Below are 69,830 nucleotides of genomic sequence, written 5' to 3'. Positions count from 1 at the left end.
CAAACCGAAACCTCCACCCTGTAGTGGGGATCTTCACCATGACAGGTGACCTTATGCTTCATTACACAAAGGTTGAAAGAGTCTTGACATATTTGAGGCAAAATGCTTTACACCTGAAACTGAAATTGAACTTGATTGTAGTTTAAGTGTGATGTGGCTGGATGCAAAATATTACTGCAATTTTTCAAAACCTGTCTAATTTCTCACCATATTAATTTCTTTTTGTGTGACATCTCACTGTTACTTTAGTTTATTGGACTTATTGAATGCTATGATCTACCAGTTAGGTATCAATTTGATGATGATTTTCCATTCTCATTTGAGACACCATGCTGTTAGCATTTCTCAGCAACATTGGATTTCAAGTCAAATTATTATCTAATTAGTATCTTAAGTATCTTGAATTAATGACTTTGAGAGGCAACTATAAAGTTTAAAGCTAGAGAACTCTCTCTCTCTCTCTCTCTCTCTCTCTCTCTCTCTCTCTCTCTCTCTCTCTCTCTCTCTCTCTCTCTCTCTCTGCTTCTATTCATGCATACACTCATTCCATGCATGGATCCAACGTTCACACCCATAGCAGTTAGAGGTGCAATGTCTTGCTCAACAACATTTTTATAACTCACTTGAAGGAAAAAACAAATCCATCTATCATGAGATAATGGTTGATGTTTTACTCAAGAAACATTTCGTTCCTTACCATTCTCACCACTCTAAGAAGCATAGGACATAGAAATGGGAAAGCCATAGCAGCAAGGCATTAGCACACTCATACATCCACATCAGGGCTTCAGAGGCTGAATCTCAATGAAACCTACTGGGAAATTTAAATATGTACTGTTTAGTGGGGATATTCACCGTGAAAGGTCACTCAACGATTAGCAGCATGATAAATAAGTAGGGGTGATTTAATCGCTTTTATCCAGAGCAACAAACGAGCACTAACCAAATTAAATCTGAAAACAATGTAAACTACAATGTAGCAATAATGACAATGAATCTAAATTCTAGTGAAACAACAGCACATAGGGGCCCTGAGGCAGTGTAGAGAGGCGGTGCGAGAGGCGGTGCCTGCCTCACAGATTTAATACAACTTGCAGGGGAGGACAGTCATACGGTCTCAGTGAACATCATGGCTGTTAACATTGCAGGAGTCATAGCAATAGTTGTTTTCTATCTGCTGGTCCTTGGAACTGGCATATGGGCTTCCTTCAAGGCCAAAAGAAAACAAAAGAAGCATGCAGCAAACAGCATGGATATGACCCTGCTGGCAAACCGAAACCTCCACCCTGTAGTGGGGATCTTCACCATGACAGGTGACCTTATGCTTCATTACACAAAGGTTGAAAGAGTCTTGACATATTTGAGGCAAAATGCTCTACACCTGAAACTGAAATTGAACTTGATTGTAGTTTAAGTGTGATGTGGCTGGATGCAAAATATTACTGCAATTCTCAAAACTTTCTCACCATATTAATTTCTTTTTGTGTGACATCTCACTGTTACTTTAGTTGATTGGACTTTTTGAATGCTATGATCTAGCAGTGAGGTATCAATTTTGATAATGACGAATTCCAGGCCATTTGAGGAGGAAGAATCTTTCTCTCAATTACCTCACTCAAGGTTTTGCTTATACAGTAAGTCTTCTTGGAGACATTCTATGTGGAATTGGGCTTTACAATTATATTCATGAACTTAATGAAGTAAGTCATTTGAATCAATTAAAGTGACAATACCTATTGCAGCTGCTAAAACAATAACACAGCTCTGATCCATGTTTTTTACAGGCAGAAATTGACTGAAACCTTTAAAACAAGCACCTGGCTGGAACCTTGCCAAGATCCTGGAATCTGATAATGTGGAAACATTCATGAACTTGTTTGATTGCCTTGAATAAGTCTTTCTGGTTCTCTTTCTTTAATGAACTAATTTCTCTGTATTTTTGTATCCACCTTGTAGCTACATGGGTAGGAGGAAGCATCATCGTTGGCACCAGTGAGATGGTGTACTTGCCCTCGATGGGACTTAACTGGGCTGTCACAACGTTAATTGCATACTCTGCATCTTTTATCATTGGTGAGATTTTAAAAAATATAATAAGCACAATACTTGCCTGTGTCTGTTTCTGTGGGGTTGAAGGTGAACCAGGGGTACAGGCGTGGCCTCGCAGCCCCAAGTGTCAATGTGTGACACTGCTCTGCTCTGCCTGTTTTAAAAGCTCTTCCTCCACCCAGCAGTACGCTCTTTCATTTCTGCCAGCCAGCAGACTCTGCAGGACAAGAGCCTGTTTAATACAATGTAGCCTATAGTGACCAAAACTTCATATCTAGATATATATAGATACATAAACATATAAATAATACTAGTTTTTCATGAAGTACAATATCTGCTGTTCTGTTTACTGTTTCTTCTCTTAAGGATATGTACAATATAAAGTTTACATTCTCATTTCTTACAAAGGTGGCTTGTTCTTTGCTCAGCCAATGAGAGACAGAAGATATGTGACCATGATGGATCCTTTCACCATCAAGTATGGAAAAGGATTAACAGCTCTTCTGTCCCTGGGTTCACTTGCACAGGATATTACGTGGGTGCCTGCAACACTCATGGGTTTAGGTACTGTAAGGATTTTTCCGACATACCTCCCCATTTACACCCTCTCTTTGTTTAAGATAAGATAAGATTTGTTATAGTTAGGACCGTCAAGGATTAGTTATGCTGCTATAGGCCTTGACTGCTTGGGGACTTCCCATGATGCACTAAGGTCCTCTCTTCTCCTTCTATCTCTATCTGTGCACATCCATGTTTCTTTGCCCTCTTGTCTCACAGCTTCTTGTGGGACCTTCCCTCCAGAGATGAAAACCCTGTCCACCTCAAAATCCATGCATTCTTTTCGTATTAATTTCATTAGTCATATTCACAATACTATTATCATTGTTGTTGCTGTGCTTCTGTGTTAGGGTTAGGGTTAGCTAGGTGGACGGCCTTCTGCCTAGCTTTAGTTCTCCCTTCATGCATAGATTTGGACAATATGAGCTAACAACCTAGTAACTTGGGAAAGCAACTCAATCCAGTAAAGTGCAAATTAAATTAATTTTTTACATACAAATGTGTTACTTCTCCTATGTCTTTGAGTATTTTACTAAATATTTGGCTGTCAGGCTTAACATTTGAAAGTGGTGTGCATTTATGTATATTAGGCCTAGTAAGTGTGTGTGTGTGTGTGTGTGTGTGTGTGTGTGTGTGTGTGTGTGTGTGTGTGTGTGGTAGGTGTAACCTTAAGTGTGATTCTGCAGTTGCCCCTCAATGTCAGCATCTGGATCTCTTCTGTTGTGGTCATTATCTACACACTGCTGGGAGGTCTCTACTCTGTGGCCTACACAGACATTATACAGCTCGCCCTCATGTTCGTTAGCTTGGTAAGTTTAGTTCTTTTGAACATTTTCAGTTAGCATTATTTTAATAATAATTTGACATATTTGACTTTCGAAGGATCAAAGTAAGGGATTTCTTTTGGGATCAAAGTGATGAGGTGCCAAACGAATCTGACATTCTGATGCATTCCAGTTTGACCAAACACATCTACAGAACAAATGACTTCTTTCTCTGGTTTTGTCATGTAACCTACAGACATAATTGGCCCATGTCAGTGGGTTGGAATCTGATCTTTGTTCTGATATGAAGGTTCAAACAGTTACAGTTATTTGTCCCTGTGCAAGCAACCGAAAAAAAAACATTTGTTTATATTCAAGCTTAAGAGATGTGTTTGTCATTCATGTGTTCCTGCAGTGGCTCTGTGTGCCCTTCATCCTGATGAACCCTGCCTCATTGGACATCACTCAGACAGGATTTAACAACACCCTCCATGCTCCCTGGTTTGGTAAACTGGAGGCAAAAATGACTGGAAGGTGGATTGATTATTTCTTATTTTTGGTAAGAGAAAGTAACAACAACTGTGCCATCTATAATCCAGACATTCTGAACTGAACTTTGATGAAAGGCTTTTGTTCATTTCCACTTAAACTTTAAGCTCGTTAATGTAGACAACTTGGGTGTTGACATGAACCAGGTAGATGGACACAAAAGCAGACAATGAGAAAGTATGATGAAGCTTTAATCATGTAGTTTTAATCAGCAGCAGATACAGTTCAGCATTATGTGAACTGAGATGCTTGAAATCAACACTGCTGCATCTCCTGGCTCAAGCATGAGCACCTGGCAAATCCAAGCACTTGAATGGTCAGTATCAGTGGGACTGTACAATGGCAGCAGGGAAGGGAGGAAAGCAGACAGGAAGTGAAGCACTGGAGCTGAGACAGTTACTCTGGATTTCTTTAAGCAGAATCATTAAAATCATCATTCAATTTTACTTTCAAGGCACTTGGGAGTATGGGATATCAAATCTTCCACCAGAGGACCTTGTCTGCTTCATCTTCTGCTGCTGCCAAAACTGCATGCTATGCTGCTGCTTGCATTATCCCAATATTTGTGATACCCTCTATACTGATTGGGGCGGTGGCAGCATCGACAGGTATGTCTGCATCATGGAATGAACTGTTTCTTTGTTAGGAAACAGACACTTTGTGTTTTCACATGTGTGGTTCTGTCTGGTTCAGTCAGTTATTACCCCCCTTGGTGTGATTCATTTGGACAGGTCTGAACTATGCAATTCCACTGCTGACTAAAACAACCACATTGAAACTGGTTTAAGCAGCTGGTCTCTGATCTCAAAAGTTTCTGCATCTCTGGAACGCTTGTTGTGATCCAAAAGTAGTTCTGAAACAAATTACAGAGCGACATGTTCATTGATTAAGAAGAGAAGTCTCGGTTTGCATTGTTGACCTTATGCAAGACTCCACCTAGCTTTAGCAAAACAAATAGATGCAATGGAAAGTTTGGAGATTTTGAACCTGACCTGGACAAAGGCACAGCAGCCCAGTGGGCTAATAATGCTTAAGACTGTAAAATAACACCAGATTCTAATGTTTGTTTTAGTTATGGTGGCTCCACCATTGTGCTATGCTGGGTGGGGTTGATGTGCATGGAGTCATGTTTGACACTGGCTCTTGGATGCTGTCTTGCTGTGATCAAAGGTTCAACACAGAAAGAAGCAGCACTCTAATTAAAGATTAGTATCAGAACTTAATGAGGTGAAGTGTGTGTGTTTTGACTTTTTTTTAACCAACTGTAGGTTTAAACATTGTGTAATCACGACATAACTACATGATGTCACAAGATAAGTTATGAAGGGATTGGCAAAATAAAGCAGAATTTCCTCACCAGCAAATTGTCCATTAGTTTCTCGAGTCAGGACACCTTATTGTGTATTATAGGATGCTTAACTTCACAGGCCATTTTGTAAAAGAAAATGAAGGAATACCTGTGAAAAAATCTATGTAACCATTTATCATCATCTTTCTCTCTTCAGACTGGAACCTGACTTCATATGGTTCTCCATCTCCATTTGAACGTGGGGAGGCAGCTCTCATCATGCCCATCACCCTGCAGCACCTCACACCATCCTACATCTCCATCATTGGTATTGCTGCCGTTGCTGCTGCTGTTATGTCATCGGCTGACTCTGCTTTGCTGTCTGCAGCCTCCATCTTCACTTCTAATATCTATAACATCCTCAGGCCTCAGGTGAAAAAATATGCATATTTCTAATTTCACACACTATGGAAAAGTGGTCAGTAATTTGATCACTTTTTAATGTTGTCATGGTTGAAGCAGTGGGTGGCACAGCGGTGCAGTAGTTAGCACTTGTGCCTCACAGTAAGAAGGTTGTGGGTACGAGACAAGGGCCTCGCTGTGTGACCTTTCCAGGTACTCCGGCTTCCTCCCACATTCAGGTTAATCTGGTGACTCTAAATTCACCTTAGGTGTGAATGTGAGAGCGAGTGTTGTTTGTGTCTATGTGTGCCCTGTGATGGACTGGCGATCTGTGCAGGATGTACCCTGCCCCTGCCCGTTGACAGCTTGGATTGACTCCAGCGACCCACTAGTGGATAGGTGGTAATAGATAATGGATGGTTGAAACAAAGACTGAAGAGAAGTGAACATAGTGCAGAGAACCAATTAAGAAAAGTGTAGAGAAATTAAATGGATAGTGAAGGATATGATTGTTGAATATGTCAGTCTCTGCTCATTCCAACTGACCAGTTCTTCCTCCCTTCTTCTCTACTCTCATTCAGGCATCAGAAAGAGAAAAACAGTGGGTGATCCGAGTTGTTGTGGTGGTAACAGGTTTGGTTGGTACATCCCTCACAAACTTGAAACACAGCATCACCCTGTTCTGGTTCCTTTCCGCAGAGATAGCCTACATCGTAATCTTCCCTCAGCTCGTCTGCGTCCTCTTCTTCAACATCTCCAATGGTTACGGGGTTGTTATGGGCTTGCTGGTGGGGGTTGTATTAAGACTGTTGAGTGGCGAACCATCATTAGGGCTGCCACCTGTACTCCACTTCCCAGGATGCACTCTTGAGGATGGTGTTTACATCCAGTATTCTCCAGTTAAGACCATCTCCATGCTGGCTGCCTTTGCTTCCATCCTGTTGTTCTCCTACCTGGCTTCTCTGATCTTCAACAAAGGACTACTTCCAGAGAAGTGGGATGTGTTTAAAGTTCAAGTGCAGCAACCTGCACAACCTTTGACACCACTAACTGGACCCTCAAGATGCAAAGAGAATGAGCCTCACCAAGAGGCCTCAGAGCCAATGATTACCACCAAATGTTAGCATTTACACTGTATATGAAGTCCCTACAAGGCTTTTAAGGCAGCAACCAGAACAGCATCCATCAGCCTACATCCACCTGACCTTCTAAATGTGTTCCTTTTGTTGTTCTCTACCTTTTCTCTATCTTCAACAAAGGACAAGTTCCTAAGATGTGTTACATTTTTAAAGTAAAAAACGTCACCTCAGTCACCAACACCCATAGGCACTGCTGAAGGAAACAATAACACAGCAGTGACTGCAGTAAAAAGTAACGTAAAACATAAGACAACTTTTTACTTGTCTTATCTTATCTTAATTTATTCGCTTCTCACCACAATTTCCACCACAATCACTAGTTAACCAGCTTAGATAATGAGAAACAATAATAAACATGCCACTTTTACTCACCTCCAACTACCAGCAACATCACCCAGGCTTTGACATAAGTAATGTAAACATTACTTTTTGCTTGGTGACGGATTCATGTTTCACCAATCCAGAAGCAGCGTCTTTCTGGTTGCAGACAAAATTTTAAAATGCTGATTTTGCTTTAGAATTCTGCATTTCTTATTAACTGCAATGTATTCCAGTGGGAGTTAAGATGTTGCATCTTGTGAACAAACCCTTGTCAGATATTCAATCTATACTTAAAAACCAGAACATGGACCTGAAATCAAAGGCATTTTTGAAAAGATACATTTTATGTGTGAATCCATCTGCAGAGTTGCTTTATTATTTGTTTTACCATTCTTGTAAAATAAAGGTCAAAGGTAAATTAATGATATAATTGCTTTCTTACTTTCACAATGTGACACGGATTAAGTTTTTTTAAAAAGCTAGAAAAGAACCCTTTAGGATTTCCTGCATTATTTACTTGCTGAATATGGTCTCATCTTAAGTCATTTGGACAGGCACATTATGCAGATACTTGTGGCATACATATAATTGTTTACTTTATGTCTTTAGCTGACATTATGTTGACTCATTCTCTTTTTTTAGCAATGATAAATGCCCCCAAACATCTCATGTGGCTGCTGATCAGACATGCAGAAGAGTGAAGAGGAATGTCAGCTGCAAATGTCTAAAACTGCTTCAGTTCATCAATGACATAGATTCATATAGTATTCAACCAAATGATGGTCAATATAATCATGAATGTTGCCTGTGTGATAACGATGCACAAATAGTCTGACCAAGTAGTCAAACAAAAATCATAGACATTGAACATTGAGCTCATCGGCTTTTTTTACTTACATTTCAGTTCTGTCTGTGATCAGGTATGTCAGGTTTAGCAAGTCCCATAAGGTTTCAGATGCCTGTGTCTCAATCTGGGTTACTCAATATGTGAGTTTAAGGGGTTAGGTGTGGCTGGGTCAGGACTGTCAAGGACTGTCAGTTGACTGTAGCACAGAATGTAATTCTGTCTTTGTTTCTTCATTTTGTACGTTATGTTAACGTATATTTGAGTGTGCAAGAATGAATGGGTGACTCCTAAGGTCAGTAAGACGGTTGATCGGTTGATTTATCCGTTCTCAAGCTGCCACATATCAAAGTGATCAAGGGCAACAATATTACTTGTGTTTGTAATATAATTCCCTGTATTTCTCACATTAAATACATTCATTTTACCTTAGTAGTTACACATTACACATTCCAAAGCTACCAAAGGCACTGTGAGTTAAACATATTTAAGATATTGTCATGTTAAATGCAATTCACAATGAAATCCCATGCAATTGAAATTTTTCTTGCACCACCTCTTACACATCACACACACAAACACATGCATTACAGAGGGGGTGCAGGGCAGCCATAGTACGGCGCCGTTGAGCAGTTAGGGGTTGGGTGCCTTGCTCACAGGCACCTCGGCAGTGCCCTGGAGGCAAACTGGCAACTCAGAAGCAACCAGTCCACTTATTGGTCCATACGGGACTCGAACTGCCGCCCCGATCCAGTTGCAATAATAATAGTAATATGCCCAACTTTTTAACATTACTGATACTTAACTTACTTCAATCTTTCATGCCCAAAGTAAATGAAATTGGATCAAAATGGCCATGTTTGTCCTTATAAGGCTTCTCTAGCAGGCACTGGTGCTCCAGTGGAAGACGAGCTATGCAACAATGGACTCATGCCAGTTCCAAAACTCCAATCAGTTTCAATTATTTGTCTCATGATTTAACCTTTATAGATCAAATTATTTACTTTGAATTCTTAATTACCTACTTCATGATTCTGAGTACATTTTAACTTTAAAAGCAAAGGTTCAGCAAATCCAGACTCAATGTACTCGCTTGCTTTTTTGTGCAGAATGCAAAAACCTTTTACAAATAACCACCAAAGTGCCTTTTGCACAGCCACAGTCTTACCTTTGTCACAGCTCTCTATGGTGGGAGCAGTTTGGGAGGGTTTGTAGTATCTCACGTAGCCCAGAGAGGTGAGAGGCAGAGAGAAGATATGATTTCTTTATCTCGCAGCATGACAGCATGATTTTGATAAAGTTCAACTGAATAGCCTCAAATCTACAACATGTTAAAACCACAAGTGAACTACAAAAGTGCAGGAACTTTTATTTAAAGATTACAGAGCCATAACCTGCATTTTACATGTGGGGTTTGACTTACTTTGAAGGTGTTTTTGAGGTCCTCCTCTGAGAAGGTTTTGGGGATCATGACAAAGATCCTGGTCAACTCCTCGTCCTCCACATCTCTGTGGCTTGTTGAGGAACGGGACTGGGCAATAAATACCTAACCAAACAAAAGTTACAGACAACTCAATGATCAATGTTTCCCTGAGCCTAAACACCGAGCATCATCAGATGTGAATTTACTGAAATGACCAAAGATCTCTACATCTGGATGAGACGAGATATTCCTTGCCTTTAGAGTAAAATTAATAGTAATGTAATGTACTCTTCTTCTTCTCTTAAGATGATGTCAGAGGCCCTGAGTTCTGACCTGCATTTTCATTTTATCCCGTTTTCTTCCTGAGAAGAGCAGACTGAACTTTTTGAACAAGACTGAAGCATGAAATGACCTCACTGTGCTTCAATATGATATATTTAAATCACGCAGTTGGTTCGGCAGCTTGTTGTGCATTACTCTGAGACCTGGATAAAAGCTTTCTCAAAATGATTCAAGTGATTTGCTCTGGGTTTTCTATTCTAGAATGTTTCCAAATTGTGTTCGTGGAAAGGGAGCTAAATTAAATGACAGATGATGCTAACCGATGACCCGACCCGACCCGTCTGCGGGTGGAGGTGGAGACGCCACAGACCTCTGGACTGCACGAGCGGTAGTCACATCTCGGGTGGGTGTCAAAGTGACGCAGCGCGGGGCCGCTCGCGCTCCACTCTTGACATCTACCGCGAAGCTGTCCCGGAGCACATCCTCCGTGACAGACCGACTGGTGACCACAGACAAACGGCTGTTTGGAGGCTCGTCCAGGTTTTCTGGCACCTGTTTCACGGGATAGTCCTCCAACTTTGTCCAGGTTGCGTTTAAGGCTTCTTCTTCTTCTCTGTCCCTTTGTGAGTTCACACTAAAGAAAAGCTGCGTGCCTCCGCCTATCGCATTGGAGTATGAACTGCATTAGTGAGGCGTCATCATGCTCAGAAGAGCCGATGCCCATCGAGCCAAGCCGGCTCTCCACTTTTTTTTCATTTTGCTGCTCAGCTGTCACTGGCTCAGCTCTGCTCACGGCAGAACTGTGTGGCGGCCATGTGGCTTAACTAGCTGATACTTTAACATAGGTTTCTGCAGCGATCTTTTGAGTTTCTGCTGCGCTGAATTGTGTAAAATCCTTTACGTTTGCCGTTTCATAAAAAAAAGAAGAAGGGCAAAACCGTTCCTCGAGGAATGTGAGGATATAGGATCCTACCATTATGAGAAAAAAGAGGGGGCCAGTCAGGTCAGGTCTGTCCTGTCCCCCCTCAGTCAGTGAGTGAGACAGCAGACAGCGGTGAGGAGGAGTGTGCGAGTCCGGCAGACAAACACGAAAATATGAGTGACGCCTGCACTATAAATTACATTTTTTAGAACAGTTAGTGCAGGTTAGAGCAGGTTCCACCACAAACCTGCACAGACACATCAGAACTGTCCATCCCACAGTGCAGTGTGTCTGGTCCCAAACCAACAACAACTGCTGCGGCATCGACTAGTAGTGCAAGTATTACCACTCCTACTGCAAAGTAAGTCAGTTCATACCAAAGCAGATGACCCCAGCCAAACAGCATAGCGATGAGGAGTTGGCCTAAATGGTTGCCACTGATTTTCCCGCCCTTTTCCATTGTGGAGGACAAAGGTTTTAAAGTTTAAAGTTTTGTTAAAGCCTTAAATCCCACTTACACTCTACCCAGTAGAAAAACACTGTCCCAAACAAGGATCTCAAAATATGACACAGAACGTGCATTATGGCAAGACAGGGTGAAAAAAAGCTCCATCAGTTTGCCTGACAACTGACTACTGGACCTCCAGAACCACCTGCTCTTTCATGTCTGTGACTGGCCACTTTATTGAAAACTACAAGATGACATCTTGCCTGCTGGACTGACACCCTGCAGAAAACTTGGCAGAGGAGCTATGAAGAGTGGCAAATGAGTGGCAAGTACAGGACAAAGTGGTGTGCTGTGTGAGTGATAATGCTGCAAACATCACCAAAGCCATAAAAAATTCTGAAGTGGACCCATGCACCACCCATGTCTGGCGCATACATTACACCTGATGATTAGAGATGCCCTGAAGGTGGTGAAAAAAAAACCTTGGACAAGGTAAAGGCTATTGTGGAGTTTTTCCACAGAAGCACAGTTGTTGTTGTTCATTTGTTTTTGTGTTAAATTACAATAAAAGTTTAATTAAACTTTTAAACAAAAGTAAGAATGCCTGCTTTTGTAACAGAACAAATGCACAATTAGGCAATTATAAGGCTTCCCATAAAAACACTGAATGCAAAATGGGTTTATCAACACACAAACCATACATATTAGCCAAGTTAGGCTAAAATATGAGGCTACAGATGATATTAAATTTAGGAGCCGTGTGGGAGCCGAAAGAGCCGGCTCTCTGAAAAGAGCCAAACTTCCCATCACTACTGCTGCTAAAGATTCATTCGCGAGTCAGTCTGGATTGTTTTTATTGCTGCGTTAGAGTGAAAAGTAGAAATACTTATTCTATACATACAAAATAGAAGAAAACTATACTACTACTTTTACAATCAGCGTGGTCTCTCTGTTTTATGTCAGCTCTACTTGAGCCAAGTGGTCCTGACATAACCTATAAATGGATGTGCATGGACAACTGAAGTTCATATTGCAAATGTTAACTTCTATTTAACTATCTTTTTACAAAACACATTATGAACAACCTGAAATTTCGTGAAAGTAAAATAAGTCCAATTTCAAAAATAGAAAATAATAACAATAAGGTATAAATAAAACAACTTGTCAAGATGTAGAAATTATTTTAAATGTACATACATTTCCACATCTGTGTAGAAATGTGAGCTGAACTGACTCACTAGCCGTGGATAACTCCAAAAAAGTCTTGGAGGAACATAGAGTGGACAGTCGCCTGGACAGTTACAATTTGCTTTCACCGACAACAATACAGGATAGAAATAATAATAATTAATAATAATGTGCTTCCTATACGGCGAGAAATTATAACATATAAGAGAAGAAGAAAGCACGATGTTCAAAGATATTTCCAAAACAAACACACAGCATTTACTGAAAAGTACCAAGCTGGAAATTAAGGTAAAAGAACGATTTGGATACTTCTGTGGAAAGCTGGGGAGAACAAATCGATCAAGAAGATCGATTTGAGAGATCGTAAGGCACGGAAAGCCTTTCACAGGCGGAGATTACATGAAGGAATCATTTACTAAAATATCAGAGAATCTATTCTCCGAAAATCACCTTTGTTAAATGCTGATCTGACGCTGATGTGGAAACGCTGCATTTCAGTGGCGGGATAACGTAACTTCGTGGGACACAAAATCGACATGCGTTGTGGGAAATGTAGTTTATGGACAATGTACACTTAAAAGCGGCACAGACGTTTATTTTGCTCTTGCGGGCCACATAAAACCACATAAACGACCTGACGGGCCCACGGCCTTGAGTTTGACACCTGTGCTTTAAACTATTCAAAGCAACATTTATACTATTCAAGCAAGAGGGTGCTGGTTAGATTCCCAGCCAGGTCCTTTCTGTGTAGAGCTTGCATGTTCTCTCTGTGTTTGGGTGTGTTTCCTCCGGGTGCTCCAAAGTCCTCCCACCCCCAAAGACATTCAGGTGAAGCGTGAACTCTAAATGTCACTTTTCTTTCTGTCTGCTATGTCTCTGTGAGGTTGCCCTGCTGGTGCCTGGTGACTTATCCAGGCTGTACCTCTTGTCCAATGACCACTGGGCTAGGCTCCAGCACCCCTGCCACCCTGAGAGGACAAGAGACGATGGAGAATGAATGAACACTCTGGAAATGATTGGTGGATTGGTTTTCAGCTTTTGTATAATTGGTCATCATTCAAATCCAGAAGATAATTTTGGATCTCACAGTGCAAGCTCTGGATCAGAACTGGTTTTGGATGTATTTGAATAAGAAACAAACAGTTACGTCTGTTTTCAAGAATACATAGTAAAAGCCAGGCTAACTCCCAGGACAGACCCTACTGCCACCACCACTAAGAGGTTTTATGGTCCTCTGTCTAATTTGGTGGATAACAAATATTAACTGTATGTTCAAAATTTCCAAAAAGATTTTTACCAATGATGTTATCCTGGCTACCTTTGAAGTGGAAAGCCTTGAAATAAACATGCCACAACATGAAGGAGTAGGCCGTCAAATCAAACTGGTTCACCAAGTGAACAGATGGTAGTCAGCAGTACATTTCTTGAAGCATGCCTTCCTCTCATTTAATTGGATAATTACACACAGGTGAAAGGTACAAGAAGGCAGAGTAAAGATCACATAAAAAATTATTTTGCTTCTATTCATGCATACACTTATTCCAGTCATGGATCCAACTTTCACACCCAAAGCAGTTAGTGGTGCAATGTCTTGCTCAACAACATTTGGATAACTCACTTGAAGGAAAAAACAAATCCATCTATCATGAGATAATGGTTGATGTTTTACTCAAGAAACATTTCGTTCCTTACCATTCTCACCACTCTAAGAAGCATAGGACATAGAAATGGGAAAGCCATAGCAGCAAGGCATCAGCACACTCATACATCCGCATCAGGGCTTCAGAGGCTGAATCTCAATGAAACCTACTGGGAAATTTAAATATATACTGTTTAGTGGGGATATTCACCGTGAAAGGTCACTCAACGATTAGCAGCATGATAAATAAGTAGGGGTGATTTAGTCGCTTTTATCCAGAGCAACAAACGACCACTAACCAAATTGAATCTAAAAACAATGTAAACTACAATGTAGCAATAATGACAATGAATCTAAATTCTAGTGAAACAACAGCACATAGGGGCCCTGAGGCAGTGTAGAGAGGCGGTGCGAGAGGCGGTGCCTGCCTCACAGATATGATACAACTTGCAGGGGAGGACAGTCATACGGTCTCAGTGAACATCATGGCTGTTAACATTGCAGGAGTCATAGCAATAGTTGTTTTCTATCTGCTGGTCCTTGGAACTGGCATATGGGCTTCCTTCAAGGCCAAAAGAAAACAAAAGAAGCATGCAGCAAACAGCATGGATATGACCCTGCTGGCAAACCGAAACCTCCACCCTGTAGTGGGGATCTTCACCATGACAGGTGACCTTATGCTTCATTACACAAAGGTTGAAAGAGTCTTGACATATTTGAGGCAAAATGCTTTACACCTGAAACTGAAATTGAACTTGATCGTAGTTTAAGTGTGATGTGGCTGGATGCAAAATATTACTGCAATTCTCAAAACTTTCTCACCATATTAATTTCTTTTTGTGTGACATCTCACTATTACTTTAGTTGATTGGACTTTTTGAATGCTATGATCTAGCAGTGAGGTATCAATTTTGATAATGACGAATTCCAGGCCATTTGAGGAGGAAGAATCTTTCTCTCAATTACCTCACTCAAGGTTTTGCTTATACAGTAAGTCTTCTTGGAGACATTCTATGTGGAATTTGGCTTTACAATTATATTCATGAACTTAATGAAGTAAGTCATTTGAATCAATTAAAGTGACAATACCTATTGCAGCTGCTCAAACAATAACACAGCTCTGATCCATGTTTTTTACAGGCATAAATTGACTGATTTGCCTTACTCCATTAACTTGTTTGATTGGTCTTGTTTGCCTTGCATATGTCTTTCTGGTTCTCTTTATTTAATGAACTTATTTCTCTGTATTTGTGTATCCACCTTGTAGCTACATGGGTAGGAGGAGGCATGATCGTTGGCACCAGTGAGATGGTGTACTTGCCCTCGATGGGACTTAACTGGGCTGTCACAATGTTAATTGCATTCACTGCATCTTTTATCATTGGTGAGATTTTATAAATATAATAAGCACAATACTTGCCTGTGTCTGTTTCTGTGGGGTTGAAGGTGAACCAGGGGTACAGGCGTGGCCTCGCAGCCCCAAGTGTCAATGTGTGACACTGCTCTGCATGTTTTAAAAGCTCCTCCTTCACCCAGCAGTACGCTCTTTCATTTCTGCCAGCCAGCAGACTCTGCAGGACAAGAGCCTGTTTAATACAATGTAGCCTATAGTGACCAAAACTTCATATGTAGATATATATAGATACATAAACATATAAATAATACTAGTTTTTCATGAAGTACAATATCTGCTGTTCTGTTTACTGTTTCTTCTCTGAAGGATATGTACAATATAATGTTTACATTCTCATTTCTTACAAAGGTGGCTTGTTCTTTGCTCAGCCAATGAGAGACAGAAGATATGTGACCATGATGGATCCTTTCACCATCAAGTATGGAAAAGGATTAACAGCTCTTCTGTCCCTGGGTTCACTTGCACAGGATATTACGTGGGTGCCTGCAACACTCATGGGTTTAGGTACTGTAAGGATTTTTCCGACAAACCTCCCCATTTACACCCTCTCTTTGATTAAGTGTCGGCTTAAAACCTTTCATTTTAAAGCTTATAGTTAGGACCGTCAAGGCTTGCCATGGACCAGCCCCTAGTTATGCTGCTATAGGCCTTGACTGCTTCGGGACTTCCCATGATGCACTAAGGTCCTCTCTTCTCCTCCCCTCTCTATCTGTGCATATCCATGTTTCTTTGCCCTCTTGTCTCACAGCTTGTTGTGGAACCTGTCCTGTAGAGATGAAAACCCTATCCACCTCAAAATCCATGCATTCAATTCGTATTAATTTCATTTGTCATATTCACAATACTATTATCATTGCATGGATTTGGACAATATGAGCTAACAACCTAGTAACCTGGGAAAGCAACTCAAGCCAGTAAAGAGCAAATGAAATTAATTTTTGACATAAAAAATGTATTTTGCTAAATGTTTGGCTGTCAGGCTCAACAATTGAAGGTGTTGTGCATTTATGTATATTAGGCCTATTAAGTGTGTTTGTGTGTGTGTGTGTGTGTGTGTGTGTGTGTGTGTGTGTGTGTGTGTGTGTGGTAGGTGTAACCTTAAGTGTGATTCTGGAGTTGCCCCTCAATGTCAGCATCTGGATCTCTTCTGTTGTGGTCATTATCTACACACTGCTGGGAGGTCTCTACTCTGTGGCCTACACAGACATTATACAGCTCATCCTCATGTTCGTTAGCTTGGTAAGTTTAGTTCTTTTAAACATTTTCAGTTAGCATTATTCTAATAATAATTTGACATGTTTGACTTTGGAAGGATCAAAGTAAGGGATTTCTTTTGGGATCAAAGTGATGAGGTGCCAAACGAATCTGACATTCTGATGCATTCCAGTTTGACCAAACACATCTACAGAACAAATGACTTCTTTCTCTGGTTTTGTCATGTAACCTACAGACATAATTGGCCCATGTCAGTGGGTTGGAATCTGATCTTTGTTCTGATATGAAGGTTCAAACAGTTACAGTTATTTGTCCCTGTGCATGCAACCGAAAAAAACTTTGTTAAAAAATGTGTTTATATTCAAGCTTAAGAGATGTGTTTGTCATTCATGTGTTCCTGCAGTGGCTCTGTGTGCCCTTCATCCTGATGAACCCTGCCTCATTGGACATCACTCAGACAGGATTTAACAACACCCTCCATGCTCCCTGGTTTGGTAAACTGGAGGCAAAAATGACTGGAAGGTGGATTGATTATTTCTTATTTTTGGTAAGAGAAAGTAACAACAACTGTGCCATCTATGATCCAGACATTCTGAACTGAACTTTGATCAAAGGCTTTTGTTCATTTCCACTTAAACTTTAAGCTAGTTAATGTAGACAACTTGGGTGTTGACATGAACCAGGTAGATGGACACAAAAGCAGACAATGAGAAAGTATGATGAAGCTTGAATCATGTAGTTTTAATCAGCAGCAGATACAGTTCAGCATTATGTGAACTGAGATGCTTGAAATCAACACTGCTGCATCTCCTGGCTCAAGCATGAGCACCTGGCAAATCCAAGCACTTGAATGGTCAGTATCAGTGGGACTGTACAATGGCAGCAGGGAAGGGAGGAAAGCAGACAGGAAGTGAAGCACTGGAGCTGAGACAGTTACTCTGGATTTCTTTAAGCAGAATCATTAAACTCATTCAATTTTACTTTCAAGGCACTTGGGAGTATGGGATATCAAATCTTCCACCAGAGGACCTTGTCTGCTTCATCTTCTGCTGCTGCCAAAACTGCATGCTATGCTGCTGCTTGCATTATCCCAATATTTGTGATACCCTCTATACTGATTGGGGCGGTGGCAGCATCAACAGGTATGTCTGCATCATGGAATGAACTGTTTCTTTGTTAGAAAACAGACACTTTGTGTTTTCACATGTGTGGTTCTGTCTGGTTCAGTCAGTTATTACCCCCCTTGGTGTGATTCATTTGGACAGATCTGAACTATGCAATTCCACTGCTGACTAAAACAACCACATTGAAACTGGTTTAAGCAGCTGGTCTCTGATCTCAAAAGTTTCTGCATCTCTGGAACGCTTGTTGTGATCCAAAAGTAGTTCTGAACCAAATTACAGAGCGACATGTTCATTGATTAAGAAGAGAAGTCTCGGTTTGCATTGTTGACCTTATGCAAGACTCCACCTAGCTTTAGCAAAACAAATAGATGCAATGGAAAGTTTGGAGATTTTGAACCTGACCTGGACAAAGGCACAGCAGCCCAGTGGGCTAATAATGCTAAAGCCTGTAAAATAACACCAGATTGTAATGTTTGTTTTAGTTATGGTGGCTCCACCATTGTGCTGTGCTGTGTGGGGTTGATGTGCATGGAGTCATGTTTGACACTGGCTCTTGGATGCTGTCTTGCTGTGATTAAAGGTTCAACACAGAAAGAAGGAGCACTCTAATTAAAGATTAGTATCAGAACTTAATGAGGTGAAGTGTGTGTGTTTTGACTTTTTTTTAACCAACTGTAGGTTTAAACATTGTGTTATCACGACATAACTACATGGTGTCACAAGATAAGTAATAAAGGGATTGGCAAAATGAAGCAGAATTTCCTCACCATCAAATTGTCCATTAGTTTCTTGAGTCAGGACACCTTATTGTGTATTATAGGATGCTTAACTTCACAGGCCATTTTGTAAAAGAAAATGAAGGAAAACCTGTGAAAGAATCTGTGTAACCGGTTATCATCATCTTTCTTTTCTTCAGACTGGAACCTGACTTCATATGGTTCTCCATCTCCATTTGAACGTGGGGAGGCAGCTCTCATCATGCCCATCACCTTGCAGCAGCTCACACCATCCTACATCTCCATCATTGGTATTGCTGCCGTTGCTGCTGCTGTTATGTCATCGGCTGACTCTGCTTTGCTGTCTGCAGCCTCCATCTTCACTTCTAATATCTATAACATCCTCAGGCCTCAGGTGAAAAAATATGCATATTTCTAATTTCACACACTATGGAAAAGTGATCAGTAATTTGATCACTTTTTAATGTTGTCATGGTTGAAACAGTGGGTGGCACAGCGGTGCAGTAGTTAGCGCTTGTGCCTCACAGTAAGAAGGTTGTGGGTACGAGACAAGGGCCTTGCTGTGTGACCTTTCCAGGTACTCCGGCTTCCTCCCACATTCAGGTTAATCTGGTGACTCTAAATTGTCCTTAGGTGTGAATGTAATGTAATGAATGTGAGAGCGAGTGTTGTTTGTGTCTATGTGTGCCCTGTGATGGACTGGCGATCTGTCCAGGATGTACCCTGCCCCTGCCCGTTGACAGCTTGGATTGACTACAGCGACCCACTAGTGCAGGGGTGGGCAAACTTTTTGATTTGCGGGCCACAATGGGTTATAAATTTGACAGAGGGGCCGAGCCAGTCAAGGATGGATGTGTGAGTGTTTGTGTGAACTAATATAAATGACATGTACACGCTATTATATGAAAGTATTTGGCCTTCAACAGGCAGCAAAGCATGAATATGCAAGTCTCATTGCACAAATTGTTTTCCAAATGCATTAATTTAATTACATTTTATTTTAATTAAAACAGTAGAGAAATTCATGTCCAGTTTCAGTGAGAACAGTGTTGTTGATCTCCCTTTTTTGCCAGTGCATCAAAGTCTGGAGTTAGTTTTGTTGTGGCAATTCTCAGGATAGAGCCGAGCTGTTGGTCAGTTAACTTGGATCTGTGACAGGCTTTGTTGATGTTCATGACGCTAAATGTCTGCTCACATACGTAGGTCGAGCCAAAAAAAAACTCAGCATCTTCTGTGCAGTCCTCCGGAGGTTTGGAAACGTGGCTTTGTTAAGTGAAGCATAAAAGTCATTCAGTGTATGCGAATTAAACTTCTCCTTTAGGACGGAGTCAGATTCAAGATCGATCAGTTCCAATTGCAGCTCCTGTGGCGCTGTTTCAGGGTCTTGTGACAGGGGACAGGACACCAGCTGAAGTGACTTTTCAATGTTTTCAAAATCAGAGAACATACGGCAGGATTCTCCGTGCAGGTCGTCAAGTGATTTGCTGTATTTCTTTGTGTTTTGCGTCGCCTCTCTTTCTTGCGTTGACCGCTTGCTAGCTTAGTTAGCATGCTTCGTAGCAAAGTGACAGCTGATATTGTACTCTTTGAAAACCACCACAGTTTCTTGGCATAACAGGCAAACAGCCTTTGGTCGGACTTCAGTGAAGAAATATTTTACCGACACTCCTTATTTAACATTTCGGCACTCACTGTCCACTCTTCGCTTCTTTGATCCACTCATTTTTACAGAAGGGCTCGTAGGACAAAGCGAAAAAGTGAAGAAGGGAGTTATACGGTCAATGTCTCTGAAGTGCGCCATCTATTGGGGAAAAGCGGACATTGCGGGGGAAATGTAAAACGGACGAGGTTTACTTAAAATAAAAAAGTAATTTAATAATAATATGATAATTCGGCAGGCCGGATTAAAAAGCCCAACGGCCCGCGGGCATATGGCTCGCGGCCCGTAGTTTGCCCATGTCTGCACCAGTGGATAGGTGGTAATAGGTAATGGATGGTTGAAACAAAGACTGAAGAGAAGTGAACGTAGTGCAGAGCACCAATAAAGAGAAGTGTAGAGAAATTAAATAGGTAGTGAAGGATATGATTGTTAAATATGTCAGTCTCTGCTCATTCCAACTGACCAGTTCTTCCTCCCTTCTTCTCTCCTCTCATTCAGGCATCAGAAAGAGAAAAACAGTGTGCGATCCGAGTTGTTGTGGTGGTAACAGGTTTGGTTGGTACATCCCTCACAAACTTGAAACACAGCATCACCCTGTTCTGGTTCCTTTCCTCAGAGATAGCCTACATCGTAACCTTCCCTCAGCTCGTCTGCGTCCTCTTCTTCAACATCTCCAATGGTTACGGGGTTGTTATGGGCTTGCTGGTGGGGGTTGTATTAAGACTATTGAGTGGCGAACCATCATTAGGGCTGCCACCTGTACTCCACTTCCCAGGATGCACTCTTGAGGATGGTGTTTACATCCAGTATTCTCCAGTTAAGACCATCTCCATGCTGGCTGCCTTTGCTTCCATCCTGTTGTTCTCCTACCTGGCTTCTCTGATCTTCAACAAAGGACTACTTCCAGAGACGTGGGATGTGTTTAAAGTTCAAGTGCAGCAACCTGCACAACCTTTGACACCACTAACTGGACCCTCAAGATGCAAAGAGAATGAGCCTCACCAAGAGGCCTCAGAGCCAATGATTACCACCAAATGTTAGCATTTACACTGTATATGAAGTCCCTACAAGGCTTTTAAGGCAGTAACCAGAACAGCATCCATCAGCCTACATCCACCTGACCTTCTAAATGTGTTCCTTTTGTTGTTCTCTACCTTTTCTCTATCTTCAACAAAGGACAAGTTCCTAAGATGTGTTACATTTTTAAAGTAAAAAACGTCACCTCAGTCACCAGCACCCATAGGCACTGCTGAAGGAAACAATAACACAGCAGTGACTGCAGTAAAAAGTAACGTAAAACATAAGACAACTTTTTACTTGTCTTATCTTATCTTAATTTATTCGCTTCTCACCACAATTTCCACCACAATCACTAGTTAACCAGCTTAGATAATGAGAAACAATAATAAGCATGCCACTTTTACTCACCTCCAACTACCAGCAACATCACCCAGGCTTTGACATAAGTAATGTAAACATTACTTTTTGCTTGGTGACGGATTCATGTTTCACCAATCCAGCAGCAGCGTCTTTCTGGTTGCAGACAAAATTTTAAAATGCTGATTTTGCTTTAGAATTCTGCATTTCTTATTAACTGCAATGTATTCCAGTGGGAGTTAAGATGTTGCATCTTGTGAACAAACCCTTGTCAGATATTCAATCTATACTTAAAAACCAGAACATGGACCTGAAATCAAAGGCAGTTTTGAAAAGATACATTTTAAGTGTGAATCCATCTGCAGAGTTGCTTTATTATTTGTTTTACCATTCTTGTAAAATAAAGGTCAAAGGTAAATTAATGATATAAGTGCTTTCTTACTTTCACAATGTGACACGGATTAAGTTTTTTTAAAAAGCTAGAAAAGAACCCTTTAGGATTTCCTGCATTATTTACTTGCTGAATATGGTCTCATCTTAAGTCATTTGGACAGGCACATTATGCAGATACTTGTGGCATACATATAATTGTTTACTTTATGTCTTTAGCTGACATTATGTTGACTCATTCTCTTTTTTTAGCAATGATAAATGCCCCCAAACATCTCATGTGGCTGCTGATCAGACATGCAGAAGAGTGAAGAGGAATGTCAGCTGCAAATGTCTAAAACTGCTTCAGTTCATCAATGACATAGATTCATATAGTATTCCATATAATCATGAATGTTGCCTGTGTAATAACGATGCACAAATAGTCTGACCAAGTAGTCAAACAAAAATCATAGACATTGAACATTGAGCTCATCGGCTTTTTTTAATTACATTTACATTACATTACGGTCATTTAGCAGACGCTTTTATCCAAAGCGACTTACAATAAGTGTGTTCAACAAAGGTAGATAAAAGAACTTCAGGTCACAAGAAATCGTAAGCGCATTTCCTTCCTAAACCAACAGCTAAGAGCATAACTAGAGCTAGAGTAGAAGTGCAATAAGTTATGTACTATGATGAATGAGAAAAAACAAAAAACAAAAGGACAGATTAGAAATGAAAGATTAGAGAACAAGAGCATCAGAAGAGCTAGGACAGAGTAGGTGATGTCCTAAGAGGGAGGATCCGGGTAGTGTTTCTTGAAGAGATGGGTCTTCAGCCTGCGGCGAAAGATGGGTAGCGACTCCGCTGTCCTGACATCAGTCGGGAGAGCATTCCACCACTGAGGTGCCAGAACAGAGAAAAGACGTGACCGCATCGATCTCAAGCAGGGGCCGCTGAGCGCCGGGGCAGCCAATCGCCTGGAGGCAGCAGAGCGAAGTGGTCGGCCGGGGGTGTAGGGCTTGACCATAGCCTGGAGGTATGAAGGAGCTGTTCCTTTCACTGCCCTGTAGGCTAGCACCAGAGTTTTAAACTGGATGCGAGCAGCTACGGGGAGCCAGTGTAGAGAACGGAGAAGGCAAGTTGTGTGGGAGAACTTGGGAAGGTTGAACACCAGACGAGCAGCAGCTTTCTGGACGAGCTCCAGAGGTCTGATGGCGGAAGCCGGGGCGCCAGCAAGGAGGGAGTTGCAGTAGTCCAGGCGGGAGATGACAAGAGCCTGGATCAGCACCTGCGCTGCCTTGTCGGTGAGGAAGGGACGGATCCTCCGGATGTTGTAGAGGAGGAATCTGCAGGAACGCGTCACCGAAGCGATGTTTGCCGCGAACGACAGTTGGTCGTCCAGGGTCACACCCAGATTCCTCGCGGTCCGAGTAGACGTCACCACGGAGTCATCTATGGTGATGGCCAGGTCTCGGTGCGGGCAGCCCTTCCCTGGGAGAAACACCATCTCAGTCTTGTCCAGGTTGAGCTTCAGGTGGTGCTTCGACATCCACCCCGAGATGTCTGCCAGGCAAGCAGCGATGCGCGTCTCCACTTGGGCGTCAGAAGGAGGAAACGACAGAATCAGCTGGGTGTCATCAGCATAGCAGTGGTAGGAGAAGTTATGGGAGTGGATAACCGAACCGAGAGATGTTGTGTAGAGGGAGAAAAGAAGAGGGCCCAAGACCGAACCTTGCGGAACCCCAGTGGTGAGCCTACGTGGCTTCGAAACAGAACCTCTCAGTGTTACCTGGTAGGAGCAACCTGTCAGGTAGGACGCGAACATGGAGAGCGCAGAGCCAGAGACACCCATTCCCTCAAGGGTAGAGAGAAGGATCTGGTGGTTCACCGTGTCGAATGCTGCAGACAGGTCCAGGAGAATCAGGACAGAGGAGAGAGAGTTCGCTCTAGCAGTTTGGAGTGACTCGGTCACTGCCAGGAGGGCCGTCTCGGTCGAGTGGCCCACCTTGAAGCCAGACTGGTGGGGGTCCAAAAGGTTATTCTGGTGGAGGTACAGGGACAGTTGATTGAAGACAGCACGTTCAAGAGTTTTAGATAGGAAGGGTAGAAGGGATACCGGTCTGTAGTTCTTGATGTCTGAAGGTTCAAGAGTTGGTTTCTTTAGAAGCGGAGTGACTCTAGCAGTCTTGAAAGCAGAGGGGAAAGAGCCAGAGGCCAGAGACGTGTTGATGACGTGGGTCAGGTAGGGAAGAAGATCCGGTGCAGCAGACTGAAGGAGAGAGGAGGGGACAGGGTCAAGAGAGCAGGTGGTGGGGCGGCTAGATGTGATGAGCTGGAGGACCTCCTGGGCAGAGAGGGGAGAGAATTGGGACAGAGAGGGAGATGATGGAGAGGGTGGTAGAGACAGGACTGCTGGCGGATGATGGAAGGAGGATCGGATGTCGTTGACCTTCTTGTCGAAGAAGTTGGCGAAATCGTCTGGGAGGAGAAAGGAGGAAGGAGGAGGGGGTGGGGGTTGGAGAAGGGATGAGAAAGTTTGAAAGAGTTTTTTGGGGTTTTAACTTACATTTCAGTTCTGTCTGTGATCAGGTATGTCAGGTTTAGCAAGTCCCATAAGGTTTCAGATGCCTGTGTCTCAATCTGGTCTACTCAATATGTGAGTTTATGGGGTTAGGTGTGGCTGGGTCAGGACTGTCAAGGACTGTCAGTTGACTGTAGCACAGAATGTAATTCTGTCTTTGTTTCTTCATTTTGTACGTTATGTTAACGTATATTTGAGTGTGCAAGAATGAATGGGTGAATCCTAAGGTCAGTAAGACGGTTGATCGGTTGATTTATCCGTTCTCAAGCTGCCACATATCAAAGTGATCAAGGGCAACAATATGACTTGTGTTTGTAATATAATTCCCTGTATTTCTCACATTAAATACATTCATTTTACCTTAGTAGTTACACATTACACGTTCCAAAGCTACCAAAGGCACTGTGAGTTAAACATATTTAAGATATTGTCATTTTAAATGCAATTCACGATGAAATCCCATGCAATTGAAATTTTTCTTGCACCACCTCTTACACATCACACACACAAACACATGCATTACAGAGGGGGTGCAGGGCAGCCATACTACGGCGCCGTTGAGCAGTTAGGGGTTGGGTGCCTTGCTCACAGGCACCTCGGCAGTGCCCTGGAGGCAAACTGGCAACTCAGAAGCAACCAGTCCACTTATTGGTCCATACGGGACTCGAACTGCCGCCCCGATCCAGTTGCAATAATAATAGTAATATGCCCAACTTTTTAACATTACTGATACTTAACTTACTTCAATCTTTCATGCCCAAAGTAAATGAAATTGGATCAAAATGGCCATGTTTGTCCTTATAAGGCTTCTCTAGCAGGCACTGGTGCTCCAGTGGAAGACGAGCTATGCAACAATGGACTCATGCCAGTTCCAAAACTCCAATCAGTTTCAATTATTTGTCTCATGATTTAACCTTTATAGATCAAATTATTTACTTTGAATTCTTAATTACCTACTTCATGATTCTGAGTACATTTTAACTTTAAAAGCAAAGGTTCAGCAAATCCAGACTCAATGTACTCGCTTGCTTTTTTGTGCAGAATGCAAAAACCTTTTACAAATAACCACCAAAGTGCCTTTTGCACAGCCACAGTCTTACCTTTGTCACAGCTCTCTATGGTGGGAGCAGTTTGGGAGGGTTTGTAGTATCTCACGTAGCCCAGAGAGGTGAGAGGCAGAGAGAAGATATGATTTCTTTATCTCGCAGCATGACAGCATGATTTTGATAAAGTTCAACTGAATAGCCTCAAATCTACAACATGTTAAAACCACAAGTGAACTACAAAAGTGCAGGAACTTTTATTTAAAGATTACAGAGCCATAACCTGCATTTTACATGTGGGGTTTGACTTACTTTGAAGGTGTTTTTGAGGTCCTCCTCTGAGAAGGTTTTGGGGATCATGACAAAGATCCTGGTCAACTCCTCGTCCTCCACATCTCTGTGGCTTGTTGAGGAACGGGACTGGGCAATAAATACCTAACCAAACAAAAGTTACAGACAACTCAATGATCAATGTTTCCCTGAGCCTAAACACCGAGCATCATCAGATGTGAATTTACTGAAATGACCAAAGATCTCTACATCTGGATGAGACGAGATATTCCTTGCCTTTAGAGTAAAATTAATAGTAATGTAATGTACTCTTCTTCTTCTCTTAAGATGATGTCAGAGGCCCTGAGTTCTGACCTGCATTTTCATTTTATCCCGTTTTCTTCCTGAGAAGAGCAGACTGAACTTTTTGAACAAGACTGAAGCATGAAATGACCTCACTGTGCTTCAATATGATATATTTAAATCACGCAGTTGGTTCGGCAGCTTGTTGTGCATTACTCTGAGACCTGGATAAAAGCTTTCTCAAAATGATTCAAGTGATTTGCTCTGGGTTTTCTATTCTAGAATGTTTCCAAATTGTGTTCATGGAAAGGGAGCTAAATTAAATGACAGATGATGCTAACCGATGACCCGACCCGACCCGTCTGCGGGTGGAGGTGGAGACGCCACAGACCTCTGGACTGCACGAGCGGTAGTCACATCTCGGGTGGGTGTCAAAGTGACGCAGCGCGGGGCCGCTCGCGCTCCACTCTTGACATCTACCGCGAAGCTGTCCCGGAGCACATCCTCCGTGACAGACCGACTGGTGACCACAGACAAACGGCTGTTTGGAGGCTCGTCCAGGTTTTCTGGCACCTGTTTCACGGGATAGTCCTCCAACTTTGTCCAGGTTGCGTTTAAGGCTTCTTCTTCTTCTCTGTCCCTTTGTGAGTTCACACTAAAGAAAAGCTGCGTGCCTCCGCCTATCGCATTGGAGTATGAACTGCATCTTAGTGAGGCGTCATCATGCTCAGAAGAGCCGATGCCCATCGAGCCAAGCCGGCTCTCCACTTTTTTTTCATTTTGCTGCTCAGCTGTCACTGGCTCAGCTCTGCTCACGGCAGAACTGTGTGGCGGCCATGTGGCTTAACTAGCTGATACTTTCGCAAACATAGGTTTCTGCAGCGATCTTTTGAGTTTCTGCTGCGCTGAATTGTGTAAAATCCTTTACGTTTGCCGTTTCATAAAAAAAAGAAGAAGGGCAAAACCGTTCCTCGAGGAATGTGAGGATATAGGATCCTACCATTATGAGAAAAAAGAGGGGGCCAGTCAGGTCGAGTCTGTCCTGTCCCCCCTCAGTCAGTGAGTGAGACAGCAGACAGCGGTGAGGAGGAGTGTGCGAGTCCGGCAGAAAAACACGAAAATATGAGTGACGCCTGCACTATAAATTAGAACAGTTAGTGCAGGTTAGAGCAGGTTCCACCACAAACCTGCACAGACACATCAGAACTGTCCATCCCACAGTGCAGTGTGTCTGGTCCCAAACCAACAACAACTGCTGCGGCATCGACTAGTAGTGCAAGTATTACCACTCCTACTGCAAAGTAAGTCAGTTTATACCAAAGCAGATGACCCCAGCCAAACAGCATAGCGATGAGGAGTTGGCCTAAATGGTTGCCACTGATTTTCCCGCCCTTTTCCATTGTGGAGGACAAAGGTTTTAAAGTTTAAAGTTTTGTTAAAGCCTTAAATCCCACTTACACTCTACCCAGTAGAAAAACACTGTCCCAAACAAGGATCTCAAAATATGACACAGAACGTGCATTATGGCAAGACAGGGTGAAAAAAAGCTCCATCAGTTTGCCTGACAACTGACTACTGGACCTCCAGAACCACCTGCTCTTTCATGTCTGTGACAGGCCACTTTATTGAAAACTACAAGATGACATCTTGCCTGCTGGACTGACACCCTGCAGAAAACTTGGCAGAGGAGCTATGAAGAGTGGCAAATGAGTGGCAAGTACAGGACAAAGTGGTGTGCTGTGTGAGTGATAATGCTGCAAACATCACCAAAGCCATAAAAAATTCTGAAGTGGACCCATGCACCACCCATGTCTGGCGCATACATTACACCTGATGATTAGAGATGCCCTGAAGGTGGTGAAAAAAAACCTTGGACAAGGTAAAGGCTATTGTGGAGTTTTTCCACAGAAGCACAGTTGTTGTTGTTCATTTGTTTTTGTGTTAAATTACAATAAAAGTTTAATTAAACTTTTAAACAAAAGTAAGAATGCCTGCTTTTGTAACAGAACAAATGCACAATTAGGCAATTATAAGGCTTCCCATAAAAACACTGAATGCAAAATGGGTTTATCAACACACAAACCATACATATTAGCCAAGTTAGGCTAAAATATGAGGCTACAGATGATATTGAATTTAGGAGCCGTGTGGGAGCCGAAAGAGCCGTCTCTCTGAAAAGAGCCAAACTTCCCATCACTACTGCTGCTTAAGATTCATTCGCGAGTCATTTTGGATTGTTTTTATTGCTGCGATAGAGTGAAAAGTAGAAATACTTATTCTATACATACAAAATAGAAGAAAACTATACTACTACTTTTACAATCAGCGTGGTCTCTCTGTTTTATGTCAGCTCTACTTGAGCCAAGTGGTCCTGACATAACCTATAAATGGATGTGCATGGACAACTGAAGTTCATATTGCAAATGTTAACTTCTATTTAACTATCTTTTTACAAAACACATTATGAACAACCTGAAATTTCGTGAAAGTAAAATAAGTCCAATTTCAAAAATAGAAAATAATAACAATAAGGTATAAATAAAACAACTTGTCAAGATGTAGAAATTATTTTAAATGTACATACATTTCCACATCTGTGTGGAAATGTGAGCTGAACTGACTCACTAGCCGTGGATAACTCCAAAAAAGTCTTGGAGGAACATAGAGTGGACAGTCGCCTGGACAGTTACAATTTGCTTTCACCGACAACAATACAGGATAGAAATAATAATAATTAATAATAATGTGCTTCCTATACGGCGAGAAATTATAACATATAAGAGAAGAAGAAAGCACGATGTTCAAAGATATTTCCAAAACAAACACACAGCATTTACTGAAAAGTACCAAGCTGGAAATTAAGGTAAAAGAACGATTTGGATACTTCTGTGGAAAGCTGGGGAGAACAAATCGATCAAGAAGATCGATTTGAGAGATCGTAAGGCACGGAAAGCCTTTCACAGGCGGAGATTACATGAAGGAATCATTTACTAAAATATCAGAGAATCTATTCTCCGAAAATCACCTTTGTTAAATGCTGATCTGACGCTGATGTGGAAACGCTGCATTTCAGTGGCGGGATAACGTAACTTTGTGGGACACAAAATCGACATGCGTTGTGGGAAATGTAGTTTATGGACAATGTACACTTAAAAGCGGCACAGACGTTTATTTTGCTCTTGCGGGCCACATAAAACCACATAAACGACCTGACGGGCCCACGGCCTTGAGTTTGACACCTGTGCTTTAAACTATTCAAAGCAACATTTATACTATTCAAGCAAGAGGGTGCTGGTTAGATTCCCAGCCAGGTCCTTTCTGTGTAGAGCTTGCATGTTCTCTCTGTGTTTGGGTGTGTTTCCTCCGGGTGCTCCAAAGTCCTCCCACCCCCAAAGACATTCAGGTGAAGCGTGAACTCTAAATGTCACTTTTCTTTCTGTCTGCTATGTCTCTGTGAGGTTGCCCTGCTGGTGCCTGGTGACTTATCCAGGCTGTACCTCTTGTCCAATGACCACTGGGCTAGGCTCCAGCACCCCTGCCACCCTGAGAGGACAAGAGACGATGGAGAATGAATGAACACTCTGGAAATGATTGGTGGATTGGGTTTCGGCTTTTGTATAATTGGTCATCATTCAAATCCAGAAGATAATTTTGGATCTCACAGTGCAAGCTCTGGATCAGAACTGGTTTTGGATGTATTTGAATAAGAAACAAACAGTTACGTCTGTTTTCAAGAATACATAGTAAAAGCCAGGCTAACTCCCAGGACAGACCCTACTGCCACCACCACTAAGAGGTTTTATGGTCCTCTGTCTAATTTGGTGGATAACAAATATTAACTGTATGTTCAAAATTTCCAAAAAGATTTTTACCCATGATGTTATCCTGGCTACCTTTGAAGTGGAAAGCCTTGAAATAAACATGCCACAACATGAATGCATAGGCCCTTAAATCAAACTGGTTCACCAAGTGAACAGATGGTAGTCAGCAGTACATTTCTTGAAGCATGCCTTCCTCTCATTTAATTGGATAATTACACACAGGTGAAAGGTACAAGAAGGCAGAGTAAAAATCACATAAAAGATGATTTTGCTTCTATTCATGCATACACTTATTCCAGGCATGGATCCAACTTTCACACCCAAAGCAGTTAGTGGTGCAATGTCTTGCTCAACAACATTTGGATAACTCACTTGAAGGAAAAAACAAATCCATCTATCATGAGATAATGGATGATGTTTTATTTAATCGCTTTTATCCAGAGCAACAAACGAGCACTAACCAAATTGAATCTAAAAACAATGTAAACTACAATGTAGCAATAATGACAATGAATCTAAATTCTAGTGAAACAACAGCACATAGGGGCCCTGAGGCAGTGCGGGGAGGCAACCCGAGAGGCGGTGCGAGAGGCGGTGCCTGCCTCACAGATTTAATACAACTTGCAGGGGAGGACAGTCATACGGTCTCAGTGAACATCATGGCTGTTAACATTGCAGGAGTCATAGCAATAGTTGTTTTCTATCTGCTGGTCCTTGGAACTGGCATATGGGCTTCCTTCAAGGCCAAAAGAAAACAAAAGAAGCATGCAGCAAACAGCATGGATATGACCCTGCTGGCAAACCGAAACCTCCACCCTGTAGTGGGGATCTTCACCATGACAGGTGACCTTATGCTTCATTACACAAAGGTTGAAAGAGTCTTGACATATTTGAGGCAAAATGCTTTACACCTGAAACTGAAATTGAACTTGATTGTAGTTTAAGTGTGATGTGGCTGGATGCAAAATATTACTGCAATTTTTCAAAACCTGTCTAATTTCTCACCATATTAATTTCTTTTTGTGTGACATCTCACTGTTACTTTAGTTTATTGGACTTATTGAATGCTATCATCTACCAGTTAGGTATCAATTTGATGATGATTTTCCATTCTCATTTGAGACACCATGCTGTTAGCATTTCTCAGCAACATTGGATTTCAAGTCAAATTATTATCTAATTAGTATCTTAAGTATCTTGAATTAATGACTTTGAGAGGCAACTATAAAGTTTAAAGCTAGAGAACTCTCTCTCTCTCTCTCTCTCTCTCTCTCTCTCTCTCTCTCTCTCTCTCTCTCTCTCTCTCTGCTTCTATTCATGCATACACTCATTCCAGGCATGGATCCAACTTTCACACCCATAGCAGTTAGAGGTGCAATGTCTTGCTCAACAACATTTTTATAACTCACTTGAAGGAAAAAACAAATCCATCTATCATGAGATAATGGTTGATGTTTTACTCAAGAAACATTTCGTTCCTTACCATTCTCACCACTCTAAGAAGCATAGGACATAGAAATGGGAAAGCCATAGCAGCAAGGCATTAGCACACTCATACATCCACATCAAGGCTTCAGAGGCTGAATCTCAATGAAACCTACTGGGAAATTTAAATATATACTGTTTAGTGGGGATATTCACTGTGAAAGGTCACTCAACGATTAGCAGCATGATAAATAAGTAGGGGTGATTTAATCGCTTTTATCCAGAGCAACAAACGACCACTAACCAAATTGAATCTAAAAACAATGTAAACTACAATGTAGCAATAATGACAATGAATCTAAATTCTAGTGAAACAACAGCACATAGGGGCCCTGAGGCAGTGTAGAGAGGCGGTGCGAGAGGCGGTGCCTGCCTCACAGATATGATACAACTTGCAGGGGAGGACAGTCATACGGTCTCAGTGAACATCATGGCTGTTAACATTGCAGGAGTCATAGCAATAGTTGTTTTCTATCTGCTGGTCCTTGGAACTGGCATATGGGCTTCCTTCAAGGCCAAAAGAAAACAAAAGAAGCATGCAGCAAACAGCATGGATATGACCCTGCTGGCAAACCGAAACCTCCACCCTGTAGTGGGGATCTTCACCATGACAGGTGACCTTATGCTTCATTACACAAAGGTTGAAAGAGTCTTGACATATTTGAGGCAAAATGCTTTACACTACAAATATTACTGCAATTTTTCAAAACCTGTCTAATTTCTCACCATATTAATTTCTTTTTGTGTGACATCTCACTGTTACTTTAGTTTATTGGACTTATTGAATGCTATGATCTACCAGTTAGGTATCAATTTTGATAATGACGAATTCCAGGCCATTTGAGGAGGAAGAATCTTTCTCTCAATTACCTCACTCAAGGTTTTGCTTATACAGTAAGTCTTCTTGGAGACATTCTATGTGGAACTGGGCTTTACAATTATATTCATGAACTTAATGAAGTAAGTCATTTGAATCAATTAAAGTGACAATACCTATTGCAGCTGCTAAAACAATAACACAGCTCTGGTCCATGGTTTTTACAGACAGAAATTGACTGAAACCTTTAAAACAAGCACCTGGCTGGAACCTTGCCAAGTTCCTGGAATCTGATAATGTGGAAACATTCATGAACTTGTTTGATTGCATTGCATTCGTCTTTCTGGTTCTCTTTCTTCAATGAACTCTGTAATAATTTCTCTGTATTTCTGTTTCCACCTTGTAGCTACATGGGTAGGAGGAGGCATGATCGTTGGCACCAGTGAGATGGTGTACTTGCCCTCGATGGGACTTAACTGGGCTGTCACAACGTTTATTGCATACTCTGCATCTTTTATCATTGGTGAGATTTTAAAAATATAATAAGCACAATACTTGCCTGTGTCTGTTTCTGTGGGGTTGAAGGTGAACCAGGGGTACAGGCGTGGCCTCGCAGCCCCAAGTGTCAATGTGTGACACTGCTCTGCTCTGCTTGTTTTAAAAGCTCTTCCTCCACCCAGCAGTACGCTCTTTCATTTCTGCCAGCCAGCAGACTCTGCAGGACAAGAGCCTGTTTAATACAATGTAGCCTGTAGTGACCACAACTTCATATCTAGATATATATAGATACATAAACATATAAATAATACTAGTTTTTCATGAAGTACAATATCTGCTGTTCTGTTTACTGTTTCTTCTCTTAAGGATATGTACAATATAAAGTTTACATTCTCATTTCTTACAAAGGTGGCTTGTTCTTTGCTCAGCCAATGAGAGACAGAAGATATGTGACCATGATGGATCCTTTCACCATCAAGTATGGAAAAGGATTAACAGCTCTTCTGTCCCTGGGTTCACTTGCACAGGATATTACGTGGGTGCCTGCAACACTCATGGGTTTAGGTACTGTAAGGATTTTTCCGACATACCTCCCCATTTACACCCTCTCTTTGTTTAAGATAAGATAAGATTTGTTATAGTTAGGACCGTCAAGGCTTGCCATGGACCAGCCCCTAGTTATGCTGCTATAGGCCTTGACTGCTTGGGGACTTCCCATGATGCACTAAGGTCCTCTCTTCTCCTCCCCTCTCTATCTGTGCATATCCATGTTTCTTTGCCCTCTTGTCTCACAGCTTGTTGTGGAACCTGTCCTGTAGAGATGAAAACCCTATCCTCCTCAAAATCCATGCATTCAATTCGTATTAATTTCAATAGTCATATTCACAATACTATTATCATCGTTGTTGAAGGTGTTGTGCATTTATGTATATTAGGCCTATTAAGTGTGTGTGTGTGTGTGTGTGTGTGTGTGTGTGTGTGTGTGTGTGTGTGTGTGTGTGTGTGTGTGTGTGTGTGTGTGTGGTAGGTGTAACCTTAAGTGTGATTCTGGAGTTGCCCCTCAATGTCAGCATCTGGATCTCTTCTGTTGTGGTCATTATCTACACACTGCTGGGAGGTCTCTACTCTGTGGCCTACACAGACATTATACAGCTCGCCCTCATGTTCGTTAGCTTGGTGAGTTTAGTTCTTTTAAACATTTTCAGTTAGCATTATTTTAATAATAATTTGACATGTTTGACTTTGGAAGGATCAAAGTAAGGGATTTCTTTTGGGATCAAAGTGATGAGGTGCCAAACGAATCTGACATTCTGATGCATTCCAGTTTGACCAAACACATCTACAGAACAAATGACTTCTTTCTCTGGTTTTGTCATGTAACCTACAGACATAATTGGCCCATGTCAGTGGGTTGGAATCTGATCTTTGTTCTGATATGAAGGTTCAAACAGTTACAGTTATTTGTCCCTGTGCATGCAACCGAAAAAAACTTTGTTAAAAAATGTGTTTATATTCAAGCTTAAGAGATGTGTTTGTCATTCACGTGTTCCTGCAGTGGCTCTGTGTGCCCTTCATCCTGATGAACCCTGCCTCATTGGACATCACTCAGACAGGATTTAACAACACCCTCCATGCTCCCTGGTTTGGTAAACTGGAGGCAAAAATGACTGGAAGGTGGATTGATTATTTCTTATTTTTGGTAAGAGAAAGTAACAACACCTGTGCCATCTATAATCCAGACATTCTGAACTGAACTTTGATCAAAGGCTTTTGTTCATTTCCACTTAAACTTTAAGCTAGTTAATGTAGACAACTTGGGTGTTGACATGAACCAGGTAGATGGACACGAAAGCAGACAATGAGAAAGTATGATGAAGCTTTAATCATGTAGTTTTAATCAGCAGCAGATACAGTTCAGCATTATGTGAACTGAGATGCTTGACATCAACACTGCTGCATCTCCTGGCTCAAGTATGAGCACCTGGCAAATCCTAGCACTTGAATGGTCAGTATCAGTGGGACTGTACAATGGCAGCAGGGAAGGGAGGAAAGCAGACAGGAAGTGAAGCACTGGAGCTGAGACAGTTACTCTGGATTGCTTTAAGCAGAATCATTAAACTCATTCAATTTTACTTTCAAGGCACTTGGGAGTTTGGCATTTCAAGCCTTTCACCAGAGGACCTTGTCTGCTTCATCTTCTGCTGCTGCCAAAACTGCATGCTATGCTGCTGCCTGCCTTATCCCAATATTTGTGATACCCTCTATACTGATTGGGGCGGTGGCAGCATCAACAGGTATGTCTGCATCATGGAATGAACTGTTTCTTTGTTATAAAACAGACACTTTGTGTTTTCACATGTGTGGTTCTCTCTGGTTCAGTCAGTTATTACCCCCCTTGGTGTGATTCATTTGGACAGATCTGAACTATGCAATTCCACTGCTGACTAAAACAACCACATTGAAACTGGTTTAAGCAGCTGGTCTCTGATCTCAAAAGTTTCTGCATCTCTGGAACGCTTGTTGTGATCTAAAAGTAGTTCTGAACCAAATTACAGAGCGACATGTTCATTGATTAAGAAGAGAAGTCTCGGTTTGCATTGTTGACCTTATGCAAGACTCCACCTAGCTTTAGCAAAACAAATAGATGCAATGGAAAGTTTGGAGATTTTGAACCTGACCTGGACAAAGGCACAGCAGCCCAGTGGGCTAATAATGCTAAAGCCTGTAGAATAACACCAGATTGTAATGTTTGTTTTAGTTATGGTGGCTCCACCATTGTGCTGTGCTGGGTGGGGTTGATGTGCATGGAGTCATGTTTGACACTGGCTCTTGGATGCTGTCTTACTGTGATTAAAGGTTCAACACAGAAAGAAGCAGCACTCTAATTAAAGATTAGTATCAGAACTTAATGAGGTGAGGTGTGTGTGTTTTGACTTTTTTTTAACCAACTGTAGGTTTAAACATTGTGTAATCACGACATAACTACATGGTGTCACAAGATAAGTTATAAAGGGATTGGCAAAATGAAGCAGAATTTCCTCACCATCAAATTGTCCATTAGTTTCTTGAGTCAGGACACCTTATTGTGTATTATAGGATGCTTAACTTCACCGGCCATTTTGTAAAAGAAAATGAAGGAAAACCTGTGAAAGAATCTGTGTAACCGGTTATCATCATCTTTCTTTTCTTCAGACTGGAACCTGACTTCATATGGTTCTCCATCTCCATTTGAACGTGGGGAGGCAGCTCTCATCATGCCCATCACCTTGCAGCAGCTCACACCATCCTACATCTCCATCATTGGTATTGCTGCCGTTGCTGCTGCTGTTATGTCATCGGCTGACTCTGCTTTGCTGTCTGCAGCCTCCATCTTCACTTCTAATATCTATAACATCCTCAGGCCTCAGGTGAAAAAATATGCATATTTCCAATTTCACACACTATGGAAAAGTGGTCAGAAATTTGATCACTTTTTAATGTTGTCATGGTTGAAACAGTGGGTGGCACAGCGGTGCAGTAGTTAGCACTTGTGCCTCACAGTAAGAAGGTTGTGGGAACAAGACAAGGGCCTTGCTGTGTGACCTTTCCAGGTACTCTGGCTTCCTCCCACAGTCAGGTTAATCTGGTGACTCTAAATTGTCCTTAGGTGTGAATGTGAGAGCGAGTGTTGTTTGTGTCTATGTGTGCCCTGTGATGGACTGGCGATCTGTCCAGGATGTACCCTGCCCCTGCCCGTTGACAGCTTGGATTGACTTCAGCGACCCACTAGTGCAGGGGTGGGCAAACTTTTTGATTTGCGGGCCACAATGGGTTATAAATTTGACAGAGGGGCCGAGCCAGTCAAGGATGGATGTGTGAGTGTTTGTGTGAACTAATATAAATGACATGTACACGCTATTATATGAAAGTATTTGGCCTTCAACAGGCAGCAAAGCATGAATATGCAAGTCTCATTGCACAAATTGTTTTCCAAATGCATTCATTTAATTACATTTTATTTTAATTAAAACAGTAGAGAAATTCATGTTCAGTTTCAGTGAGAACAGTGTTGTTGATCTCCCTTTTTTGCCAGTGCATCAAAGTCTGGAGTTAGTTTTGTTGTGGCAATTCTCAGGATAGAGCCGAGCTGTTGGTCAGTTAACTTGGATCTGTGACAGGCTTTGTTGATGTTCATGACGCTAAATGTCTGCTCACATACGTAGGTCGAGCCAAAAAAAAACTCAGCATCTTCTGTGCAGTCCTCCGGAGGTTTGGAAACGTGGCTTTGTTAAGTGAAGCATAAAAGTCATTCAGTGTATGAGAATTAAACTTCTCCTTTAGGACGGAGTCAGATTCAAGATCGATCAATTCCAATTGCAGCTCCTGTGGCGCTGTTTCAGGGTCTTGTGACAGGGGACAGGACACCAGCTGAAGTGACTTTTCAATGTTTTCAAAATCAGAGAACATACGGCAGAATTCTCCGTGCAGGTCGTCAAGTGATTTGCTGTATTTCACATATTTAACACTCGGCACTCACCGTCCACTCTTCGCTTCTTTGATCCGCTCATTTTTACAGAAGGGCTCGTAGGGCACAGCGAAAAAGTGAAGAAGGGAGTTATACGGTCAATGTCTCTGAAGTGCGCCATCTATTGGGGAAAAGCGGGCATTGCGGGGGAAATGTAAAACGAATGAGGTTTACTTAAAATAAAAAAGTAATTCAATAATAATATGATAATTCGGCGGCCGCATATGGCCCGCGGGCCGTAGTTTGCCCATGTCTGCACTAGTGGATAGGTGGTAATAGGTAATGGATGGTTGAAACAAAGACTGAAGAGAAGTGAACATAGTGCAGAGCACCTGTAGTGTAATTTGCTGTGATCCAGCATCTCAATAAGAACGTATATTCATTCCACTATGGAAGGCCTTACATCTGACAACGGATAAATGAAAAGTAGACCTCAGCCAGTCTAAACCGGACAAGTAATGTAAATAACCCAGAAAGTGTTGGGTTTAAGCCTACAGTACAGTTAACAGTCTCAAGGTATATATACATGTTAAGAGTAAGTTTACATACCAAATAAAGGCCACTAGGAATGAACTGTTACTCCCTCAGGATGACCAAGTAGTGTTTACAGTGGTCTCAGGTGTTTGTCAATATCCACCGAACAGGTCTTTTCTTCAGTGAGAAGCAACTGTATAAGTACGTCAGAAAGTCAGAGTTCGAGAGAGACTCATCCCGGCTGCAGAGTCTCTCACAAGCGTTCCATGGTGCTTGTCTTGATAGTGTACTTCGTGTAATAAACCTTATTATACAAGCAAAGACAGTGTCAGCGGAGATCCTTCCTTCCTTCATCTTCACATCATCACAACGCAAGATTCCACTAAACACCAATGAAGTGTAGAGAAATTAAATGGGGTAGTGAAGGATATGATTGTTAAATATGTCAGTCTCTGCTCATTCCAACTGACCAGTTCTTCCTCCCTTCTACTCTACTCTCATTCAGGCATCAGAAAGAGAAAAACAGTGGGTGATCCGAGTTGTTGTGGTGGTAACAGGTTTGGTTGGTACATCCCTCACAAACTTGAAACACAGCATCACCCTGTTCTGGTTCCTTTCCGCAGACATATCTTACATCGTAATCTTCCCTCAGCTCGTCTGTGTCCTCTTCTTCAACATCTCCAATGGATACGGGGTTGTTATGGGCTTGCTGGTGGGGGTTGTATTAAGACTGTTGAGTGGCGAACCATCATTAGGGCTGCCACCTGTACTCCACTTCCCAGGATGCACTCTTGAGGATGGTGTTTACATCCAGTATTCTCCAGTTAAGACCATCTCCATGCTGGCTGCCTTTGCTTCCATCCTGTTGTTCTCCTACCTGGCTTCTCTGATCTTCAACAAAGGACTACTTCCAGAGAAGTGGGATGTGTTTAAAGTTCAAGTGCAGCAACCTGCACAACCTTTGACACCACTAACTGGACCCTCAAGATGCAAAGAGAATAAGCCTCACCAAGAGGCCTCAGAGCCAATGATTACCACCAAATGTTAGCATTTACACTGTATATGAAGTCCCTACAAGGCTTTTAAGGCAGTAACCAGAACAGCATCCATCAGCCTACATCCACCTGAACTTCTGAATGTGTTCCTTTTGTTGTTCTCTACCTTTTCTATATCTTCAACAAAAGGACAACTTCCTAAGATGTGTTGCATTTTTCAAGTAAAAACTCGTCACCTCAGTCACCAACACCCATAGGCACTGCTGAAGGAAACAATAACACTGCAGTAGCTGCAGTAAAAAGTAACGTAAAACATAAGACAACTTTTTACTTGGACTATCTTAATTTCTTCACTTCTCACAACAATTTCCACCGCAATCACTGGTTAACTAGCTTAGTTAATGAGAAACAATAATAAACATGCTACTTTGAAAACTTTAAAATGCTGATTTATCTTGAGAATTCTGCATTTCTTATTAACTGCAATGTATTCCAGTGGGAGTTAAGATGTTGCATCTCGTTAACAAACCCTTGTTAGATATTCAATCTTTACTTAAAAACCAGAACATGGACCTGAAATCAAATGAAAAGATAATTTCTATGTGTGAATCCATCTGCAGAGTTGCTTTATTATCTTTTTTACCATTCTTGTAAAATAAATTAGTGATATAATAATCATTGCTGTCTTACTTTCACAATGTGACACAGATTAAGTTTTTTAAAAGCTAGAAAAGAACCCTTTTGGATTTCCTGCATTATTTACTTGCTGAATATGGTCTCATCTTAAGTCATTTGGACAGGCACATTATGCAGATACTTGTGGCATACATATAATTGTTGAATTTATGTCTTTAGCGGACATAATGTTGACGCGTTTCTTTTCAAGCAATGATAAATGCCCCTCAACATCTCATGTGGCTGCTGATCAGACCTGCAGAAGAGTGAAGAGGAATGTCAGCTGCAAATGTCTCAAAGTGCTTCAGTTCATCAATGACATAGATTCATATAGTATTCAACCAAATGATGCTCAATATAATCATGAATGTTGCCTGTGTGATAACGATGCACAAATAGTCTGACCAAGTAGTGAAACAAAAATCATAGGCATTGAACATTGAGCTCATCGGCTTTTTGTACTTACATTTCAGTTCTGTCTGTGATCAGATGTAATTGTCTTCACTTAGTACGTCATGTAAACGTATATTTGAGTGTGCAAGAATGAATGGGTGAATCCTAAGGTCAGTAAGACGGTTGATCGGTTGATTTATCCGTTCTCAAGCTGCCACATATCAAAGTGATCAAGGGCAACAATATTACTTGTGTTTGTAATATAATTCCCTGTATTTCTCACATTAAATACATTCATTTTACCTTGGTAGTTACACATTACACATTCCAAAGCTACCAAAGGCACTGTGAGTTAAACATATTTAAGATATTGTCATGTTAAATGCAATTCACGATGAAATCCCATGCAATTATAATTTTTCTTGCACCATCTCTTACACATCACACACACAAACACATGCATTACAGAGGGGGGGCAGGGCAGCCATACTTCGGCACCCCTGGAGCAGTTGGGGGTTGGGTGCCTTGCTCGCGGGCACCTCGGCAGTGCCCTGGAGGCAAACTGGCAACTCAGAAAGAACGAGTCCACTTTCTTGGTCAACAGGAGAGACTCCAACCGGGGACCCTTCGGTTCCCAGCTGAGTCTCACTATTGACAGAGCTACTGCCTCCCCCATGATATTAGACTCCCCCCTTGGGGGGCTAGTTAGTAATATGCCCAAGTTTTTAACATTACTGATACTTAACTTACATTAATCATCTCATGATTTAACCTTAATAGATCAAATTATTTACTTAGATTTAATTTTTAATTCTTAATTACCTACTTCATGATTCTGAATACATTTTAACTTTAAAAGCAAAGGTTCAGCAAATCCAGACTCCACTTGCTTTTTTGTGCAGAATGCAAAAACCTTTTACAAATAACCACCAAAGTGCCTTTTGCACAGCCACAGTCTTACCTTTGTCACAGCTCTCTATGGTGGGAGCAGTTTGGGAGGGTTTGTAGTATCTCACGTAGCCCAGAGAGGTGAGAGGCAGAGAGAAGATATGATTTCTTTATCTCGCAGCATGACAGCATGATTTTGATAAAGTTCAACTGAATAGCCTCAAATCTACAACATGTTAAAACCACAAGTGAACTACAAAAGTGCAGGAACTTTGATTTAAAGATTACAGAGCCATAACCTGCATTTTACATGTGGGGTTTGACTTACTTTGAAGGTGTTTTTGAGGTCCTCCTCTGAGAAGGTTTTGGGGATCATGACAAAGATCCTGGTCAACTCCTCGTCCTCCACATCTCTGTGGCTTGTTGAGGAACGGGACTGGGCAATAAATACCTAACCAAACAAAAGTTACAGACAACTCAATGATCAATGTTTCCCTGAGCCTAAACACCGAGCATCATCAGATGTGAATTTACTGAAATGACCAAAGATCTCTACATCTGGATGAGACGAGATATTCCTTGCCTTTAGAGTAAAATTAATAGTAATGTAATGTACTCTTCTTCTTCTCTTAAGATGATGTCAGAGGCCCTGAGTTCTGACCTGCATTTTCATTTTATCCCGTTTTCTTCCTGAGACGAGCAGACTGAACTTTTTGAACAAGACTGAAGCATGAAATGACCTCACTGTGCTTCAATATGATATATTTAAATCACGCAGTTGGTTCGGCAGCTTGTTGTGCATTACTCTGAGACCTGGATAAAAGCTTTCTCAAAATGATTCAAGTGATTTGCTCTGGGTTTTCTATTCTAGAATGTTTCCAAATTGTGTTCGTGGAAAGGGAGCTAAATTAAATGACAGATGATGCTAACCGATGACCCGACCCGACCCGTCTGCGGGTGGAGGTGGAGACGCCACAGACCTCTGGACTGCACGAGCGGTAGTCACATCTCGGGTGGGTGTCAAAGTGACGCAGCGCGGGGTCGCTCGCGCTCCACTCTTGACATCTACCGCGAAGCTGTCCCGGAGCACATCCTCCGTGACAGACCGACTGGTGACCACAGACAAACGGCTGTTTGGAGGCTCGTCCAGGTTTTCTGGCACCTGTTTCACGGGATAGTCCTCCAACTTTGTCCAGGTTGCGTTTAAGGCTTCTTCTTCTTCTCTGTCCCTTTGTGAGTTCACACTAAAGAAAAGCTGCGTGCCTCCGCCTATCGCATTGGAGTATGAACTGCATCTTAGTGAGGCGTCATCATGCTCAGAAGAGCCGATGCCCATCGAGCCAAGCCGGCTCTCCACTTTTTTTTCATTTTGCTGCTCAGCTGTCACTGGCTCAGCTCTGCTCACGGCAGAACTGTGTGGCGGCCATGTGGCTTAACTAGCTGATACTTTAACATAGGTTTCTGCAGCGATCTTTTGAGTTTCTGCTGCGCTGAATTGTGTAAAATCCTTTACGTTTGCCGTTTCATAAAAAAAAGAAGAAGGGCAAAACCGTTCCTCGAGGAATGTGAGGATATAGGATCCTACCATTATGAGAAAAAAGAGGGGGCCAGTCAGGTCGAGTCTGTCCTGTCCCCCCTCAGTCAGTGAGTGAGACAGCAGACAGCGGTGAGGAGGAGTGTGCGAGTCCGGCAGAAAAACACGAAAATATGAGTGACGCCTGCACTATAAATTAGAACAGTTAGTGCAGGTTAGAGCAGGTTCCACCACAAACCTGCACAGACACATCAGAACTGTCCATCCCACAGTGCAGTGTGTCTGGTCCCAAACCAACAACAACTGCTGCGGCATCGACTAGTAGTGCAAGTATTACCACTCCTACTGCAAAGTAAGTCAGTTTATACCAAAGCAGATGACCCCAGCCAAACAGCATAGCGATGAGGAGTTGGCCTAAATGGTTGCCACTGATTTTCCCGCCCTTTTCCATTGTGGAGGACAAAGGTTTTAAAGTTTAAAGTTTTGTTAAAGCCTTAAATCCCACTTACACCCTTCCCAGTAGAAAAACACTGTCCCAAACAAGGATCTCAAAATATGACACAGAACGTGCATTATGGCAAGATAGGGTGAAAAAAAGCTCCATCAGTTTGCCTGACAACTGACTACTGGACCTCCAGAACCACCTGCTCTTTCATGTCTGTGACTGGCCACTTTATTGAAAACTACAAGATGACATCTTGCCTGCTGGACTGACACCCTGCAGAAAACTTGGCAGAGGAGCTATGAAGAGTGGCAAATGAGTGGCAAGTACAGGACAAAGTGGTGTGCTGTGTGAGTGATAATGCTGCAAACATCACCAAAGCCATAAAAAATTCTGAAGTGGACCCATGCACCACCCATGTCTGGCGCATACATTACACCTGATGATTAGAGATGCCCTGAAGGTGGTGAAAAAAAAAACTTGGACAAGGTAAAGGCTATTGTGGAGTTTTTCCACAGAAGCACAGTTGTTGTTGTTCATTTGTTTTTGTGTTAAATTACAATAAAAGTTTGATTAAACTTTTAAACAAAAGTAAGAATGCCTGCTTTTGTAACAGAACAAATGCACAATTAGGCAATTTTAAGGCTTCCCATAAAAACACTGAATGCAAAATGGGTTTATCAACACACAAACCATACATATTAGCCAAGTTAGGCTAAAATATGAGGCTACAGATGATATTAAATTTAGGAGCCGTGTGGGAGCCGAAAGAGCCGGCTCTCTGAAAAGAGCCAAACTTCCCATCACTACTGCTGCTAAAGATTCATTCGTGAGTCATTTTGGATTGTTTTTATTGCTGCAATAGAGTGAAAAGTAGAAATACTTATTCTATACATACAAAATAGAAGAAAACTATACTACTACTTTTACAATCAGCGTGGTCTCTCTGTTTTATGTCAGCTCTACTTGAGCCAAGTGGTCCTGACATAACCTATAAATGGATGTGCATGGACAACTGAAGTTCATATTGCAAATGTTAACTTCTATTTAACTATCTTTTTACAAAACACATTATGAACAACCTGAAATTTCGTGAAAGTAAAATAAGTCCAATTTCAAAAATAGAAAATAATAACAATAAGGTATAAATAAAACAACTTGTCAAGATGTAGAAATTATTTTAAATGTACATACATTTCCACATCTGTGTGGAAATGTGAGCTGAACTGACTCACTAGCCGTGGATAACTCCAAAAAAGTCTTGGAGGAACATAGAGTGGACAGTCGCCTGGACAGTTACAATTTGCTTTCACCGACAACAATACAGGATAGAAATAATAATAATTAATAATAATGTGCTTCCTATACGGCGAGAAATTATAACATATAAGAGAAGAAGAAAGCACGATGTTCAAAGATATTTCCAAAACAAACACACAGCATTTACTGAAAAGTACCAAGCTGGAAATTAAGGTAAAAGAACGATTTGGATACTTCTGTGGAAAGCTGGGGAGAACAAATCGATCAAGAAGATCGATTTGAGAGATCGTAAGGCACGGAAAGCCTTTCACAGGCGGAGATTACATGAAGGAATCATTTACTAAAATATCAGAGAATCTATTCTCCGAAAATCACCTTTGTTAAATGCTGATCTGACGCTGATGTGGAAACGCTGCATTTCAGTGGCGGGATAACGTAACTTCGTGGGACACAAAATCGACATGCGTTGTGGGAAATGTAGTTTATGGACAATGTACACTTAAAAGCGGCACAGACGTTTATTTTGCTCTTGCGGGCCACATAAAACCACATAAACGACCTGACGGGCCCACGGCCTTGAGTTTGACACCTGTGCTTTAAACTATTCAAAGCAACATTTATACTATTCAAGCAAGAGGGTGCTGGTTAGATTCCCAGCCAGGTCCTTTCTGTGTAGAGCTTGCATGTTCTCTCTGTGTTTGGGTGTGTTTCCTCCGGGTGCTCCAAAGTCCTCCCACCCCCAAAGACATTCAGGTGAAGCGTGAACTCTAAATGTCACTTTTCTTTCTGTCTGCTATGTCTCTGTGAGGTTGCCCTGCTGGTGCCTGGTGACTTATCCAGGCTGTACCTCTTGTCCAATGACCACTGGGCTAGGCTCCAGCACCCCTGCCACCCTGAGAGGACAAGAGACGATGGAGAATGAATGAACACTCTGGAAATGATTGGTGGATTGGGTTTCAGCTTTTGTATAATTGGTCATCATTCAAATCCAGAAGATAATTTTGGATCTCACAGTGCAAGCTCTGGATCAGAACTGGTTTTGGATGTATTTGAATAAGAAACAAACAGTTACGTCTGTTTTCAAGAATACATAGTAAAAGCCAGGCTAACTCCCAGGACAGACCCTACTGCCACCACCACTAAGAGGTTTTATGGTCCTCTGTCTAATTTGGTGGATAACAAATATTAACTGTATGTTCAAAATTTCCAAAATGATTTTTACCAATGATGTTATCCTGGCTACCTTTGAAGTGGAAAGCCTTGAAATAAACATGCCACAACATGAATGCATAGGCCCTTAAATCAAACTGGTTCACCAAGTGAACAGATGGTAGTCAGCAGTACATTTCTTGAAGCATGCCTTCCTCTCATTTAATTGGATAATTACACACAGGTGAAAGGTACAAGAAGGCAGAGTAAAGATCACATGAAAGATGATTTTGCTTCTATTCATGCATACACTTATTCCAGGCATGGATCCAACTTTCACACCCAAAGCAGTTAGAGGTGCAATGTCTTGCTCAACAACATTTGGATAACTCACTTGAAGGAAAAAACAAATCCATCTATCATGAGATAATGGATGATGTTTTACTCAAGAAACATTTTGTTTCTTACCGTTCTCACCACTCTAAGAAGCATAGGACATAGAAATGGGAAAGCCATAGCAGCAAGGCATTAGCACACTCATACATCCGCATCAGGGCTTCAGAGGCTGAATCTCAATGAAACCTACTGGGAAATTTAAATATATACTGTTTAGTGGGGATATTCACCGTGAAAGGTCACTCAACGATTAGCAGCATGATAAATAAGTAGGGGTGATTTAATCGCTTTTATCCAGAGCAACAAACGACCACTAACCAAATTGAATCTAAAAACAATGTAAACTACAATGTAGCAATAATGACAATGAATCTAAATTCTAGTGAAACAACAGCACATAGGGGCCCTGAGACAGTGTAGAGAGGCGGTGCGAGAGGCGGTGCCTGCCTCACAGATTTAATACAACTTGCAGGGGAGGACAGTCATACGGTCTCAGTGAACATCATGGCTGTTAACATTGCAGGAGTCATAGCAATAGTTGTTTTCTATCTGCTGGTCCTTGGAACTGGCATATGGGCTTCCTTCAAGGCCAAAAGAAAACAAAAGAAGCATGCAGCAAACAGCATGGATATGACCCTGCTGGCAAACCGAAACCTCCACCCTGTAGTGGGGATCTTCACCATGACAGGTGACCTTATGATTCATTACACAAAGGTTGAAAGAGTCTTGACATATTTGAGGCAAAATGCTTTACACCTGAAACTGAAATTGAACTTGATTGTAGTTTAAGTGTGATGTGGCTGGATGCAAAATATTACTGCAATTCTCAAAACTTGTCTAATTTCTCAACATATTAATTTCTTTTTGTGTGACATCTCACTGTTACTTTAGTTTATTGGACTTATTGAATGCTATCATCTACCAGTTAGGTATCAATTTGATGATGATTTTCCATTCTCATTTGAGACACCATGCTGTTAGCATTTCTCAGCAACATTGGATTTCAAGTCAAATTATTATCTAATTAGTATCTTAAGTATCTTGAATTAATGACTTTGAGAGGCAACTATAAAGTTTAAAGCTAGAGAACTCTCTCTCTCTCTTTCTCTCTTTCTTTCTCTCTCTCTCTCTCTCTCTCTCTCTCTCTCTCTCTCTCTTGGCTCCCAGGCCATTTAAGGAGGAACAATCTTTCTCTCAATTACCTCACTCAAGGTTTTGCTTATACAGTAAGTCTTCTTGGAGACATTCTATGTGGAATTGGGCTTTACAATTATATTCATGAACTTAATGAAGTCATTTGAATCAATTAAAGTGACAATACCTATTGCAGCTGCTAAAACAATAACACAGCTCTGGTCCATGGTTTTTACAGACAGAAATTGACTGAAACCTTTAAAACAAGCACCTGGCTGTAACCTTGCCAAGTTCCTGGAATCTGATAATGTGGAAACATTCATGAACTTGTTTGATTGCCTTGAATAAGTCTTTCTGGTTCTCTTTCTTTAATGAACTAATTCTCTGTATTTGTGTATCCACCTTGTAGCTACATGGGTAGGAGGAGGCATGATCGTTGGCACCAGTGAGATGGTGTACTTGCCCTCGATGGGACTTAACTGGGCTGTCACAACGTTAATTGCATACTCTGCATCATTTATCATTGGTGAGATTTTATAAATATAATAAGCATAATATTTACCTGTGTCTGTTTCAGTGTCAATGTGTGACACCTGCTCTGCCTGTTTTAAAAGCTCCTCCTTCACCCAGCAGTACGCTCTTCTCCCTGCAGGACAAGAGCCTGTTTAATACAATGTAGCCTGTAGTGACCACAACTTCATATCTTATAAATAATACTAGTTTTTCATGAAGTACAATATCTGCTGTTCTGTTTACTGTTTCTTCTCTTAAGGATATGTATAATATAATGTTTACATTCTCATTTCTTACAAAGGTGGCTTGTTCTTTGCTCAGCCAATGAGAGACAGAAGATATGTGACCATGATGGATCCTTTCACCATCAAGTATGGAAAAGGATTAACAGCTCTTCTGTCCCTGGGTTCACTTGCACTGGATATTACGTGGGTGCCTGCAACACTCATGGGTTTAGGTACAGTAAGGATTTTTCCGACATACCTCCCCATTTACACCCTCTCTTTGTTTAAGATAAGATAAGATTTGTTATAGTAGGGACTGTCAAGGCTTGCCATGGACCAGCCCCTAGTTATGCTGCTATAGGCCTTGACTGCTTGGGGACTTCCCATGATGCACTAAGGTCCTCTCTTCTCCTTCTATCTCTATCTGTGCACATCCATGTTTCTTTGCCATCTTGTCTCACAGCTTCTTGTGGAACCTGTCCTGTAGAGATGAAAACCCTGTCCATCTCAAAATCCATGCATTCTTTTCGCATTAATTTCATTAGTCATATTCACAATACTATTATCATTGTTGTTGCTGTGCTTCTGTGTTGGGGTTAGGGTTAGCTAGGTGGACGGCCTCTGTGTGACTCTGTGTGTCTCATTCCTTTCTCTCCCAAACCAACTGGTTAACCTAGCTAGGTGGGCGGCCAACTGCTTAGCTTTAGTTCTCCCTTCATGCATAGATTTGGACAATATGAGGTAACAACCAAGTAACTTGCAAAAGCAACTCAATCCAGTAAAGAGCAAATTAAATTAATTTTTGACAACAAATGTCTTGCTTCCCCCATGTCTTCGAGTATTTTACTAAATGTTTGGCTGTCAGGCTTAACATTTGAAAGTGGTGTGCATTTATGTACATTAGGCCTATTAAGTGTGTGTGTGTGTGTGTGTGTGTGTGTGTGTGTGTGTGTGTGGTAGGTGTAACCTTAAGTGTGATTCTGCAGTTGCCCCTCAATGTCAGCATCTGGATCTCTTCTGTTGTGGTCATTATCTACACACTGCTGGGAGGTCTCTACTCTGTGGCCTACACAGACATTATACAGCTCATCCTCATGTTCGTTAGCTTGGTAAGTTTCGTTCTTTTAAACATTTTCAGTGAGCATTATTTTAATAATAATTTGACATATTTGACTTTGGAAGGATCAAAGTAAGGGATTTTTTTTTGGGATCAAAGTGATGAGGTGCCAAACGAATCTGACATTCTGATGCATTCCAGTTTGACCAAACACATCTACAGAACAAATGACTTCTTTCTCTGGTTTTGTCATGTAACCTACAGACATAACTGGCCCATGTCAGTGGGTTGGAATCTGATCTTTGTTCTGATATGAAGGTTCAAATAGTTACAGTTATTTGTCCCTGTGCATGCAACCGAAAAAAACATTTGTTTATATTCAAGCTTAAGAGATGTGTTTGTCATTCATGTGTTCCTGCAGTGGCTCTGTGTGCCCTTCATCCTGATGAACCCTGCCTCATTGGACATCACTCAGACAGGATTAAACAACACCCTCCATGCTCCCTGGTTTGGTAAACTGGAGGCAAAAATGACTGGAAGGTGGATTGATTATTTCTTATTTTTGGTAAGAGAAAGTAACAACACCTGTGCCATCTATAATCCAGACATTCTGAACTGAACTTTGATCAAAGGCTTTTGTTCATTTCCACTTAAACTTTAAGCTAGTTAATGTAGACAACTTGGGTGTTGACATGAACCAGGTAGATGGACACGAAAGCAGACAATGAGAAAGTATGATGAAGCTTTAATCATGTAGTTATGTTAGTTACATTATGTGACCTGAGATGCTTGACATCAACACTGCTGCATCTCCTGGCTCAAGCATGAGCACCTGGCAAATCCTAGCACTTGAATGGTCAGTATCAGTGGGACTGTACAATGGCAGCAGGGAAGGGAGGAAAGCAGACAGGAAGTGAAGCACTGGAGCTAAGACAGTTACTCTGGATTTCTTTAAGCAGAATCATTAAAATCATCATTCAATTTTACTTTCAAGGCACTTGGGAGTATGGGATATCAAATCTTCCACCAGAGGACCTTGTCTGCTTCATCTTCTGCTGCTGCCAAAACTGCATGCTATGCTGCTGCTTGCATTATCCCAATATTTGTGATACCCTCTATACTGATTGGGGCGGTGGCAGCATCGACAGGTATGTCTGCATCATGGAATGAACTGTTTCTTTGTTAGGAAACAGACACTTTGTGTTTTCACATGTGTGGTTCTCTCTGGTTCAGTCAGTTATTACCCCCCTTGGTGTGATTCATTTGGAAAGGTCTGAACTATGCAATTCCACTGCTGACTAAAACAACCACATTGAAACTGGTTTAAGCAGCTGGTCTCTGATCTCAAAAGTTTCTGCATCTCTGGAACGCTTGTTGTGACCCAAAAGTAGTTCTGAACCAAATTGCAGAGCGACATGTTCATTGATTAAGAAGAGAAGTCTCGGTTTGCATTGTTGACCTTATGCAAGACTCCACCTAGCTTTAGCAAAACAAATAGATGCAATGGAAAGTTTGGAGATTTTGAACCTGACCTGGACAAAGGCACAGCAGCCCAGTGGGCTAATAATGCTAAAGCCTGTAAAATAACACCAGATTGTAATGTTTGTTTTAGTTATGGTGGCTCCACCATTGTGCTGTGCTGGGTGGGGTTGATGTGCATGGAGTCATGTTTGACACTGGCTCTTGGATGCTGTCTTACTGTGATTAAAGGTTCAACACAGAAAGAAGGAGCACTCTAATTAAAGATTAGTATCAGAACTTAATGAGGTGAAGTGTGTGTGTTTTGACTTTTTTTTAACCAACTGTAGGTTTAAACATTGTGTTATCACGACATAACTACATGGTGTCACAAGATAAGTAATAAAGGGATTGGCAAAATGAAGCAGAATTTCCTCACCATCAAATTGTCCATTAGTTTCTTGAGTCAGGACACCTTATTGTGTATTATAGGATGCTTAACTTCACAGGCCATTTTGTAAAAGAAAATGAAGGAATACCTGTGAAAGAATCTTTGTAACCATTTATCATCATCTTTCTTTTCTTCAGACTGGAACCTGACTTCATATGGTTCTCAATCTCCATTTGAACGTGGGGAGGCAGCTCTCATCATGCCCATCACCTTGCAGCAGCTCACACCATCCTACATCTCCATCATTGGTATTGCTGCCGTTGCTGCTGCTGTTATGTCATCGGCTGACTCTGCTTTGCTGTCTGTAGCCTCCATCTTCACTTCTAATATCTATAACATCCTCAGGCCTCAGGTGAAAAAATATGCATATTTCTAATTTCACACACTATGGAAAAGTGGTCAGTAATTTGATCACTTTTTAATGTTGTCATGGTTGAAACAGTGGGTGGCACAGCGGTGCAGTAGTTACCGCTTGTGCCTCACAGTAAGAAGGTTGTGGGTACGAGACAAGGGCCTTGCTGTGTGACCTTTCCAGGTACTCCGGCTTCCTCCCACATTCAGGTTAATCTGGTGACTCTAAATTCACCTTAGGTGTGAATGTGAGAGCGAGTGTTGTTTGTGTCTATGTGTGCCCTGTGATGGACTGGCGATCTGTGCAGGATGTACCCTGCCCCTGCCCGTTGACAGCTTGGATTGACTCCAGCGACCCACTAGTGGATAGGTGGTAATAGATAATGGGTGGTTGAAACAAAGACTGAAGAGAAGTGAACATAGTGCAGAGAACCAATTAAGAAAAGTGCAGAGAAATTAAATGGGTAGTGAAGGATATGATTGTTGAATATTTCAGTCTCTGCTCATTCCAACTGACCAGTTCTCCTCCCTTCGTCTCTCCTCTCATTCAGGCATCAGAAAGAGAAAAACAGTGGGTGATCCGAGTTGTTGTGGTGGTAACAGGTTTGGTTGGTACATCCCTCACAAACTTGAAACACAGCATCACCCTGTTCTGGTTCCTTTCCGCAGAGATAGCCTACATCGTAATCTTCCCTCAGCTCGTCTGCGTCCTCTTCTTCAACATCTCCAATGGTTACGGGGTTGTTATGGGCTTGCTGGTGGGGGTTGTATTAAGACTGTTGAGTGGCGAACCATCATTAGGGCTGCCACCTGTACTCCACTTCCCAGGATGCACTCTTGAGGATGGTGTTTACATCCAGTATTCTCCAGTTAAGACCATCTCCATGCTGGCTGCCTTTGCTTCCATCCTGTTGTTCTCCTACCTGGCTTCTCTGATCTTCAACAAAGGACTACTTCCAGAGACGTGGGATGTGTTTAAAGTTCAAGTGCAGCAACCTGCACAACCTTTGACACCACTAACTGGACCCTCAAGATGCAAAGAGAACAAGCCTCACCAAGAGGCCTCAGAGCCAATGATTACCACCAAATGTTAGCATTTACACTGTATATGAAGTCCCTACAAGGCTTTTAAGGCAGCAACCAGAACAGCATCCATCAGCCTACATCCACCTGACCTTCTAAATGTGTTCCTTTTGTTGTTCTCTACCTTTTCTCTATCTTCAACAAAGGACAAGTTCCTAAGATGTGTTACATTTTTAAAGTAAAAAACGTCACCTCAGTCACCAACACCCATAGGCACTGCTGAAGGAAACAATAACACAGCAGTGACTGCAGTAAAAAGTAACGTTAAACATAAGACAACTTTTTACTTGTCTTATCTTATCTTAATTTATTCGCTTCTCACCACAATTTCCACCACAATCACTAGTTAACCAGCTTAGATAATGAGAAACAATAATAAACATGCCACTTTTACTCACCTCCAACTACCAGCAACATCACCCAGGCTTTGACATAAGTAATGTAAACATTACTTTTTGCTTGGTGACGGATTCATGTTTCACCAATCCAGAAGCAGCGTCTCTCTGGTTGCAGACAAAATTTTAAAATGCTGATTTTGCTTTAGAATTCTGCATTTCTTATTAACTGCAATGTATTCCAGTGGGAGTTAAGATGTTGCATCTTGTGAACAAACCCTTGTCAGATATTCAATCTATACTTAAAAACCAGAACATGGACCTGAAATCAAAGGCAGTTTTGAAAAGATAAATTTTATGTGTGAATCCATCTGCAGAGTTGCTTTATTATTTGTTTTACCATTCTTGTAAAATAAAGGTAAAAGGTAAATTAATGATATAATTGCTTTCTTACTTTCACAATGTGACACGGATTAAGTTTTTTTTTAAAGCTAGAAAAGAACCCTTTAGGATTTCCTGCATTATTTACTTGCTGAATATGGTCTCATCTTAAGTCATTTGGACAGGCACATTATGCAGATACTTGTGGCATACATATAATTGTTTACTTTATGTCTTTAGCTGACATTATATTGACTCATTCTCTTTTTTTAGCAATGATAAATGCCCCCAAACATCTCATGTGGCTGCTGATCAGACATGCAGAAGAGTGAAGAGGAATGTCAGCTGCAAATGTCTAAAACTGCTTCAATTCATCAATGCCATAGATTCATATAGTATTCAACCAAATGATGGTCAATATAATCATGAATGTTGCCTGTGTGATAACGATGCACAAATAGTCTGACCAAGTAGTGAAACAAGAATCATAGACATTGAACATTGAGCTCATCGGCTTTTTTTACTTACATTTCAGTTCTGTCTGTGATCAGGTATGTCAGGTTTAGCAAGTCCCATAAGGTTTCAGATGCCTGTGTCTCAATCTGGGTTACTCAATATGTGAGTTTATGGGGTTAGGTGTGGCTGGGTCAGGACTGTCAAGGACTGTCAGTTGACTGTAGCACAGAATGTAATTCTGTCTTTGTTTCTTCATTTTGTACGTTATGTTAACGTATATTTGAGTGTGCAAGAATGAATGGGTGACTCCTAAGGTCAGTAAGACGGTTGATCGGTTGATTTATCCGTTCTCAAGCTGCCACATATCAAAGTGATCAAGGGCAACAATATTACTTGTGTTTGTAATATAATTCCCTGTATTTCTCACATTAAATACATTCATTTTACCTTGGTAGTTACACATTACACATTCCAAAGCTACCAAAGGCACTGTGAGTTAAACATATTTAAGATATTGTCATGTTAAATGCAATTCACGATGAAATCCCATGCAATTGAAATTTTTCTTGCACCACCTCTTACACATCACACACACAAACACATGCATTACAGAGGGGGTGCAGGGCAGCCATACTACGGCGCCGTTGAGCAGTTAGGGGTTGGGTGCCTTGCTCACAGGCACCTCGGCAGTGCCCTGGAGGCAAACTGGCAACTCAGAAAGAACCAGTCCACTTTCTTGGTCAACAGGAGAGACTCCAACCGGCGACCCTTCGGTTCCCAGCTGAGTCTCACTATTGACAGAGCTACTGCCTCCCCCATGATATTAGACTCCCCCCTTGGGGGGCTAGTTAGTAATATGCCCAAGTTTTTAACATTACTGATACTTAACTTACTTTAATCATCTCATGATTTAACCTTAATAGATCAAATTATTTACTTAGATTTAATTTTTAATTCTTAATTACCTACTTCATGATTCTGAGTACATTTTAACTTTAAAAGCAAAGGTTCAGCAAATCCAGACTCAATGTACTCGCTTGCTTTTTTGTGCAGAATGCAAAAACCTTTTACAAATAACCACCAAAGTGCCTTTTGCACAGCCACAGTCTTACCTTTGTCACAGCTCTCTATGGTGGGAGCAGTTTGGGAGGGTTTGTAGTATCTCACGTAGCCCAGAGAGGTGAGAGGCAGAGAGAAGATATGATTTCTTTATCTCGCAGCATGACAGCATGATTTTGATAAAGTTCAACTGAATAGCCTCAAATCTACAACATGTTAAAACCACAAGTGAACTACAAAAGTGCAGGAACTTTTATTTAAAGATTACAGAGCCATAACCTGCATTTTACATGTGGGGTTTGACTTACTTTGAAGGTGTTTTTGAGGTCCTCCTCTGAGAAGGTTTTGGGGATCATGACAAAGATCCTGGTCAACTCCTCGTCCTCCACATCTCTGTGGCTTGTTGAGGAACGGGACTGGGCAATAAATACCTAACCAAACAAAAGTTACAGACAACTCAATGATCAATGTTTCCCTGAGCCTAAACACCGAGCATCATCAGATGTGAATTTACTGAAATGACCAAAGATCTCTACATCTGGATGAGACGAGATATTCCTTGCCTTTAGAGTAAAATTAATAGTAATGTAATGTACTCTTCTTCTTCTCTTAAGATGATGTCAGAGGCCCTGAGTTCTGACCTGCATTTTCATTTTATCCCGTTTTCTTCCTGAGACGAGCAGACTGAACTTTTTGAACAAGACTGAAGCATGAAATGACCTCACTGTGCTTCAATATGATATATTTAAATCACGCAGTTGGTTCGGCAGCTTGTTGTGCATTACTCTGAGACCTGGATAAAAGCTTTCTCAAAATGATTCAAGTGATTTGCTCTGGGTTTTCTATTCTAGAATGTTTCCAAATTGTGTTCGTGGAAAGGGAGCTAAATTAAATGACAGATGATGCTAACCGATGACCCGACCCGACCCGTCTGCGGGTGGAGGTGGAGACGCCACAGACCTCTGGACTGCACGAGCGGTAGTCACATCTCGGGTGGGTGTCAAAGTGACGCAGCGCGGGGCCGCTCGCGCTCCACTCTTGACATCTACCGCGAAGCTGTCCCGGAGCACATCCTCCGTGACAGACCGACTGGTGACCACAGACAAACGGCTGTTTGGAGGCTCGTCCAGGTTTTCTGGCACCTGTTTCACGGGATAGTCCTCCAACTTTGTCCAGGTTGCGTTTAAGGCTTCTTCTTCTTCTCTGTCCCTTTGTGAGTTCACACTAAAGAAAAGCTGCGTGCCTCCGCCTATCGCATTGGAGTATGAACTGCATCTTAGTGAGGCGTCATCATGCTCAGAAGAGCCGATGCCCATCGAGCCAAGCCGGCTCTCCACTTTTTTTTCATTTTGCTGCTCAGCTGTCACTGGCTCAGCTCTGCTCACGGCAGAACTGTGTGGCGGCCATGTGGCTTAACTAGCTGATACTTTAACATAGGTTTCTGCAGCGATCTTTTGAGTTTCTGCTGCGCTGAATTGTGTAAAATCCTTTACATTTGCCGTTTCATAAAAAAAAGAAGAAGGGCAAAACCGTTCCTCGAGGAATGTGAGGATATAGGATCCTACCATTATGAGAAAAAAGAGGGGGCCAGTCAGGTCGAGTCTGTCCTGTCCCCCCTCAGTCAGTGAGTGAGACAGCAGACAGCGGTGAGGAGGAGTGTGCGAGTCCGGCAGAAAAACACGAAAATATGAGTGACGCCTGCACTATAAATTAGAACAGTTAGTGCAGGTTAGAGCAGGTTCCACCACAAACCTGCACAGACACATCAGAACTGTCCATCCCACAGTGCAGTGTGTCTGGTCCCAAACCAACAACAACTGCTGCGGCATCGACTAGTAGTGCAAGTATTACCACTCCTACTGCAAAGTAAGTCAGTTTATACCAAAGCGGATGACCCCAGCCAAACAGCATAGCGATGAGGAGTTGGCCTTAATGGTTGCCACTGATTTTCCCGCCCTTTTCCATTGTGGAGGACAAAGGTTTTAAAGTTTAAAGTTTTGTTAAAGCCTTAAATCCCACTTACACTCTACCCAGTAGAAAAACACTGTCCCAAACAAGGATCTCAAAATATGACACAGAACGTGCATTATGGCAAGACAGGGTGAAAAAAAGCTCCATCAGTTTGCCTGACAACTGACTACTGGACCTCCAGAACCACCTGCTCTTTCATGTCTGTGACTGGCCACTTTATTGAAAACTACAAGATGACATCTTGCCTGCTGGACTGACACCCTGCAGAAAACTTGGCAGAGGAGCTATGAAGAGTGGCAAATGAGTGGCAAGTACAGGACAAAGTGGTGTGCTGTGTGAGTGATAATGCTGCAAACATCACCAAAGCCATAAAAAATTCTGAAGTGGACCCATGCACCACCCATGTCTGGCGCATACATTACACCTGATGATTAGAGATGCCCTGAAGGTGGTGAAAAAAAACCTTGGACAAGGTAAAGGCTATTGTGGAGTTTTTCCACAGAAGCACAGTTGTTGTTGTTCATTTGTTTTTGTGTTAAATTACAATAAAAGTTTGATTAAACTTTTAAACAAAAGTAAGAATGCCTGCTTTTGTAACAGAACAAATGCACAATTAGGCAATTATAAGGCTTCCCATAAAAACACTGAATGCAAAATGGGTTTATCAACACACAAACCATACATATTAGCCAAGTTAGGCTAAAATATGAGGCTACAGATGATATTAAATTTAGGAGCCGTGTGGGAGCCGAAAGAGCCGGCTCTCTGAAAAGAGCCAAACTTCCCATCACTACTGCTGCTAAAGATTCATTCGCGAGTCATTTTGGATTGTTTTTATTGCTGCGATAGAGTGAAAAGTAGAAATACTTATTCTATACATACAAAATAGAAGAAAACTATACTACTACTTTTACAATCAGCGTGGTCTCTCTGTTTTATGTCAGCTCTACTTGAGCCAAGTGGTCCTGACATAACCTATAAATGGATGTGCATGGACAACTGAAGTTCATATTGCAAATGTTAACTTCTATTTAACTATCTTTTTACAAAACACATTATGAACAACCTGAAATTTCGTGAAAGTAAAATAAGTCCAATTTCAAAATTAGAAAATAATAACAATAAGGTATAAATAAAACAACTTGTCAAGATGTAGAAATTATTTTAAATGTACATACATTTCCACATCTGTGTAGAAATGTGAGCTGAACTGACTCACTAGCCGTGGATAACTCCAAAAAAGTCTCGGAGGAACATAGAGTGGACAGTCGCCTGGACAGTTACAATTTGCTTTCACCGACAACAATACAGGATAGAAATAATAATAATTAATAATAATGTGCTTCCTATACGGCGAGAAATTATAACATATAAGAGAAGAAGAAAGCACGATGTTCAAAGATATTTCCAAAACAAACACACAGCATTTACTGAAAAGTACCAAGCTGGAAATTAAGGTAAAAGAACGATTTGGATACTTCTGTGGAAAGCTGGGGAGAACAAATCGATCAAGAAGATCGATTTGAGAGATCGTAAGGCACGGAAAGCCTTTCACAGGCGGAGATTACATGAAGGAATCATTTACTAAAATATCAGAGAATCTATTCTCCGAAAATCACCTTTGTTAAACGCTGATCTGACGCTGATGTGGAAACGCTGCATTTAAGTGGCGGGATAACGTAACTTCGTGGGACACAAAATCGACATGCGTTGTGGGAAATGTAGTTTATGGACAATGTACACTTAAAAGCGGCACAGACGTTTATTTTGCTCTTGCGGGCCACATCAAACCACATAAACGACCTGACGGGCCCACGGCCTTGAGTTTGACACCTGTGCTTTAAACTATTCAAAGCAACATTTATACTATTGAAGCAAGAGGGTGCTGGTTAGATTCCCAGCCAGGTCCTTTCTGTGTAGAGCTTGCATGTTCTCTCTGTGTTTGGGTGTGTTTCCTCCGGGTGCTCCAAAGTCCTCCCACCCCCAAAGACATTCAGGTGAAGCGTGAACTCTAAATGTCACTTTTCTTTCTGTCTGCTATGTCTCTGTGAGGTTGCCCTGCTGGTGCCTGGTGACTTATCCAGGCTGTACCTCTTGTCCAATGACCACTGGGCTAGGCTCCAGCACCCCTGCCACCCTGAGAGGACAAGAGACGATGGAGAATGAATGAACACTCTGGAAATGATTGGTGGATTGGGTTTCAGCTTTTGTATAATTGGTCATCATTCAAATCCAGAAGATAATTTTGGATCTCACAGTGCAAGCTCTGGATCAGAACTGGTTTTGGATGTATTTGAATAAGAAACAAACAGTTACGTCTGTTTTCAAGAATACATAGTAAAAGCCAGGCTAACTCCCAGGACAGACCCTACTGCCACCACCACTAAGAGGTTTTATGGTCCTCTGTCTAATTTGGTGGATAACAAATATTAACTGTATGTTCAAAATTTCCAAAATGATTTTTACCAATGATGTTATCCTGGCTACCTTTGAAGTGGAAAGCCTTGAAATAAACATGCTACAACATGAATGCATAGGCCCTTAAATCAAACTGGTTCACCAAGTGAACAGATGGTAGTCAGCAGTACATTTCTTGAAGCATGCCTTCCTCTCATTTAATTGGATAATTACACACAGGTGAAAGGTACAAGAAGGCAGAGTAAAGATCACATGAAAGATGATTTTGCTTCTATTCATGCATACACTTATTCCAGGCATGGATCCAACTTTCACACCCAAAGCAGTTAGAGGTGCAATGTCTTGCTCAACAACATTTGGATAACTCACTTGAAGGAAAAAACAAATCCATCTATCATGAGATAATGGATGATGTTTTACTCAAGAAACATTTTGTTTCTTACCGTTCTCACCACTCTAAGAAGCATAGGACATAGAAATGGGAAAGCCATAGCAGCAAGGCATTAGCACACTCATACATCCGCATCAGAGCTTCAGAGGCTGAATCTCAATGAAACCTACTGGGAAATTTAAATATATACTGTTTAGTGGGGATATTCACCGTGAAAGGTCACTCAACGATTAGCAGCATGATAAATAAGTAGGGGTGATTTAATCGCTTTTATCCAGAGCAACAAACGACCACTAACCAAATTGAATCTAAAAACAATGTAAACTACAATGTAGCAATAATGACAATGAATCTAAATTCTAGTGAAACAACAGCACATAGGGGCCCTGAGGCAGTGTAGAGAGGCGGTGCGAGAGGCGGAGCCTGCCTCACAGATTTAATACAACTTGCAGGGGAGGACAGTCATACGGTCTCAGTGAACATCATGGCTGTTAACATTGCAGGAGTCATAGCAATAGTTGTTTTCTATCTGCTGGTCCTTGGAACTGGCATATGGGCTTCCTTCAAGGCCAAAAGAAAACAAAAGAAGCATGCAGCAAACAGCATGGATATGACCCTGCTGGCAAACCGAAACCTCCACCCTGTAGTGGGGATCTTCACCATGACAGGTGACCATATGCTTCATTACACAAAGGTTGAAAGAGTCTTGACATATTTGAGGCAAAATGCTTTACACCTGAAACTGAAATTGAACTTGATTGTAGTTTAAGTGTGATGTGGCTGGATGCAAAATATTACTGCAATTCTCAAAACTTGTCTAATTTCTCAACATATTAATTTCTTTTTGTGTGACATCTCACTGTTACTTTAGTTTATTGGACTTATTGAATGCTATCATCTACCAGTTAGGTATCAATTTGATGATGATTTTCCATTCTCATTTGAGACACCATGCTGTTAGCATTTCTCAGCAACATTGGATTTCAAGTCAAATTATTATCTAATTAGTATCTTAAGTATCTTGAATTAATGACTTTGAGAGGCAACTATAAAGTTTAAAGCTAGAGAACTCTCTCTCTCTCTTTCTCTCTTTCTTTCTCTCTCTCTCTCTCTCTCTCTCTCTCTCTCTCTCTCTCTCTCTCTCTCTCTCTCTCTCTCTCTCTCTTGGCTCCCAGGCCATTTGAGGAGGAACAATCTTTCTCTCAATTACCTCACTCAAGGTTTTGCTTATACAGTAAGTCTTCTTGGAGACATTCTATGTGGAATTGGGCTTTACAATTATATTCATGAACTTAATGAAGTCATTTGAATCAATTAAAGTGACAATACCAATTGCAGCTGCTAAAACAATAACACAGCTCTGGTCCATGGTTTTTACAGACAGAAATTGACTGAAACCTTTAAAACAAGCACCTGGCTGTAACCTTGCCAAGTTCCTGGAATCTGATAATGTGGAAACATTCATGAACTTGTTTGATTGCCTTGAATAAGTCTTTCTGGTTCTCTTTCTTTAATGAACTAATTCTCTGTATTTGTGTATCCACCTTGTAGCTACATGGGTAGGAGGAGGCATGATCGTTGGCACCAGTGAGATGGTGTACTTGCCCTCGATGGGACTTAACTGGGCTGTCACAATGTTAATTGCATACTCTGCATCATTTATCATTGGTGAGATTTTGTAAATATAATAAGCATAATATTTACCTGTGTCTGTTTCAGTGTCAATGTGTGACACCTGCTCTGCCTGTTTTAAAAGCTCCTCCTTCACCCAGCAGTACGCTCTTCACCCTGCAGGACAAGAGCCTGTTTAATACAATGTAGCCTGTAGTGACCACAACTTCATATCTTATAAATAATACTAGTTTTTCATGAAGTACAATATCTGCTGTTCTGTTTACTGTTTCTTCTCTTAAGGATATGTATAGTATAATGTTTACATTCTCATTTCTTACAAAGGTGGCTTGTTCTTTGCTCAGCCAATGAGAGACAGAAGATATGTGACAATGATGGATCCTTTCACCATCAAGTATGGAAAAGGATTAACAGCTCTTCTGTCCCTGGGTTCACTTGCACTGGATATTACGTGGGTGCCTGCAACACTCATGGGTTTAGGTACAGTAAGGATTTTTCCGACATACCTCCCCATTTACACCCTCTCTTTGTTTAAGATAAGATAAGATTTGTTATAGTAGGGACTGTCAAGGCTTGCCATGGACCAGCCCCTAGTTATGCTGCTATAGGCCTTGACTGCTTGGGGACTTCCCATGATGCACTAAGGTCCTCTCTTCTCCTTCTATCTCTATCTGTGCACATCCATGTTTCTTTGCCATCTTGTCTCACAGCTTCTTGTGGAACCTGTCCTGTAGAGATGAAAACCCTGTCCATCTCAAAATCCATGCATTCTTTCGCATTAATTTCATTAGTCATATTCACAATACTATTATCATTGTTGTTGCTGTGCTTCTGTGTTGGGGTTAGGGTTAGTTAGGTGGACGGCCTCTGTGTGACTCTGTGTGTCTCATTCCTTTCTCTCCCAAACCAACTGGTTAACCTAGCTAGGTGGGCGGCCAACTGCCTAGCTTTAGTTCTCCCTTCATGCATAGATTTGGACAATATGAGGTAACAACCAAGTAACTTGCAAAAGCAACTCAATCCAGTAAAGAGCAAATTAAATTAATTTTTGACAACAAATGTCTTGCTTCCCCCATGTCTTCGAGTATTTTACTAAATGTTTGGCTGTCAGGCTTAATATTTGAAAGTGGTGTGCATTTATGTACATTAGGCCTATTAAGTGTGTGTGTGTGTTTGTGTGTGTGTGTGTGTGTGTGTGTGTGTGGTAGGTGTAACCTTAAGTGTGATTCTGCAGTTGCCCCTCAATGTCAGCATCTGGATCTCTTCTGTTGTGGTCATTATCTACACACTGCTGGGAGGTCTCTACTCTGTGGCCTACACAGACATTATACAGCTCATCCTCATGTTCGTTAGCTTGGTAAGTTTCGTTCTTTTAAACATTTTCAGTGAGCATTATTTTAATAATAATTTGACATATTTGACTTTGGAAGGATCAAAGTAAGGGATTTCTTTTTGGGATCAAAGTGATGAGGTGCCAAACGAATCTGACATTCTGATGCATTCCAGTTTGACCAAACACATCTACAGAACAAATGACTTCTTTCTCTGGTTTTGTCATGTAACCTACAGACATAACTGGCCCATGTCAGTGGGTTGGAATCTGATCTTTGTTCTGATATGAAGGTTCAAACAGTTACAGTTATTTGTCCCTGTGCAAGCAACCGAAAAAAACATTTGTTTATATTCAAGCTTAAGAGATGTGTTTGTCATTCATGTGTTCCTGCAGTGGCTCTGTGTGCCCTTCATCCTGATGAACCCTGCCTCATTGGACATCACTCAGACAGGATTTAACAACACCCTCCATGCTCCCTGGTTTGGTAAACTGGAGGCAAAAATGACTGGAAGGTGGATTGATTATTTCTTATTTTTGGTAAGAGAAAGTAACAACACCTGTGCCATCTATAATCCAGACATTCTGAACTGAACTTTGATCAAAGGCTTTTGTTCATTTCCACTTAAACTTTAAGCTAGTTAATGTAGACAACTTGGGTGTTGACATGAACCAGGTAGATGGACACGAAAGCAGACAATGAGAAAGTATGATGAAGCTTTAATCATGTAGTTATGTTAGTTACATTATGTGACCTGAGATGCTTGACATCAACACTGCTGCATCTCCTGGCTCAAGCATGAGCACCTGGCAAATCCTAGCACTTGAATGGTCAGTATCAGTGGGACTGTACAATGGCAGCAGGGAAGGGAGGAAAGCAGACAGGAAGTGAAGCACTGGAGCTGAGACAGTTACTCTGGATTTCTTTAAGCAGAATCATTAAAATCATCATTCAATTTTACTTTCAAGGCACTTGGGAGTATGGGATATCAAGCCTTTCACCAGAGGACCTTGTCTGCTTCATCTTCTGCTGCTGCCAAAACTGCATGCTATGCTGCTGCTTGCATTATCCCAATATTTGTGATACCCTCTATACTGATTGGGGCGGTGGCAGCATCGACAGGTATGTCTGCATCATGGAATGAACTGTTTCTTTGTTAGGAAACAGACACTTTGTGTTTTCACATGTGTGGTTCTCTCTGGTTCAGTCAGTTATTACCCCCCTTGGTGTGATTCATTTGGAAAGGTCTGAACTATGCAATTCCACTGCTGACTAAAACAACCACATTGAAACTGGTTTAAGCAGCTGGTCTCTGATCTCAAAAGTTTCTGCATCTCTGGAACGCTTGTTGTGACCCAAAAGTAGTTCTGAACCAAATTGCAGAGCGACATGTTCATTGATTAAGAAGAGAAGTCTCGGTTTGCATTGTTGACCTTATGCAAGACTCCACCTAGCTTTAGCAAAACAAATAGATGCAATGGAAAGTTTGGAGATTTTGAACCTGACCTGGACAAAGGCACAGCAGCCCAGTGGGCAAATAATGCTAAAGCCTGTAAAATAACACCAGATTGTAATGTTTGTTTTAGTTATGGTGGCTCCACCATTGTGCTGTGCTGGGTGGGGTTGATGTGCATGGAGTCATGTTTGACACTGGCTCTTGGATGCTGTCTTACTGTGATTAAAGGTTCAACACAGAAAGAAGGAGCACTCTAATTAAAGATTAGTATCAGAACTTAATGAGGTGAAGTGTGTGTGTTTTGACTTTTTTTTAACCAACTGTAGGTTTAAACATTGTGTTATCACGACATAACTACATGGTGTCACAAGATAAGTAATAAAGGGATTGGCAAAATGAAGCAGAATTTCCTCACCATCAAATTGTCCATTAGTTTCTTGAGTCAGGACACCTTATTGTGTATTATAGGATGCTTAACTTCACAGGCCATTTTGTAAAAGAAAATGAAGGAATACCTGTGAAAGAATCTTTGTAACCATTTATCATCATCTTTCTTTTCTTCAGACTGGAACCTGACTTCATATGGTTCTCAATCTCCATTTGAACGTGGGGAGGCAGCTCTCATCATGCCCATCACCTTGCAGCAGCTCACACCATCCTACATCTCCATCATTGGTATTGCTGCCGTTGCTGCTGCTGTTATGTCATCGGCTGACTCTGCTTTGCTGTCTGTAGCCTCCATCTTCACTTCTAATATCTATAACATCCTCAGGCCTCAGGTGAAAAAATATGCATATTTCTAATTTCACACACTATGGAAAAGTGGTCAGTAATTTGATCACTTTTTAATTTTGTCATGGTTGAAACAGTGGGTGGCACAGCGGTGCAGTAGTTAGCGCTTGTGCCTCACAGTAAGAAGGTTGTGGGTACGAGACAAGGGCCTTGCTGTGTGACCTTTCCAGGTACTCCGGCTTCCTCCCACATTCAGGTTAATCTGGTGACTCTAAATTCACCTTAGGTGTGAATGTGAGAGCGAGTGTTGTTTGTGTCTATGTGTGCCCTGTGATGGACTGGCGATCTGTCCAGGATGTACCCTGCCCCTGCCCGTTGACAGCTTGGATTGACTCCAGCGACCCACTAGTGGATAGGTGGTAATAGATAATGGATGGTTGAAACAAAGACTGAAGAGAAGTGAACATAGTGCAGAGAACCAATTAAGAAAAGTGTAGAGAAATTAAATGGGTAGTGAAGGATATGATTGTTGAATATTTCAGTCTCTGCTCATTCCAACTGACCAGTTCTTCCTCCCTTCTTCTCTCCTCTCATTCAGGCACCAGAAAGAGAAAAACAGTGGGTGATCCGAGTTGTTGTGGTGGTAACAGGTTTGGTTGGTACATCCCTCACAAACTTAAAAAACAGCATCACCCTGTTCTGGTTCCTTTCCGCAGAGATAGCCTACATCGTAATCTTCCCTCAGCTCGTCTGCGTCCTCTTCTTCAACATCTCCAATGGTTACGGGGTTGTTATGGGCTTGCTGGTGGGGTCTGTATTAAGACTGTTGAGTGGCGAACCATCATTAGGGCTGCCACCTGTACTCCACTTCCCAGGATGCACTCTTGAGGATGGTGTTTACATCCAGTATTCTCCAGTTAAGACCATCTCCATGCTGGCTGCCTTTGCTTCCATCCTGTTGTTCTCCTACCTGGCTTCTCTGATCTTCAACAAAGGACTACTTCCAGAGAAGTGGGATGTGTTTAAAGTTCAAGTGCAGCAACCTGCACAACCTTTGACACCACTAACTGGACCCTCAAGATGCAAAGAGAATGAGCCTCACCAAGAGGCCTCAGAGCCAATGATTACCACCAAATGTTAGCATTTACACTGTATATGAAGTCCCTACAAGGCTTTTAAGGCAGCAACCAGAACAGCATCCATCAGCCTACATCCACCTGACCTTCTAAATGTGTTCCTTTTTTTGTTCTCTACCTTTTCTCTATCTTCAACAAAGGACAACTTTCTAAGATGTGTTACATTTTTCAAGTAAAAACTCGTCACCTCAGTCACCAGCACCCATAGGCACTGCTGAAGGAAACAATAACACAGCAGTAACTGCAATAAAAAGTAATGTAAAACATTAAGACAACTTTTTACTTGGACTATCTTAATTTCTTCACTTCTCACAACAATTTCCACAACAATCACTGGTTAACTAGCTTAGATAATGAGAAACAATAATAAATATGCTACTTTTACTCACCTCTAACTGCCAGTAGCATCACCCAGGCTTTGACATAAGTAATGTAAACATTACTTTTTGCTTGGTGACGGATTCATGTTTCACCAATCCAGCAGCAGCGTCTTTCTGGTTGCAGATCAAACTTTAAAATGCTGATTTTGCTTGAGAATTCTGGATTTCTTATTAAATGCAATGTATTCCAGTGGGAGTTAAGATCATCTCGTGAACAAACCCTTGTCAGATATTCAATCTAAACTTAAAAACAGAACATGGACCTGATATCAAAGGCAGTTTTGAAAAGCTAATTTCTATGTGTGAATCCATCTGCAGAGTTGCTTTATTATTTGTTTTACCATTCTTGTAAAATAAAGGTAAAAGGTAAATAAATGATGTAATTGCTTTCTTACTTTCACAATGTGACACAGATTAAGTTTTTTTTTCAAAGCTAGAAAAGAACCCTTTAGGATTTCCTGCATTATTTACTTGCTGAATATGGTCTCATCTTAAGTCATTTGGACAGGCACATTATGCAGATACTTGTGGCATACATATAATTGTTTACTTTATGTCTTTAGCGGACATAATGTTGACTCTTTTCTTTTTAAGCAATGATAAATGCCCCCAAACATCTCATGTGGCTGCTGATCAGACCTGCAGAAGAGTGAAGAGGAATGTCAGCTGCAAATGTCTAAAACTGCTTCAGTTCATCAATGCCATCGATTCATATAGTATTCAACCAAATGATGCTGAATATAATCATGAATGTTGCCTGTGTGATAACGATGCACAAATAGTCTGACCAAGTAGTGAAACAAAAATCATAGACATTAAACAGTGAGCTCATCGGCTTTTTTTACTTACATTTCAGTTCTGTCTGTGATCAGGTATGTCAGGTTTAGCAAGTCCCATAAGGTTTCAGATGCCTGTGTCTCAATCTGGTCTACTCAATATGTGAGTTTATGGGGTTAGGTGTGGCTGGGTCAGGACTGTCAAGGACTGTCAGTTGACTGTAGCACAGAATGTAATTCTGTCTTTGTGTCTTCATTTTGTACGTTATGTTAACGTATATTTGAGTGTGCAAGGTTAAATGGGTGACTCCTAAGGTCAGTAAGACGGTTGATCGGTTGATTTATCAATTCTCAAGCTGCCACATATCAAAGTGATCAAGGGCAACAATATTACTTGTGTTTGTAATATAATTCCCTGTATTTTGCACATTAAATACATTCATTTGACCTTAGTAGTTACACATTACACGTTCCAAAGCTACCAAAGGCACTGTGAGTTAAACATGTTGGGACTGTTATATGGCTAGTTAGTAATATGCCCAACTTTTTTACATTACTGATACTTAACTTACTTTAATCTTTCTTGCCCAAAGTAAATGAAGTTGGATCAAAATGGCCTCAATGTTTGTCCTTATAAGGCTACTCTAGCAGGCACTGGTGCTCCAGTGGAAGACAAGGTATGCAACAATGGACTCATGCCAGTTCCAAAACTCAGTTTCAATCATATGTGTCGTGATTTTACCTTTATAGATCAAATTATTTACTTTGAATGCTTAATTACCTACTAAATGATTCTGAGTACATTTTATCTTTAGAAGCAAAGGTTCAGCAAATCCAGACTCAATGTGCTCGCTTACTTTTTTGTGCAGAATGCAAAAACCTTTGCTGTCCCTTTGACTTTTACAAATAACCATCAAAGTACCTTTTACACACCAACAGTCTTACCTCCGTCACAGTTCTCTATGGCATCTCATGTAGCCCAAACCATTACTTTCCCCTGTGAACTTATTCTTGATGATCACACAGTACTCGATATCTCCATATTCCTGAGGGAGAGATGAGAGATAAATACCTGAATAAACAAAAGTTACAGACAACTCAATGATCAATGTTTGCAGTAAGGATTCTCTCTGCCTGAGGTTTCTTCCTGTGAAAGGGGAGTTTTTCTTTGCCAGTGTTGCTAAGTGGATGATTATAGGGGCAATATTTAGTTCTTTCTTTAGTACGAAGACTCCGACAATATGGGCTAAGACCTAAGTAACTTGCTAAAGCAACTCAATCCAGAAACAAGAATGTTCAATTCATTTTTTACACTTACATTCAGCAACAGATGCCTTTGAGTCTGTTCGGAGGTGCGGTGCATTTATGTACTTATTTATTTAATCAGGCCTACTTTGACAATTAAGTATGTGTATGTGTGTGTCTGTGGTAGGTGTAACCCTAAGTGTGATTCTGGAGTTGCCCTTCAATGTCAGCATCTGGATCTCTTCTGTTGTGGTCATTATCTACACATTGCTGGGAGGTCTCTACTCTGTGGCCTACACAGATATTATACAGCTCGCCCTCATGTTCATTAGCATGGTAAGTTTGAGCCATGTTTAGTTCTTTTAAACATTTTCAGGTTTCATTATTTTAAAAAGAATTTGACATTCTGTTCTCTACCTTTTCTCTATCTTCAACAAAGGACAACTTCCTAAGATGTGTTGTATTTCTCAACTGAAAACTCGACACCTCAGTCACCAACACCCATAGGTACTGCTGAAGGAAACAATAACGCTGCACAACATCCCTCTGGCTTTGACATATGTAATGTAACCATTACTTTTTGCCTGGTGACAGTTCCATGTTTCACTAATCCGGCATCAGTGTCTTTCTTGTTGCAGACAAAACTTTAAAATGCTGATTTATCTTGAGAATTCTGGATTTATCATGAACTGCAAACTGTACAAGAGGACAATGTATTCCAGTGGGAGTTAAGATGTTGCTTCTCATGAACAAACTTTAAAAAAGAGAACATGGACCTGAATTCAAAGGCAGTTTTGAAAAGATAATTTCTATGTGTGAATTCATCTGCAGAGTTGCTTTATTTTTTATTCTTGTAAAATAAAGCTAAAATATAAATAAATGATATCATTGCTTACTTACTTTCGCAATGTGACACAGATTAAGTTTTTTAAAAGCTAGAAAAGAACCTTGTAGGGTGTACTGCATTATTTACTTGCTGAGCCAGTGATGTGCTCCGCTGTCTTTACCACCCCCTGGAGGGCCTTGCGGTCCTCAGCCGAGTAGCTGCCATACCAAGCAGTAATGCAGCCGGAGAGGATGCTCTCGACGGTACACCTGTGAAGTTGGTGAGAGTTTTTGTAGACATGCCAAACTTCTTGAGTCTCCTCAGGAAGTATAGGCGCTTCTGGGCAGTTTTCACTGGCGTGACAGAATGTCTCAGCCAGGTGAGATTGTCGCTGATGTGCACACCGAGGAGTTTAAAATGGGAAACTCTCTCCACCTCAGCCCCATTGAGGTGAGTGGGGGCGTGCCCCTCCTGCCGTTTCCTGTAGTCCATAATCATCTCCTTTGCCTTGCCGACGTTGAGAGAGAGGTTGTTTTCCTGGCACCAGGTTGCCAAGGCACTGACCTCCTCTCTGTAGGTGGTCTCATCGTTGTTGGAGGTGAGACCCAGGATGGTGGTGTCATCAGCAAATTTAATGATGACATTGGAGCTTCTTGTGGCCACATAGTGATGTGTGAACAGGGCGTATAGCAGGGGGATGAGTACACAGCCTTGGGGGGCTCTAGTGCTCAGGGTTAGTTTGGAGGAGGTGAGGTTACCCATTCTTACCACTTGTGGCCTGCCCGTCGGGAAGACCAGGATCCATTACATTACATTACATTACAGCCATTTAGCAGACGCTTTTATCCAAAGGGACTTCCAATTATTCCAGGGCAGCCATTATTCTGCCCCCGTGGAGCAGTTGGGGGTTGGGTGCCCTGGAGGCAAACTGGCAACTCACCAGCTACCAGTCCACTTATTGGTCCATACGGGACTCGAACTGCCGCCCCGATCCAGTTGCAAAGGGAGTTGTTAAGACCCAGGAAAACAATAACCAAAGCTCCAAACACCTAAACAAACACACAGGACAGACAGAAAAACTTATGACTATCTCGCAGCTTCTTCAAATTCAGAGAAAGCCTCAGGAAGTATGACTGTGCTGTCCTGCAACAATGACAACAATACGTCTTCTAGTCAAACAACAGCAAAAAGGGGACCAGAGGCCGTGCCGAGAGGCGGTGCCGAGAGGCGGAGCCGAGAGGCGGAGCCTGCCTCACAGTTATAATACCACTTGCAGGGGAGGACAGTCATACGGTATCAGTGAACATCATGGCTGTTAACATTGCAGGAGTCATAGCAATAGTTGTTTTCTATCTGCTGGTCCTTGGAACTGGCATATGGGCTTCCTTCAAGGCCAAAAGAAAACAAAAGAAGCATGCAGCAAACAGCATGGATATGACCCTGCTGGCAAACCGAAACCTCCACCCTGTAGTGGGGATCTTCACCATGACAGGTGACCTTATGATTCATTACACAAAGGTTGAAAGAGCCTTGACATATTTAAGGCTAAATGCTCTACACCTGAAACTGAATCCGAAATTGAACTGTATTGTAGTTTAAGTGTGATGTGGCTGGATGTAAAGAATTACTGCAATTCTCAAAACTTGTCTAATTTCTCACCATATTAATTTCTTTTTGTGTGACATCTCACTGTTACTTTAGTTTATTGGACTTGTTGAATGCTATCATCTACCAGTTAGGTATCAATTTGATGATCACTAATTTGCCATTATCATATGAGACACCATG

The 69,830-nt window shown here is 41.5% G+C and overlaps 5 protein-coding genes and 4 long non-coding RNA genes across 9 annotated transcripts; 6 read left to right on the top strand and 3 right to left on the bottom strand.

Annotated features, from left to right (window-relative positions):
• The first annotated feature begins 1,122 nt into the window (after positions 1–1,122).
• On the top strand, positions 1,123–7,092 carry LOC143009757 (high-affinity choline transporter 1-like). Its single transcript, XM_076161825.1, has 8 exons — positions 1,123–1,313; positions 1,957–2,073; positions 2,458–2,613; positions 3,268–3,416; positions 3,787–3,930; positions 4,375–4,528; positions 5,426–5,640; positions 6,192–7,092. Exons 1-8 carry the CDS (start codon positions 1,130–1,132, stop codon positions 6,732–6,734), a joined length of 1,662 nt encoding a protein of 553 aa, XP_076017940.1. The 5' UTR covers positions 1,123–1,129; the 3' UTR covers positions 6,735–7,092.
• A 29-nt stretch (positions 7,093–7,121) lies between these two features.
• LOC143009758 (uncharacterized) lies at positions 7,122–10,172 on the bottom strand. The gene is made up of 4 exons (XR_012964714.1): positions 9,990–10,172; positions 9,338–9,460; positions 9,083–9,132; positions 7,122–7,226 (listed from the first exon to the last, which is right to left on the bottom strand). It is a non-coding gene; the product is annotated as an uncharacterized LOC143009758 (long non-coding RNA).
• Positions 10,173–14,257: 4,085 nt separating this feature from the next.
• On the top strand, positions 14,258–21,750 carry LOC143009755 (high-affinity choline transporter 1-like). Its single transcript, XM_076161824.1, has 8 exons — positions 14,258–14,485; positions 15,084–15,200; positions 15,579–15,734; positions 16,321–16,469; positions 16,849–16,992; positions 17,434–17,587; positions 18,486–18,700; positions 20,465–21,750. The coding sequence occupies exons 1-8, from the start codon at positions 14,302–14,304 to the stop codon at positions 21,005–21,007; spliced, it is 1,662 nt and encodes a 553-aa protein (XP_076017939.1). The 5' UTR covers positions 14,258–14,301; the 3' UTR covers positions 21,008–21,750.
• Positions 21,751–25,397: 3,647 nt separating this feature from the next.
• LOC143009753 (uncharacterized) lies at positions 25,398–26,489 on the bottom strand. The gene is made up of 3 exons (XR_012964712.1): positions 26,307–26,489; positions 25,655–25,777; positions 25,398–25,449 (listed from the first exon to the last, which is right to left on the bottom strand). It is a non-coding gene; the product is annotated as an uncharacterized LOC143009753 (long non-coding RNA).
• Positions 26,490–31,607: 5,118 nt separating this feature from the next.
• LOC143009747 (high-affinity choline transporter 1-like) lies at positions 31,608–39,992 on the top strand. Its single transcript, XM_076161818.1, has 8 exons — positions 31,608–31,835; positions 32,445–32,561; positions 32,945–33,100; positions 33,564–33,712; positions 34,092–34,235; positions 34,677–34,830; positions 35,729–35,943; positions 38,020–39,992. Exons 1-8 carry the CDS (start codon positions 31,652–31,654, stop codon positions 38,560–38,562), a joined length of 1,662 nt encoding a protein of 553 aa, XP_076017933.1. The 5' UTR covers positions 31,608–31,651; the 3' UTR covers positions 38,563–39,992.
• Positions 39,993–45,733: 5,741 nt separating this feature from the next.
• Positions 45,734–47,305, top strand: LOC143009759 (uncharacterized). The gene is made up of 3 exons (XR_012964715.1): positions 45,734–45,934; positions 46,790–46,906; positions 47,195–47,305. It is a non-coding gene; the product is annotated as an uncharacterized LOC143009759 (long non-coding RNA).
• Positions 47,306–47,853: 548 nt separating this feature from the next.
• LOC143009766 (high-affinity choline transporter 1-like) lies at positions 47,854–51,733 on the top strand. The gene is made up of 6 exons (XM_076161831.1): positions 47,854–47,858; positions 48,121–48,226; positions 48,596–48,739; positions 49,169–49,322; positions 50,221–50,435; positions 50,986–51,733. The coding sequence occupies exons 1-6, from the start codon at positions 47,854–47,856 to the stop codon at positions 51,526–51,528; spliced, it is 1,167 nt and encodes a 388-aa protein (XP_076017946.1). The 3' UTR covers positions 51,529–51,733.
• A 2,066-nt stretch (positions 51,734–53,799) lies between these two features.
• On the bottom strand, positions 53,800–54,891 carry LOC143009754 (uncharacterized). Its single transcript, XR_012964713.1, has 3 exons — positions 54,709–54,891; positions 54,057–54,179; positions 53,800–53,851 (listed from the first exon to the last, which is right to left on the bottom strand). It is a non-coding gene; the product is annotated as an uncharacterized LOC143009754 (long non-coding RNA).
• Positions 54,892–59,005: 4,114 nt separating this feature from the next.
• Positions 59,006–65,453, top strand: LOC143009761 (high-affinity choline transporter 1-like). Its single transcript, XM_076161827.1, has 8 exons — positions 59,006–59,196; positions 60,080–60,196; positions 60,485–60,640; positions 61,369–61,517; positions 61,887–62,030; positions 62,460–62,613; positions 63,512–63,726; positions 64,278–65,453. Exons 1-8 carry the CDS (start codon positions 59,013–59,015, stop codon positions 64,818–64,820), a joined length of 1,662 nt encoding a protein of 553 aa, XP_076017942.1. The 5' UTR covers positions 59,006–59,012; the 3' UTR covers positions 64,821–65,453.
• The last annotated feature ends 4,377 nt before the right edge of the window (positions 65,454–69,830 follow it).

The sequence above is a fragment of the Genypterus blacodes genome, unplaced genomic scaffold (genome assembly GCF_046128005.1).
Source record: "Genypterus blacodes isolate CSIRO-AG114 ecotype Tasmania unplaced genomic scaffold, CSIRO-AGI_Gbla_v1 ptg000115l_1, whole genome shotgun sequence".
Lineage (NCBI taxonomy): Eukaryota > Metazoa > Chordata > Actinopteri > Ophidiiformes > Ophidiidae > Genypterus > Genypterus blacodes.
Note: the sequence above shows the minus strand (reverse complement) of the source record. Positions and strands in the feature narration are given on the sequence as shown.

Excerpts from the sequence above, each read along its gene's own strand:
- LOC143009757 (XM_076161825.1), top strand. The coding sequence starts at position 1,130 with ATGGCTGTTAACATTGCAGGAGTCATAGCAATAGTTGTTTTCTATCTG. Across the intron at positions 3,931-4,374 it reads TTGATTATTTCTTATTTTTG|GCACTTGGGAGTATGGGATA; the intron begins GTAAGAGAAAGT and ends TTTACTTTCAAG. Across the intron at positions 4,529-5,425 it reads GGCGGTGGCAGCATCGACAG|ACTGGAACCTGACTTCATAT; the intron begins GTATGTCTGCAT and ends TTCTCTCTTCAG.
- LOC143009755 (XM_076161824.1), top strand. The coding sequence starts at position 14,302 with ATGGCTGTTAACATTGCAGGAGTCATAGCAATAGTTGTTTTCTATCTG. Across the intron at positions 14,486-15,083 it reads GGGGATCTTCACCATGACAG|CTACATGGGTAGGAGGAGGC; the intron begins GTGACCTTATGC and ends TCCACCTTGTAG. Across the intron at positions 16,470-16,848 it reads TCCTCATGTTCGTTAGCTTG|TGGCTCTGTGTGCCCTTCAT; the intron begins GTAAGTTTAGTT and ends GTGTTCCTGCAG.
- LOC143009747 (XM_076161818.1), top strand. The coding sequence starts at position 31,652 with ATGGCTGTTAACATTGCAGGAGTCATAGCAATAGTTGTTTTCTATCTG. Across the intron at positions 31,836-32,444 it reads GGGGATCTTCACCATGACAG|CTACATGGGTAGGAGGAGGC; the intron begins GTGACCTTATGC and ends TCCACCTTGTAG. Across the intron at positions 33,713-34,091 it reads CCCTCATGTTCGTTAGCTTG|TGGCTCTGTGTGCCCTTCAT; the intron begins GTGAGTTTAGTT and ends GTGTTCCTGCAG.
- LOC143009766 (XM_076161831.1), top strand. Across the intron at positions 48,227-48,595 it reads TCCTCATGTTCGTTAGCTTG|TGGCTCTGTGTGCCCTTCAT; the intron begins GTAAGTTTCGTT and ends GTGTTCCTGCAG. Across the intron at positions 49,323-50,220 it reads GGCGGTGGCAGCATCGACAG|ACTGGAACCTGACTTCATAT; the intron begins GTATGTCTGCAT and ends TCTTTTCTTCAG.
- LOC143009761 (XM_076161827.1), top strand. The coding sequence starts at position 59,013 with ATGGCTGTTAACATTGCAGGAGTCATAGCAATAGTTGTTTTCTATCTG. Across the intron at positions 60,641-61,368 it reads TGCAACACTCATGGGTTTAG|GTGTAACCTTAAGTGTGATT; the intron begins GTACAGTAAGGA and ends TGTGTGTGGTAG. Across the intron at positions 62,614-63,511 it reads GGCGGTGGCAGCATCGACAG|ACTGGAACCTGACTTCATAT; the intron begins GTATGTCTGCAT and ends TCTTTTCTTCAG.